We start from the raw sequence: 61,456 nt of genomic DNA on the forward strand, positions 1-61,456 counted from the left end.
TTTGAAACGTGTTAATAGTTCGGACACGACAATGGCAAAATGCGCACACACATTTAAACGGTCATATAAACTCGTACATTGAACGAGAGTCATATTGTCGTATTGTTTACGGGAAAAAAAGTACGTACGTGTATTTGACCAAGTTGTACTTTTTTTTTATATCAACTGTTGCGTGTCCGTTGTTGAGCTAGGAAAGCAAAGGTGTGGAGTTTAGAGTTGGTTCTTTATTGCCAAGATCTTGGGTTGTTTAATAGCGGCCAATACACACGGGACGGGAGCAGATGAAACAACAACTTCTGTGTCCAGGTCAGCTTGTTTTATACTGTCCGGAAAGGCGGGAACTTGTCACATGACCATTTCGTACCTGAGGCGGCAACTTGTCACGTGACCATTTCGTACCTGAGGCGGGAACTTGTCACGTGACCATTTTGTACCTGAGTGTGGGGGGGCGTCACCCCCCTGTGTGTGTTCATCCAGTTGTGTGTGTTGTATACGTGTCCTGATTGAGCAGTTATGTTTGCATAAAATATGAGCATCACATTGTACAGAGATTGTCTCCCCTAATAGAACATGTACACATTGCTGTTGCTCCCTCTTCAATCCCCCTTTTGGCTCGTCGCGGGAACGAGCGCTTCCGTGCAAGCGCAGGTGTTGTCCGGGGGTTTGGTGACACCGTGTGCCGATTCAAACAAATTACGCCATATCAGGGGGACATTGAGGAAGAGAGCAAGAGCACAAAAAACTAACACTAAAACAGAAAATGATAGGGGCCATGTAGCGGCTCGTGAAGGGTGATACATGATAAAAAACAGCAAACAATGACAGCAATGATTCTCAGTGAAGAGGAGGTTTTGCCTCAATATTCCCGTTCAATTTTAGTGTGTGAGTGAAAAGATGTTATAATGCAGGAAAAGTCTCACACGGTCCCTCTGCCTTAGGCGACCAGAACGTTATCAATACCATCAGTTTAAGACAAAAAAAATGCTCGTGATTGTTCAGCCGTTGGGGGGTTGCCACGCCTACTGGTGGAGGGTGAGCACAATTCTCACCCCCTTTGCAGCTCTGCTCCGTCCGGGGAGAACCTGGAAATGTCTGCTGCGCGGTCGTTGTCTTCAGTGGGACAGGGTCGACTACCTGGCCACCAAGGGGGAAGAGGATTATTCTGCCTCTGTTTGAACTGGGGACGCTGTCGATGGCGGCTCTGGTTCCTTGCAGGAACCCTTGACTGGGGCGCATTGGGACAGATTATACCACGTTTCTCCTTTGCCGGCCAGCCGGACAGCATGTTAGGTGCGCTCCACCACTTTGTAAGGACCCGTCCACCTCAGCTCCGTCCACGTCCGTCTCAGGACCTTCAGCCAGACCGATGGAGTTATTTGAATCTCGGCCGTCCCTTCCGGGTCCGCTGTCGTCTGCTCTGCAAACCTGGAACCAAAGAACTGGGCAATAGGTTGGAGATGTGTGTGAGAGCGCTTACCGCCCTCCGAATCTGCAACCGGAAGGGTCAACGCAGGTCCCGGAAAACAGCGTCTGTTCTTCAACTCAAAAGAGGTGTGCCCTGTTCGGGCGTTAACGGACATGCGCACACACATCAATGCCAGAGGGAGCTCCGGAACCCAATTCAGCTTTGATTCCGCCATCACCTTGTTCAGTTTATCTTTCAATGTGCGGTTCATTCTCTCCACCTGGGCCTGAGATTGGGGGTGATAAACTGAACCAAATTTGTCTCTTAGCCCCAACATGCTCTCTACACGCTGAAGGTCTTTGTTCTTAAAGTGGGTGCCATTGTCTGACTTGACAATGTGCGGAAACCCATGTGTCGGGATGTAGTGATTAACCAAACAGCGCGTGACATTCACTGCATTCTCCCGCCGGCCTGGATAAGCCTCTGGCCAACCTGAGTATGCATCAACAATCACCAACAGATATCGGTTACCACCCACCATCTTAACCATATCTGTAAAGTCCATTACCACTTCCTGGCCAGGTCGTGACACATTTGGGGCATTCTTACCTACCCGTGGCTTCCAGGTCGGTCTTGCATTGCACTCACAGCATATTGCACAATTCTCAACCCTCCCGCCCACTACTTCCTCCATGAAAGGGTGCCACCACCTTCCCACTCTCCGTTTTGTCTCTACCTTCCCCACGTCCCGGCCCATGTGCTTCATCTATCAGAGACTTCAACAGTTCCATAGGGGCCGCTGGGATTTCGTTCTTACGCCAAATCCAGTCTCCTGTCTTCTGGGCCCCTTTGGATATCCACATACTCACCTCTTCCAGGCCTGCTTGTTTTTGCTGCAACAGTAGTTCGGAAACCGACCATATAGCCTGTCCACCCGATTGGATGAGCAGCTGCACCATCATTCCGTCATCGGTTGACACATACCCTGCAGCCTCTTTAGCCGCCGAGTCCGCTTTGGTATTGCCGCGTGAAATCATGTCTCGTCCGACTGAATGTCCTTTGCATTTTATAATCGCCACTCTTTTCGGTTTCATTACCGCATCCCTTAGCCGCGTAACATCCGTCAGCTATCTTACCGCGGTACCTGACGCAGTGACGTACGCGGTTCTTTCCCATTCCGTCAGACCAAAATGTACCGCTGTGACCACGTATGCAGAATCCGTGTAAATATTCACACTTTTACCTTCCGCCATTTCCAATGCCTGAATCATGGCTATCAGCTCAGCTCTTTGTGCCGACTGTGGTCCCACAATCGGTTCGGCCTTAATCACTTCAAAGTCAAAGTCCGCGTTATTGACAATTTCTTCACTTTAAGGCACACAAAGAGATCGAAATTACGTTTCCCACCATCCCACGGTGACTAGACACAGTACACAACACTCACAATCAAATAGCACAAAGAGTAAAAACGAACAAACAAGAGCAACGAATAAGTAATAAGCAAATAACCCAAATAAATAAACAATAAATAAATAAATAAATAAATAAATAAATAAATAAATAAATAAATAAATAGACAAATAAGAGCAGCAAAATGGAGCAAGCGCGCTAATAGCAGACAGCCAGATCAAAGTGCAAAAGAACAGGACGTCATAAAGCAGAGGTTGGAGGGGGGAGAGAATTCAGGATCCGGACAGCTTGGAGTACGAAGCTGTTTCTGAGTCTGGTGGTGCGGGAGCGCAGGCATCTGTACCTCTTCCTAGAGGGCAGAAGTACAAACAAAGAGTGAGCGGGGTGACTCACATCACACACAATCGCGGCCGCTTTGCGGGTGAGACGCGAGGCGTAAACTTCCTTCAGGGAGGGGAGTGTCGCCCCGATGATTTTACTTGCAGAGTTCACTATGCGCTGCAGGGCCTTCATGTTGTACTCAGAGCAGCCACCACCCCACACAGCGATACAACTGGGGAGGACAATCTCATTGGTGCCACGGTAGAATGTGGTCATGACGGCGGGAGGAGCACTTGCTCGCCTGAGTTTCCGCAGAAAGTACAGGCGGCACTGAGCTTTCTTCGCCAGCGACGCAGCGTTGGTGGTCCAGGAGAGGTCCTCACTGATGTGCACCCCCAGGAATCTGGTGCTGCTCACTCTCTCCACCACAGCACCGTCGACGGTCAGCGGCAGGTGGTGGGTGTGACCCTTCCGGAAGTCAATGATAATCTCCTTGGTCTTGTTGACGTTCAGCAGAAGGTTGTTGTCCCTGCACCATGCGGCCAAAAGGTCGACCTCCAATCTGTAGTGAGTCTCGTCGCCACCGGTGATCAGACCCACCACAGTCGTGTCGTCGGCATATTTCAGCACGCGTTGCTGCTGTAGGTCGCAGTGCAGTCATGCGTCAGCAGGGTGAAAAGCAGCGGACTGAGCAAGCAGCCTTGAGGGGCCCCCGTGCTCAGCGTGATGCTGCCGGAGACATTGTCGCCCACACGCACTACTTGAGGGCTCTGACAGAGGAAGTCCAGTAGCCAGTTGCAAAGGGAGGTACTGAGGCCCAGCTTGTCGAGTTTGCAAATGAGACGCTGTGGAACAATGGTGTCGAATGCAGAACTGAAGTCCACAAACAGCAATCTCACATTCGAGTCCCTGTTCTCCAGGTGGGTGAGGGCAGAGTGGAGGGCAGAGCAGATGGCATCCTCAGAGGACCGATTGGGTCGGAAGGCAAACTGGAAGGGGTCCACGGTGGGGGGAAGAACAGATCTGACGTGCGCCAAGACAAGCCTCTCAAAGCACTTCATGACGATGGGGGTCAGTGCCACAGGGCGGTAGTCATTGAAGCAGGAAGGAGCAGGATTTTTCGGCATAGGTATGATGGTGGCAGCCTTGAAGCATGACGGGACGATGGCCTGCTGCAGGGAAATGTTAAAGATGTCCATGAAGACATCCATCAGCTCCACAGCGCAGTCCTTCAGCGCCCGTCCCGGGTTGTTGATAGCAGCAGGCGTCCTCCTCACGCTAACGGCAGAGAGGCACAGGGGCTGCTCGTCCGGATGGGGAGGGGTCTTCAGCGGGCAAGTGTCGTTCTGTGCGTTGAAGCGAGCAAAGATGCGGTTCAGTTCGTTGAGCGGAGGGACGTCGCCCTCACAGCTCTGCGGCGCGGGCTTGTAGTCCGTGATGGTCTGAATGCCTCGCCACAGGCCCCGAGCATCCCTGCTGTCCTTGAAGTGGGCAGCAATCTTGGAAGAGAACGCCTTTTTCGCATCTTTGATGCCCCGGGACAGTCTCGCCCTAGCCGATCTCACGGCCGCTTCATCCCCAGCCCTCTAGGCTTTGTCTCTGGCCCTTAGCAGCCCGAGGACAGCCCCTGTCAGCCATGGCTTCCAGTTAGCCCGAGTGACGACGTACTTCGTGAGGGTCACATAATCAATGCACTTTGCGATGTAAGAGGTCACAGAGTCAGCATACTCCTCAATGTCTGTCCAATTGTCGCAAGTGGCCGCAAACTCGTCGTTGTTCACATGTTTTACCACTGCGTAAGCTGATTTAAGTGACTCTTGGCCTCTGAAACAGCATCCGTCTGTGAATAGCACTTCGTCTGCATCTGTCATCGGTTGCATGTACAAATGCTCACGAAATTTCTGTGCCTGCCAGTCTCGTTCTTCACACACATGCGGCTGACCTTCCCCCAATCCATGTGCTGCATTCACCCCTTCATGTGTGTAACTCAAATTCGGTGCAGTAAGTATTTTCTCCAATTTGCACTGTCTGCCCGATGACATGATGAATAGTTGGCTGGTGACATACTGTACCACTCCATGTGTTGTCAAAATGTGTGTTTGATGCCCAAGTGTAATGTGTGCAGTCTTTTGCAAAGGTTTCGCCAATGCTGAGGCATAGCGCGCACAGGGAGGCTGTTTTTGTTCATATGGGTCTAGCAGAACAGAGCAAAACATGAGTATTCTCCTATCCCCCCTTTGTTTCTGGAAAAGAATAGCGGAAACCGATCGGTCCTTCACAGAAACATCCAAAGAAAAGGGCAAGTCGTACCAGGAAATGGCCATATCAATTGCGGACGACAGCAATGAGCAGTTGTTCCGCCTCGTCCAGGCCAGAGGGGCCGTGAGGTTGCGCATGCCAGCCTCCTTGACCAACTGTCGCAACGGGGAGGTAAATTCGGCAAAGTCAGGGATGAAATTACGGGAGTAATTGGCAACACCCAAGAAACAAAGCATCTCCCGTACTGTTTCCGGTCGGGGATGATGTAGGATAGTAGAGCGATGGGAAGCACTCAACTGCGTGCCCCCAGAAGACACCATCCGGCCAAGGAAAGAAACAAGCCGGCGGGCACACTGCAACTTAGATCAGGAAACTTTCAGACCTTGCGACCACAGGTGTAGCAGAACTGCCTGAGTCGCCTCCAAACAGACAGCCTCTGAGGGGGCAGCAAGAAGTATGTCATCCACATACTGGACGAGCATGACACCATCAGGAAGGGCCACTGAGGACAGAATGCGCAAGGCTGCGTTAAAAAGGCCAGGGGAGAGGACAAATCCCTGGGGTAAACGAGTGTGGGAGTAGGTCTGACCCTGAAAGGTAAAGGCAAAGATATGCTGGAGCGACCTTTCGAGCGGCAGGCAGAAGAAAGCATTCGCCAAATCAATACAGGAAAAGAATTTGTGGTCCGGAGAGAGCAGAGACAACGCCGCAAACGGGTTGGGCACCGGAAGAAGAGGAGTGAGAACTTTAGCATTTATGCCGCGTAGGTCATGAGCCATCCTGAACTTCCCACCTTCCTTTTTGGGCACCGGCAAAATCGGGGTGTTCCAGGCGGGGTCTGGCTCTACCTGAAGAACACCAGACTGGAGGAGGGAGCGGACATTTTTGGAGATCCTTACTGCCGCCTCAGGGGAAATATGGTACTGTCGCAAACAAACCGGTTCCGGTGTGATCTCAAATGTAATTGGGGAGACATTGCGACACAGGCCTAAGTCATTGGAGCCCTGTGACCAAAGATCGGCAGGGAGCTCATCCAACATCTCACCGGCACCCTCCGAATCTGTAGTCTCCCGGCCATGGTTGCGAGGCAGGAGAACATGTTGCAGAATGGAGGGGACCGGAGTCGCTGACAACTTTATTCGATAAGAATCGCAGGATGATGAATAGGACAGGTCAGGAGACACGTTAACCCAATCGGAAGCCCGCGAGGCCGCATATGTCATGGGGCCTAAATCCTTAGCAGTGTGGTCTGCTGCCACCATCACCGTAATATGGGGGGTGCATGCAGGAAGTGACGTGTCTGGGGGTTCACCCATCCTGTACCACGCACGTTGATCATCAGTCAGATCAGTCAGCAGAGCCACCCCAGCAGGCCCTGCAAGTAAATATGTGTTGTGCACCTGCCATTCCCTGCCCTCCACCTGTTGGAATCCCTCCGCATATACCAAATCACCCAACCTGTCATAGTACAAAGTGCAATGAAAGGGATCAGACAGGGGCAGGTAAGGGCGAAGTGTGCAGAACCAAGGCCGCCAACTGTCTACTTGGCGCATGACCCGATGCCATGAGTCCACCGCCGCCCAATAGATGTCTGCCATAGCCGCAGCAGGGTCGGGCAGGTCAGTGTCCAAGAACAGAGGAAGAACGCGCGAATCATAGGTCTGTTGCGCAGTACAAAGAAACCGTTCCCCATTCGGGAATACAATCCAGATCCCGTCCGGAGTGCAATACAGTGATGCGGCTAGCTTCATCAGCAGGTCCCTTCCCATCAGATTGATGGGACACTTGGGCGCCAAGATGAAGGAATGGTACAGATGTTGGTGAGCCACGGCCACCTTCACATCATGTGTCAGAGGCAGGGAATGTGCCCTACCCGAAAAAAACGGTAAGGGATACCGTTTGGCTAGAAAGGCCCACCTGAGAAGGAAGCTTCGTAACGGTGGAATACCTGGCACCGGTATCCACCACAAAGTCGGTGGCCTCGCCATTCAGCATCACTCTGAGGATGGGCTCCTGCAGACCCGTCTCTCCGATTATTGGGCACCGTCATAGGGGATACTGTCCCGCCCCCTGTCCAGGACCAGTGGGTTGCCGCATATGCGGCTGAACTTGGTAGCGCGGACCAGATCGTGACGGGGCATATGCCAATGGGTAGTTGATTTGGTACCTGCACCCCCGGTACAAATGTCCAGTTTTGCCACAGTTCCAACAGATCAAGGCCATAGACGACAATGTGCCGCGGGGTTCACCCATCAACCCACGACCTTGATTCGCAGCCCACCTACCTCCTGGCTGACTGTAACTCGGACCCCTCGATGGGACATTCATCTGCGGCGCCATGAGCGCCTGGGGAGCCCACTCCGGTGGTTCAAGATTAGACGGGGTCTGCGTCGCCGCTACCGGGGCCTGCAACTCTACCTGTTGAGGTCTGGGCTGGCACGCAGCAGCCTTAGCCTCCTGGACCTCTTATTGTGTCGCATCAGATAAAACCTCACCAATGAAACCCACGCACGATGATCTGTGGACAACGCCGTCGGATTTTCGCGTAGCTGTTCCTGCACCCTAGCCGGCAAATCACAACTTACGGCGGACCGAAACACAGAGGCGGACATTTCTCTCAATGCGGGGCTGGACGAGGTCTTCATGCTAAATTCCTCCACTGCCCTGTCCAAGAATTTAGTGGGAGACTCCCCAGGAAGTGGTGATAAGATCATTTCATCAAAGATAACTTGGGGAGTAGGAAAAAGTAGACGTATAATGGCGGACAGAGCATGCGTCATGTTCCCATCGAGTGCAGTATCCGCGGGACAACTAAGCCAGGCCAACTTCTGGCGAAGAACCAGCAGCTTCTCAGCAGAGCAGCAGGACGTGAGCAAGGACAGAACATCCCCCGTGGTCAACATCTGACCCGCGGTGGCAGCCGAAGGTCTTGCCACCCACGGCGCACCACCAGTGGACAATGGCGGTAATCTGGCTACAATCAAATCCAAATCCACAAGTGACCAGGGAGTATATGTAACTGCGGAATCCCTCCAGCGGAGGACATGGACACCAAAGGCATAGCCAATGAGGTAAGAGGTCCGGGCTCCTCCCGATCATCCACAGCCCCCCCCCCCCTGTACCTCTTCCCGAAATACAACCTGAAGGATGCCCAACAGAGGGAGGGCCATCCCATTATCAAACAACCTTCCGTCCAACAAATTCAGTCGAATAGCCTCGATTGTTCTGACACAGTCCCCAACCGGATCCGCGGAGGGAGACCGGGGGGTCACCGGAGAGAACCGGGGCATGTTCCCGCCGGGCTGCGAGAAACGGTCAAGCGTAATCGTTTGCCCGAGAGAGGTGGCCCCCCCAGATGTCGCCACGTGGCTAGGCCACCTGGGGGTGCTTGCGTAATTGTCCTGCATCGAGGGCCGGACCTGTGTCACCCCTAAACGGTGGTTATCGATAACCGAGCGGGTATGAGCCGGAAGGGAGTTAAGTTGTGCCCGCCAGTCACCATGCAGAGGAAAGTCGTATGTGCAGCCACTAATTCGATCAAGCGCCAAAAGCGTCTTCGCAGGGGACTCCCCACCCCGCAAACAGGAATTCTTTATGTCTACAACCGTTTCTGTAATGATGGACAAAAGTTGGTCAAAATGATTGCCTAGCATAGGGTCATCACCCCTTCGTGAAGGCACTGGAGCAGACGCAAGCGCGGGGACCCTGACATCGATGGGAGGGGTCCCAGACATGTCTCCGCCGAGAACGGAACAATCTACTTGGCCACCCGTAATTTGCACAATAGGTGCTTGCAATGCTGGGGCTACACCGGTAGACTGGGATGCCGCCTGGGAGAAAGGGTTGAATAATGTAGGGTAGGGTGGCAGTCTTGGGACAAACAAGTCATCATACTTATTATTAGTTTCGGGCAGCTGCGGGTAGCAGCCACTCGCCGGGGGTAGTTGAGGAGGGAGTGATCAGCCACCAGAGGGAGTAATCCCAGGAGGAGATGAGCAGCCACCAGGGGGAGCCAGCCGAGGAGAGGGAGCGGCGCCTTTCCCCCCCACCTCCGCAGGCTCACCCACCAGCGCTGACCCTCCCTCCTTCCCAGAGGCGTCCACGTCTTCCCCACTCATCCGATATTTGTTAGCGGCAGTAAATAAGTATAATAGTTTATGTTTTTAAGTTCTAAAGGAGGCCCCGTCAAACCTTGAGAAGTCCAGAGAGGGAAGCGAATCTTCTTGTCACGGGTGTCAAACTCAAGGCCCAGGGGCCAGATACGGCCCGTCACATCATTTTATGTGGCCTGCAAAGACAAATTGTGCATCACATTCCTGTCATTACTAAAATTATAAATTGTCTTCACGTTTCAGAATCATCTTTTAAAACTATTTGAACAATTTTTTTCTAGTCTGATTTGAAAACGAGTTATTTGTGACTTTGTATTGTAGCATATACTGGAAATAATATGAGGCATTCAAACATGCATTTGGGTTGACAGTCAGAATGGCCCTCCGAAGGAAACTATGACTACAATGCGGCCCTCCAAAAAAAAAAAAAAAAAAGAGTTTGACATGCCTGCTCTACACTGTTTAAAGCATTGTGGAGCTGCGGGAATGACTGAAAGGAAAGCCACGTCGTTCGTTACCAGTGATAAGAAGCTGATTCTGGACAAATGTTGAATATTCCAGGGGTGTCAAACTCATTTTTTTCACGGGCCGCATTGTAGTCATGGCTTCTTTCGGAGGGCCATTATGACTGTCAACCCAAATAAATGTATGAGCACCTCATATTATGCAGTACACAGTATAAGCTACAAAACAAACTGACAAATAACTCGTTGGCAAATCAGACGAGTAAAAACTGGTCAAATATATAAAAAAAAAGATATTATTAAAAGTGAAGACAATTTGCAATTCTAGTAATGACACGAATTTGATGCACAATTTGTTTTCGCGGGCCACATAAAATGATGTGACAGGCCGTATCTGGCCCCCGGGCCTTGAGTTTGACACTTTTGATTTAGTCAATGACACGTACACACAACACTATATTTTTAATCAATTATTTTTTACATTTTAGGGGAAGCTACTTCCCCTACAGTCTTAGAGCAATCACCTCTGGTCTCTAGTGGCCTTTTTAACTTTGTTAGTAGGAACTGAACCTGAAAGACTAGGTGTAGGGCTCTCAATTAATGAAAAGTGGCGAGTAGATAAACTGAACATTTCAACCTAATTTGAGCATTTTTCCACTGAAAATGGTCAAGGCCAACAATAAAAAATATTACACCTTCTCACCACCAAGTTCTGCCAAGCAACCAAGTGCATTATGGTGACATGAAACTGAACAATAGCCTATTAGGTTGCTCTAACCCCTTTTATCTATTATTACATAATACTGTAGTCTTTCATGCACCATGATGTTGCTCCCAGATCAGTCTTGGTGTATCAAATATCTACTCAAGTTTATTGAATTGTACCTTTGGCGATTTGGTTTGCCACAGGTCACACTTTCAAGCATACAACATAAAAGTCACATAAAACCCAAATCCTAGCAATTAACATGAGCAGTAAATTCTATCAAATGCGTCAAGTGCATAGACATAATACAAGACAGCTCATGGACAAGTCACTACAAGGCAAAATGTAGTGCATCCAGTTTGGGGACGATGAATCACCATTGTGAAGATATCGTTTTCCAGTCGGAACCAGTTTACTGTAGCAGACTTTTGGTGATAGGGGGGTTTACATACTAATACTATTCCTGTTCAGGAGGAAGCAAATAAATATAGAATCGGGCATTTATTTGGTGACTTGTCCAAATGCTAAAATTTGGCCCAAATGACGGAATATGTTAAAGTTGAATTTTGTATTAAATCAGAATTGCTCACTTGGACCTGCAGTGTTTATCTTGCCCAAATGTGAATATCACATTTGTTTGTTTGTTGGTTGTTTTTTTTGTCTTAAAATTTGTGCCACTTGGTATCAAACATTTGGAATGGAAATTATGTTATTTGAACATGTCGTGTCAATCCAACCTATAAGAATATGCGCTCAGTACAAGTCTGACGTTTTCCACAAGAGTATGACTTTTTGTACTTCAACTAATAAGCGTAGTGAACTCAGCCCTCCCCTCGTATCATGGCACAGTATCACTTTTTGCAACATGATATCTGGAGTTCCTCCTGCCTGACCAGGAGAATTATGGACTTCGACAACAGGATGACCATCAGGCCCTTTTACACTGCAGCTTGTGCTTGGACATGCGGCAGCTTGGCTACACATAATGAATTGCAAGGGAAAGAAATAGCAAAATTGTAAAAGGAAACCACTGTATTATTCATAGCCATTAGCATGTTTTATGAGCATGTATAAGCACTTTTGTGGCAACTAAGTGATTCTATTTATGTAATATATTTTTATTGGAAGATTTGCATAAAAATGATTGTTGTTTTTCTCTATGTGTGCCTTGCGATTGACTGGCAACCAGTCCACTATCTGTCAATACGTTTCCGTGTGCTAAGTAAAACATGTACTATATTTCAAGCTCGTATCCAATTTCTTTTGCTTTTACAGGTCTTGTTGCAGGGTCAGCATCTCAAGCAGGGAAACCTAAACTTCCATCTCCCTTGTCACTTCATCCAGCTCTTCTGAGGGAAATCCGAGGCGTTCCAACCCTCAGAAAAAAAGGAATTTACCTTGTCTTTGTATCATGATTCCATCTAAAACAATCGTACATTTTTTCATTATGTTATTATAAAAGTCTATTACTACAGTAGTATAGCATACTTTGATTGGTGGTACAAAATCCTGTCATTCTGATTTATTCTCTTGCATTCAATGAAATGTTTGCACTTATTTCAATAAGTCTAACCCTAACCCTAACCCTAATCTACTAACCATAAGCCTAACCTTTTATACTGGTGAAACACGTTAGTAAAACTAAATTCTGAATATAAAGTCCACGCAGGTAGGTCAGAGCTATGCTTCTAATCCACCACTTGAGTGTGAGGCTGTTGTGATCCCAGCGGCCTGAACTGCATATGTTTCTGTTGTACTTATTGCTTGTACGAAAGTTGACTCAACCTCTAACCTTTCAGAATTAAAAAAAATTCTCAATTATCACAATTTTTGATCACACAATAATCATCAACTATAGTTATAGTGACTCGATCTACTTAGAGTATAAATTGAGCCCCAGAAAACTCGTAGGAACAGTGGGATGTTCAAACCCCTCTTGCATGATGACAGCTCAGGAAGGAATAGATCACATTTATGATGGAAAATGTTTTGGAATTAATTTTATATAGTTCTACATTATAAAAACCTAGCACTTGAAAAAGGATATTTAGCCTTTTTTGTGTTTTAAAATGCATTCATCCTAATATTGTTGAAATAACAAATACCGTAATTTTTTAATTATAAGTCGCTCTGGAGGATGAGTCGCACCAGCCATAAAATGCACAATAAAGTGAAAAAAAAACATATATAAGTCGCACTTTTGAGGCAAATTTATTTGTCAAAATCTAACACCAAAAACAGACGTGAACCAGCAACAACAGGCTAAACAATACGGTATGCTATTGTGATATATACACAAACGAGGAGCTGAGAACAGGCCTGACGTAACATTCAGAGTTATTAAAGTAAGTATTACATAAATAACACGTTTATCAAACCATCTGTGTCACTCCAATTCATTAAATCCATCGATCGTGCTTTATGTAAACAATGCCGCGTATGCGCCGTATATGTTGTGTTGCGTATTGGTGCTGCTACACAGACTTGCATTACATGTTTTTCTTTTTCTTTTTTATACACGGCTGTTTCAGTTTAGCTTCTGATCAGTGGCTGGTATTATTTAGGTGGCTACAGGCAGTTTGAATTGTACTTTGACCCGGAAATGTTACGGATTTTCTAAAGTTAACATCTTTGTACTCGTAGTTCAGCGCTAGATGGTAATTTCAAATAATAAGCTCAGGAACCAGTTTATGGTTAATTTGATTTGTTGATTCAAATCAAAATGGAGGATGACGGCAAAGGGGGGCAGGGTTAGGGCTTTAGTCGTCGTCGGGTTGAGCTTTGACTGTTGACATCAGACCCGTTGTAAGTTGCATTTCTAATTATTCCACAGACCCATATGACGATATAGAAAGTATATTTCAAATAACTATCATATTACAACCATATTATCAAACCATCTGTGTCACTCAAAATCATTAAATCCATTGATCAAATTCCTCGTTCTTTATGTCAACAACGCCGCCCGTGCGCTGCAGAGATCTAGTATAAAACTATGTTGTAGCGTTAACAAAGTACCAGGAAAGACGTGGGTTTATATAACAACAATATTATCAAACCATCTGTGTCACTCCTAATCATTAAATCAATCGATCAAATTCCTCGTCCTTTATGTCAACAACGCCGCGCCGCACAGATCTGGTATATGACTGTATTGTAGTGTTTACAAAGTACCAGGAAATACGTGGGTATGGTAAACGGCTCTTTATTTAACAAAACAAGTGTTCAACGAGCCAACAACTACTGAACTGTAACGGTAAAAACATCTCCAAGTTGCTACACAAAATAAAATATATCCAATAACTATAACATAAATACGTTTTTCAAACCTTGTGTCACTCCAAATCATTAAATCCTTCAAACCTGGGGCCCTTCGTCATCTTCGTCATCCCGTGATTGAATCCTTTGTCCTTTATGTAAACAACCTCCGCGCGGCACCAGTGACGTCGCTTGCAGTTCAAATGACAGTAATCCCTTGCTACATCGCGCTTCATTTATCGCGGTTTCATTACATCGCAGATTTTGTAATTTTGAAAATTTGTGAAAAAAATTACATATAAGTCGCTCCTGAGTATGAGTCGCCCCCCCCCCCCCCCCCCACCCAAACTATGAAAAAAAAACGAGATTTATAGTCCGAAAATTACGGTACTGATCTATAAAATAAATAGGACAGTTTATTTGTGAGTTTGTGTTCTGTCTTTTTTATATTAAGCATTGACTATTTTTGTTGTTGTTTTATAATATTAAACTCTTTTGGGGTTTTGAACAGTCCTGTGGGAACTGTGTCTCATGATCTCCAATAGGTATAAAATAAATGGACCGCTTATAGTTGAAATCATCTCAAACTGCTTTCTTAGATAAATTATTTACCTGTCGAAGACACTCGTTCGAGAACAAGCAATTCCATATTACATTGATAAAATGATTCAGAATGTACATTAATTAACTGAAACTAGCTGCTTAGGATTCCAATGGGTTGCTGCAATAAAGACCATGTTGACTTCCGTCGATCAATGGGACATATCCTCATCCGGAGTGATCTCAGGAGTGATGATGATCATCATCATCAAGGTGCCATCTACACTGTCACGTCACAAGAGTGTTAGGACAAAGCAGGAAAGAACAGAGTTAAGACAAAAGGAACTTCCAGGACATACTTCTTTGGGATGGGCGTGGGGCCAACACATCTTTCCCATGAGTGGATCAGCTCCTCATGGACATTACCTGGCTTGTGTCAAGGTTCTGTACAAGATTCCGGAAGGCTGAAAATCCATGGGCACATACTAACCAGAACTCTTACCCACTGGAAATGATTGGCTGATATTCTTCAAATCGGTGTAAGCATGTTCTAGTTCCTCCAATTATCCAGCAACTTCATCATTATTCCATTTCACAGGCCACACTTGACCAATTCATCAATTGCATGCAATGGAAATGGGTTGTACTCAGTAAGAGAGACAGATGGTGATCCCACCAGATACACACGCACACACACACACACACACACACACACACACACACACACACACACACACACACACACACACACACACACACATGCACACACACACACACACATACACACACACAGGGAGAGAGACAGCGAGAGAGATATTAGGCATGAACCGCCCTATTGACATGCAGGTAAAAGAAACAAAAATGTGGCTACACTATGTGGGTGTTATTTTAACACATCTTATAGAAATGTCTATTCATCTTGTTTCTTTCCCACGCAAACCATTGTGTTTTATCTTATTTTACAATGGAGTAGTTGTAGGTGTAACCTGCATTCAACACAAAGTATGCCCTGACATTCTGACACACTTTGATGGGGTTTGTGTGTGTTTGCGTGCGTGTGTGTGTGCGCGCGTGTGTAGGTTTATGTGTGTGCGTCTATGTGTGTGAATGTGTGTGTGTCAGTTTGCAACAGAATGTGGGCTTGGCTGAACGCTGTTGAATTATAGACACAGTAACTTGATCTAAGTGAATCAATGGTTCTCTTAGCTAACATAGTGCACACGAGCACAGCTATTCCACTTCAACATGTCTCCCCTACAACTGTCACCATACAATTCCATTGTTCCCACACAATGTTCAAATAAACAACAGTAGAGTCCATCACAGCCAAATTTAAACGAACAAAAATTGCAGTGTTGCAAGGTCATGGATGGAAATATTTGTTTTGTCGCAGGATTACAGTGCACAAATACTGCTCAAGCCATTTCTGTAGCATTGAGATATGGGTTCTGGCAGAACCAATTACTTTGAAGCTACACAGCCAGTATTTTTACATTTTGAGAATTTTGACCTTGACAGAACAGATTGCACAATTACCCAGATTTATATTCGACTGTAAATTTCAATGTTCTTGTTATCATACCCCTCCAATGCTGAGATAGCACATTAAAGAAACCACTGATGTAAAAAATACTAAGCATTGTGAAATATAAAGTCTATGTATTTTGTAGTGAACGGTATGTGTAAACAATATAATAGTGGTAATAAATCCACGAGTGGTCATAATTGTTCATCAATCCTAATTTCAGGGATGCCTCCTTCATTTATAGTTACTACTTTGCTCCCCTCATAACTATTCGTTTTAAACTCCCCTTCCCCAATGATTTCTGGTTTTGATACATTAAAATGGTATGTTTTTGAATAAAGAATTACAGCCCACGTACAGGATCAATTCAGGGTGTGTCTCTGCGAAGCAGAATAGCATGTGTTTCCTCTCAAGTATTGATCTGACTGAGTGCTAATGCCGCAGTCTTCTGACAAATGCTGAGTCATAGGAAGTACCTCCAGTTAAACATGGCAGTGTAGAGACATCTTCTGTACTGAAAGGATACCCAGCAGATGATGAGCTTCATCGTGGTTTTGTTCATTCGTTAAGAATGTCTTCATTCTTTTGATTGACAATTGAACAGACATGCATTAAAGAGGAAGTAGACCAAAATGTTAGACTGGCAACAATTGATCAGTAATGGTTAAAATAAAATGCATAAAAGGTGCAGGCAAAAAATGGCATACACGCAAAGATTTGTGCTGGAGGCGCTGAGATCCAAGATCAGAACAGGAGGCTTGTTAGTGGGCATACTCCTCGGACTCATATTTTCAATTCACAGAAATTATTTTTCTTGTTGAGGCTAAGAGTTTGAATTTGAATATCAAATTAAAGTTGCTACAAACAGATGGGGTCAAACGTCAGATTAGTACATACACATTCTACAAGAAACTAAAAAATAAAACCCTCCATCACTGTTGTGAATGTTGTTTAGCACAGCGGTTTGTATTGAAAAATGTAAAACATTGATCAATGTTTACAATTTCAGTAGCTGGTGGAAGTTGTTCATGGAAAAAAAAAAGAATAACTTGTATCCAAAAGTATTTTAGTATTCAACACAGCAATCGTAATCATTGCCATGTTGAAAACTGAATCACGTTTGGTTTCAATGAAAGATATAAGAAAATTGTGGTTCTTGTGTTTCTCAAATTTTAAACTTGCACTCCCATAATCCAAAATATGCTTGTTTGAAAAGAGAAAACTATGTACTATATCAGAGCTAACTGCACCTGAGAGACATAGATATTACAGCCCATTCTCTCAATGACATTGTCATGGAGAAAGCAGGTCTTTGTGTCACATTAGACACAAAAGAAGCAAGAAACGTAACCTACATAACATGCGTGGTGTAAGTGTAAAGAAACACACTCAGACTGAAATATAGATCTTTAATATTCATACAGTCCGATATGTAGTGTACCAATCCAAGTTAATTTAAGTCAATACTTTGCAACACTTTAAGATGGAGTGATAATGTATGGCATGCATAAATACTGTCCTAAATGCTGCAATGTCTGTATGGAAAGCTCACACTGCTCGTTTTATGCATATAATTCTTCCAATCCAGTGTAGAAAAATCATCGTCATAGCGACAAGCCATCAACCTGAGAGAAATCTCCTCCCATCCCCCCTCGGTCCTTGGAAACTGACCATAGCAACATAAGTAGCATTAGTAAAAGCCACATGTTCTCGAATCTAAAACAAACTAAGCATTTAAAATGAAATTGGGTTATAGTGACATTGTTCGACGTAAATGTTAAATATTCTTTTCTTCGGCCATGTTGTATTTGGGTCAGCTGTTTGATTTTGTTTGTTCCATTAGTTATTTGAAATAGTTTCCATGTTAAATGATATCATTTAAATAGTATCTAATATTAAACAGACTGAGACAGCCCACAATTTAAAGACACATTTCATATGGCTTGATGGTTTTGTTCAATTTTGCCATCTCATCATGGTTGCAGTCGCCTGACTTCTCCACGCACGCAAGCCGGTGAAACTTGGAGAAGAATGATTGCGAGAAATCTGTCCAATGGAGTAAAGCCTAGATTAAATTCCATTGGTTGGGTTTAGTGACTGTCAAGTTTTTTTTTCTAATTTGGCCAATCAACCATTGACGACTGGATTTAAGGGCGGGTCTTAAGTATTATAAATAGGGATGTTCCGCCATTGTACGCGCACTTCCAACAAGCCAAAGAGCAGCTGAGTAGTGTACTTTCTAAATTTGACAAAATGAGGGAAATTGTGCATCTTCAGGCTGGCCAGTGTGGAAACCAGATTGGTGCTAAGGTGAGTGGTCATTTTCTGGGGCTGAAGTCTCGAATTTGTTTTTAAAATGCCGTTAAAACAGCTTTTATTCTCCTGTAATTGTTGCTTTGTGCCTGTTGGTGTCCTAGAAGCCACACCCTAGGATTATCAACGTGTCCTACTTATGAGTATTTCTGTATAACGGTAACTCTCGCTGTCTTCTGAAAATCGCAATGATTTTATTTTAATTAATAAAAACGTAGTCCGATTGTATTTAGACGGTATATATATTTTTTCAGTTTCCCCTTACCCCCCCCCCCCTTCTAGACACACACATACTCAATTTTGTAACGTGTTGGATGCTGAAATTTTAATCGGGAGAATTAAATATCAAATAAGATCACTTACGACTTAAACCTTTTCCTGAACAGTATATAACACTTTTACCACTACAACGGAGGAGCAAATAAAATTAAGATGCGCGTCACGCACACTGTGATTTCAGTCGATGAATGTGACTGAACGTTTTAAAAGTTCATAAATTTGCGTTTGCAACATGAATATTTTCTCGGATTTCTTCCCGAAGCTCGATGAGGCCTACACCGCATTGCGTCTTGAGCTGGGCCCGGCATTTGCTGGGAGTGGGCTGTACTGGCGGTTGATGACGTAATGCCATATTTCAAAATGGGATCTCAGCCAATAAGGATTCAGGGCGCGCGCGCGTTCAAGTCCATGGCGGGAAAACAATTTATAACTTATTTTCTTTTCTTTTGACGTGATCTATTTTAGTTAATTTCCCCTTTTAATGAATTATAGAAACTACATTTTTAGTTTTAGTGCAATTGTGTACATGGGTATTTTGGAACTCAAGGTTTATATTTATTGCCAAATATGTGCAATTAACTGTTAGTTAACCTTTCTCTCTTTTTAGTTCTGGGAGGTGATTAGTGATGAGCATGGCATTGACCCAACTGGTACTTACCACGGTGACAGTGACCTTCAACTGGACAGGATCAATGTCTACTACAATGAAGCTTCAGGTAAGATCTAATGTATATTCATCTTGTGGTAATAACTCTCAATACATTTATATACATCACTGCTTTCATAGGTGGAAAATATGTTCCCCGGGCTGTGCTTGTTGACCTGGAGCCAGGCACAATGGACTCTGTGAGGTCTGGACCTTTTGGTCAGGTCTTCAGACCAGACAATTTTGTCTTTGGTAAGATATTGGAATTGGTTCACGCTACTGTTTTTGTGTGTTCTGGCAGTCATAAGTGCCGTGCTGTTTTTTTTATTTTTCCATTTATTTTACAACTCCCCCACCCCTCTTACAGGTCAGAGTGGTGCTGGTAACAACTGGGCTAAGGGTCATTACACAGAAGGTGCAGAGCTGGTGGACTCTGTCTTGGATGTGGTGAGGAAGGAGGCTGAGAGCTGTGACTGCCTGCAGGGTTTCCAGCTCACACATTCATTGGGTGGTGGTACTGGCTCCGGAATGGGCACTCTGCTCATCAGCAAAATCCGTGAAGAGTACCCGGACCGCATCATGAACACCTTCAGCGTGGTGCCTTCTCCCAAAGTATCAGACACGGTGGTTGAGCCCTACAATGCAACGCTGTCGGTCCACCAGTTGGTAGAGAACACAGATGAGACCTACTGCATCGACAATGAGGCTCTGTACGATATCTGCTTCCGTACCCTCAAGCTCACCACTCCCTCCTACGGCGACCTTAACCATCTGGTCTCTGCCACCATGAGCGGCGTCACTACCTGCCTCAGGTTCCCTGGACAGCTCAATGCTGACCTGCGCAAACTGGCTGTCAACATGGTGCCCTTCCCCCGTCTGCACTTCTTCATGCCAGGCTTCGCACCCCTCACAAGCAGAGGCAGCCAGCAGTACAGGTCCCTCACTGTCCCTGAGCTCACCCAGCAGATGTTTGATGCGAAAAACATGATGGCCGCTTGTGACCCACGCCACGGGCGCTACCTGACCGTTGCTGCTATCTTCCGTGGCCGCATGTCCATGAAGGAGGTAGATGAGCAAATGCTCAATGTGCAGAACAAAAACAGCAGCTACTTTGTTGAATGGATCCCCAACAATGTCAAGACGGCAGTGTGTGACATTCCCCCTCGTGGCCTCAAGATGGCCGCCACCTTCATTGGCAACAGCACAGCCATCCAAGAGCTGTTCAAACGTATCTCTGAGCAATTTACAGCCATGTTCAGGCGCAAAGCTTTCCTCCACTGGTACACAGGTGAGGGCATGGATGAGATGGAGTTCACAGAAGCAGAGAGCAACATGAATGACCTGGTGTCAGAGTACCAGCAGTACCAGGATGCTACTGCTGAGGAGGAGGGAGAATTTGGTGAGGATGAGGAAGAAGAGATGCCCTAATTCCCTCTGCCCCCCTTTCTTGCATTTCTTTTGAAAGCTCAATTTCCAATTCCTACTGTTCAAAGTCTGTTCCAGTTTTCAGTGTTCTGTCTGCTGTCAATAAAGGTTCTTGTGCATACTCCCAAATGAATTTTGTTGTTGCTTTTGTTCAAATTAGGTCTTTGATGTGGTCTAATTTAAGTATATGAACAATTTCTATCAGTTAAGATATAATTATTTTAACTTTAAAACATGAACCTGGTTAAACAAAGGCATAATAAAACTTGATGAATACCAAGCAGATTCAATTCAAATTGTACTTTGTCCTAGTATTTTTTGTATTAATTGGCACTTCCATTTTCTACAAATTTCAGTGCAATTTCTATTCCCAATCAATTAGGGCTAAAATGTAAATTTATTAAAAAAAAAAACTAAAAACATTCTGAATATCAGACTATAAATTGCTCAAAGTTGGTCCTTGTAATTTTAGCACGTCTTGGCCATAGAGTGGTTTATTCTTAGGGTACAAGGAATGATATCAGTGTTTGCTTCCAGATATATTCCTGTCATTAAGTTTTATTTCAACTGATGTTCATCAGGTGCACGTAGGCAGTTTATATTGAATTATTTCCCAACTCAAGGGAGAAACTTGTGCTCTCCTGCTTGGTAGAATGCATTTGGGATGAAAATTAGGAGTAGCATGTATAGTGGCTGTCAGGTTTTGGTCACTAGGTGGCAGCGTAGGTCAAATTGTCGTAAAATAGTATGTCTGCCTACATACTGTATTGGCCCGAATATAAGACGACCCTAGCCATTGTATTCTTTTGTTCAGACAAAGTGTATAGGTCTTCCCTTAACAAACCTTTCTGACAGTTTTGGCAGCAACTTCCGCCTTCGGAGTTGCTGCCACGGACAATATGGTAATAGACACTTTAATTGGTAAATTAGAACTCAAGATTTGTAACCATCAATTTGTTCAAATGTGTACTGTACATTGCTGGCTCATTTCTGAATGGTTAATTTGCGGCTACGTATGCAAATGATATATTCTAGTGAAACAGTTTACCAGACCTGTACAAAAACTGTCTCTTAAGAGTGGTGTAAAACTGCACTGAATCATGACCAGGTTCGTGTTTCTTTAAATTGAGAGTAGTGAGATCGTGGCGCTTTTATATACAGGGTCCGGCAAAATGATCTGACAGATTTTTGGGTTTAAAAAAAAACCCCAAATAAAGTAACACAAGATATTTTTGAAACGTTTATATAATGCAATTTCTGACTTGATGATGAGTAGTAAGTAAGTGAGTAAGTAAGTAAGTAAGTAAGTAAGTAAGTAAGTAGAGTAGAGTGAGTGAGTGAGTGAGTGAGTGAGTGAGTGAGTGAGTGAGTGAGTGAGTGAGTGAGTATTTTGGATTCACTCTTTTCTTTTCACTCCGACGTTAGAAAATATTTTTGTGACAGAGGCTTCGTAGCAGACTTTCGTGACGCCCACATTGCTCCGCTCTCTACTACAGCAATGCATCTAACACTGCTTGGCTCGCCCAAGCGGTCTGAAACGAAGACGAAAAAGCTCTTATACGCATGTGTTCAGTGTTTCCGGTGGAGCGTTTGTATTGAAATTCCAGACACAAGTAGCGTGTCGTCATTAGATCAATTGGGGCGTTTTAGGGCAAGTTCAGATTGCTGCAGAACCACTAGTACAGCTCGCTACAAAACCACAAGGGTGGTGCTGCCCCAGAAACAGTCCAGCCCACCAGAGTTCATCTCCCCCTCGCAGACCTCCACATCCAGCCTGCCCCCAAGTGGAGGCAAGTGGTAATCGCTGGATTGAAAGTGAATGACTGATTTGATTGACAAGTGACGTGTACTGAGAGGTCGCTCGACTTCAACTTAATGGCTGTAAATAACAGCATAAACATAATTAACTGCTTAAAATGTGTTCCTACACATATGACATATAGAAAGTCCACTCGTTTTGCTTTTATATTCATTTTATTGTGCACTTGGAGAAAATTGTAGAAAAGTGTAATCTATCTCTCCAGGTGTTGCAGGGATACTTTTATGATCTGTTTGCGGGCTTTTTTTTGTACTTTGTTCAGTTTCCTTCATTTTCTATTATGTAATATTTTTATTAATTACATCACATCCTTGGGACTACCAAACAAGGTAATGGGTGCCAAACGGTTTCGCAATAAGTTTCTTAAAAAATGTATTATGCCTTTTTTTCTCATGTACAATTTAGAAACTTGGCCAGTTGTTAAAAAGAAAACAAAAATGTGATCTTGATGTGAAACATTAAATGATGTTTATAAGCACTCAGTTGTTTGGTATTTCCATTGTACAAAAGAAAACAAAAATGTGATCTTGATGTGAAACATTAAATGTTTATAAGCACTCAGTCGTTTGGTATTTCCATTGTACAAAACAAGGTTTTCAGATAAAAAAGAAAACAGTTAAGCAACTTAGCAACTGCTCTTGAAGGGGGTGATAGGCTTGTGTAGTCCATGTGGTGCGACAAGGCAACAGGTTGGATGTCAGTGTCAGAGACTCACACTGCTCGCCACAGAGATGTGCCATTCCATAATCTTGAGGAACACCTGAATTGCAATGAGAAACATGTATACATCCTTGACAACATTGTGATTTGTGATTCCCAGAAATAAACTGTGGAGCATCTCATTAGCTTGAACAAATTAAAAAAACAAAGAGGAAATACCCATCGTCAAATTGGAGGATTGAACACGGACGGCTACAGTGCACAGAGATGCTGTTGTTGCTGTGACAGAGGAGGCTAAAGAGACAACTAGAATATGTTGAACTTTACAACAGAAAACTGTTGTATAAATACCGTAATTTTCGGACAATAAGTCGCTCCGGAGTATAAGTCGCACCAGCAATAAAATGCACAATAAAGTGAAAAAAAAAACATATATAAGTCGCACCGGAGTATAAGTCGCACTTTTGGAGCAAATTTATTCATCAAAATCTAACACCAAGAACAGACATGAACCAGCAAAAACAGGCTAAACGATATGATATACTAACGTGACATATACACAAACGAGGAGCTGAGAACAGGCCTGGTGTATTATTCCGAGTTATTCAAATAAGTATGACATAAATAACACGTTTATCAAACCATCTGTGTCACTCCAATTCATTAAACCCATCGATTGTCCTTTATGTAAACAATGCCGCATATGCGCCGCGCCGCTGACATCGGACTCATTGTAAGGCATTTCTAATTATTCCACAGACCCAAATAACGATATATAAAGTATATTTAAAATAACTATCATATAACAACAATATTATCAAACCATCTGTGTCACTCCTAATCATTAAATCCATCGATCAAATTCCTCGTGCTTTATGTCAACAACACTGCGCGTGCGCCGCACAGATCTAGTATATAACTATATTGTAGCGTTAACAAAGTACCAGGAAAGACGTGGGTATGGTAAACGGCTCCTTATTTGACAAAACAAGAGTTCAACGAGCCAACAACTACTGAACTGTAACAATAAAATCATATACAAGTTGCTACACGAAATAAAATATATCAAATAACTATAACATAAATACGTTTTTCAAAGCTTGTGTCACTCCAAATCATTAAATCCTTCAAACGTGGGGCCCTTCGTCATCTTCATCATCCCGTGATCGAATCCTTTGTCCTTTATGTAAACAATCGCCGCGCGGTGCATGTGACGTCACTTGCAGTTTAAATGACAGTAATCCCTTGCTACGTACATCGCGGTTCGTTTCTTGCGGTTTCACTACATTGTGGATTTTTGAATTTTGAAAATTTGTGAAAAAAAAAATCACTGCACTGAAATTGTATAGGTCAACAAAAACTACTGAAAATAAAACAGCTCTCATACATCTTAGAAATAAATGCACCTTAGAGATAAGTAAGGCTAAAACCACCTACTTCCAGGAGCAAATCACTCAGGCCGCCACAAACCCCAAAATCCTCTGGGAGATACTAAAATCCATCACTGGGCAAACTCATGAAAATACAAACAACAACATACAAATATCTTTACAAAATACACTCACTACTGATGAGGAACAGATTGCAAATGCATTTAATAATTATTTCACCACGTCTATTAAAGAACTGGCAGAACACTTTGCTCCTCCATCACCACCCACACCTATAACTCCCTCATCAGACAAGCTTACCTTCTCTGAGATTACTCTCTCAGAGTTATCCAGTATTTTCAGTTCACTCAATAACTCAAAGGCCAAAGACATATATGGATTAAACAGATTTTTACAAGACCCACGCCAGTAGCTTCCTACCCTTAATCCTCCACTTAATCAATCTCTGCATAAGACATTCCATATTTCCGACCGCGTGGAAAAAAGCAAAAATAACCCCCATATTTAAATCAGACGACCGAACAACCCTATCCAACTACTGTCCCATATCAATCCTCCCACCTCTATCAAAATTCTCAGAAGAAATCCTGTCAAAACAACTTATCGTCTTGAAACATCTTGAACATCTTGAAACAAACAACCTTCTCAACAACTCACAATTCGGCTTCCGATCAGCTCATTCAACACTATCTGCACAGCTACTATTCACAGAATATATACGCACCTCTCTTAATCAAGACCACATCACAGGAGCAGTCTTTATAGATTTCCGTAAAGCCTTTGACACAGTTAATCACCAAATACTCCATAACAAACTAGCTTCCTTTCATCTCTCCCCCTCAGTTTTAACTATGCTCTCCTCATACCTCTCAGATAGAATCTAGGTTGTTAATATTGGTCAGGCAACATCTACTCCACTACCATCTCCCACTGGTGTCCCCCAGGCAGCATACTGGGCCCATTATTATTCATCATGTATATCAATGACATGCCCAACATATGCGAACAAACTCAAATCATATTATATGCTGACTTCACACAATTATATGCTGACGACACAGTTAATTTCACTTCAGATCCCAACACCAAAACCATAAACTCCAAACTTACTTCTGATCTCCAGCTCCTACATGACTGGCTAAAAGTAAACCAACTGACGATCAATACAAAATAATCTGAAATCATGTATTTCCACTCCCCTAGGAAAAACATCTCCATAACTGTCCCCAGTACTCTATCCGATCAAACTCTAATAGTCACAGACACATATAAATATCTTTGAGTGCACTTAGACTCCCACCTCACCTACAAAAAACATGTTAAGACTCTCACTCATAAGCTCAAACAGAAAATATATGTCTATAACAAGATCAGGCCCTATCTCACCCATAATGTCGCAAATATTTCAAGATTCAAGATTCAAGAAGAATTTATTCGCCATGTTTGAGCGTGCCAAACGAGGAATTTGACTTCGATACATCACAGTCTCTGTTCAACATTTAGGTGACTAACAACACTCAGAACATGTGAAAATGACAAATGACAATATTCTCAGCGATCCCCTGATCTTTAACTCCCATGAGGGCAAGGAATAACTCAAATCTCCGACTAGGGGAAGTGAGAAACCTTGAGAAGAGACCACAGATAGGAGGGTCCTACTTCCAGGATGACCAGGCTGCAATGGATGCAGAGAAGACACATAGTTCAAACAGTGTAGACAATCCAAAAAGGTGTGGAGAGCAGGATGTTATAGCACAGCAATGACTCTGAGACTCTAAGAGTGGTGTGAGTTCTCAGCACAGACTTTCAAGCAGGAGGGTGACACGCCGTCTGGGCCCGGTGCCTTCCTGATCTTTTGTCTCCGGAACACCAGGCGCACTTCCTCCTCACGGATCTGGAGTGCGGGCACGGCCTCTGCAAGAGAGAGATTAGGTGACAGCGGTGATGGTGTGGACAGAGCGGTTGTGAGGGGATGGGAGTATGTTGATTGTGCTGCAGGAGGTCCTGTTGTGTGGGAGGACCGATCAAACCTGCAGTAGAACCTGTTCAGCTGGTTAGCAAGCCTTGGGCTCTCCACAGGTTGGGGGGTTCGTTTCTTGAAGCCCGTGATGCTCTGCAGACCTTTCCACACTGTTGAGGGGTCAGGATTGGCAGAGAGGTGTCTCTCCAGGCTCTCCCCGTAACACCTCCTGGCTCTCCTGACCTGTCGGTTCAGTGTGTTTCTGGTCTGCTTGAACAGGTCCCGGTCGCCGCTCCTGTAGGCCTCCTCCTTGGCTTTGCGCAGCCTCCTGAGGTTCGGTGTAAACCAAGGTTTGTCGTTGTTGTACGTGCAGAAGGTCTTAGTCTGCACACACAGATTCTCACAAAAACAGATGTATGATGTAACAGTGTCAGTAAGTTCATGCAGGTCTGAAGTTGCAGCTTCGAAGACTCCCCAATCTGTGCAGTCAAAGCAGGCTTGGAGGTCCTGCCTTGACTCCACTGTCCACTTTCTCACAGTCCTCACTACAGGCTTAGAAGTTTTAAGTTTCTGCCTGTAGGCCGGGACCAGATGAACTCATCATCATCATCATCGGCGGTCACTCGAGACGAGTATGACAGTCTTCTTCTCAGCGTTGTCTACTTGTGGGTCCGCAGGTGGGCGTAGAGCCCGATCCGGGATCCACATATTTTTGTGCAGTATGGGCAGGAGAAAGTGGTGATGGGTTGTGGGTGTGCTGGAGCCAGTTTTTGTCTTTCCTTACGGAGTTGTCGTTTGGTTTCTGCGACACGGCGGAGTTCCTTTTCGTGATGTGCTGCACCTTCTTGCACCGCTGCCCTCCAGAGGTTCCTGTTCAAGGCGATGCGCTCCCAGTCCTGAGATGTTATTTGGAATTTCTTGAGATTGGTCTTGAGGTTGTCCTTGAAACGTTTCTTTTGCCCACCCGGGGCTCGCGGACCTCTCTCCAGCTGGGAGTATAACATCTGTTTGGGGAGGCGGGTGTCAGCCATGCGGATGAGATGTCCTGTCCATCGGAGTTGGTGCTGCATTATTAAGGTGGTGATGCTCGGTATCCTGGCTTCCTCCAGAATGCTGATGTTTGTGCGTCTGTCCTCCCATTTGATCTTGAGTATTTTCCTCAAGGTTCTCTGGTGGTGTTGCTCAAGAGCTCTTAGGTGCCTGCTGTAGGTTGTCCATGATTCTGCCCCATAAAGTAAGGTGGGGAGAACCACAGCTTTGTAAACCAGGAGCTTGGTGTCAACCCGGAGGTCTCTGTCTTCAAAGACTCTTTTCCGGAGTCTGCCATACGCTCCACTGGCATAGCTCAGGCGATGGTTGACCTCAGAGTCAATGTCCGCCTTGGAGGAGAGAAGGCTGCCGAGGTAGGGGAAGTGGTGGACATATTCAAGTGCAGTGTTGTCCACATTTATGATGGGCAAAGTAGATGGCTGGTTGGGTGGGGGTTGATGTAGCACCTGGGTCTTCTTGGTGTGCACGGTCAGACCCAGGGCTCTGTATGCCTTAGCAAAGGTGTTCAGGATGCCCTGGAGGTCTTCTGCAGAGTGTGCTACAATGGCATTATCATCTGCATACTGGAGCTCCATGACCGTGGTGGTTTTGATCTTGGTTTTGGCTTTGAACCTGTTAAGGTTGAAGAGCCTGCCATCAGTTCTGTACCAAATTGGGATTCCGTGTGGTAGTTCTTTGTCAATGAGATGGAGTATGGTGGTAATGAAGATAGAGAACAGGGTGGGTGCAATGATGCATCCCTGTTTGACCCCTGTCTCTACAGTGAAAGGCTCAGTCAAAGAGCTGTTGTTGAGCACTGTAGCTGTCATTCCGTCATGTAATAATCGCTAGATTATTACATGACGGAATGTATTACATTACATGTCTAGATGAACTAGACAGTTGTCCGAGAGTCCTAAAGCTGCATGAGCCCCAGAGTGGTATGCATCCTTAATTACGGTGTAGCAGTGGTCCAGTGTCTGTGCCCCTCTGGTGGGACACGTAATGTGCTGTCTGTATCTGGGGAGTTCGTGCGCGAGGTTCGCCCTGTTGAGATCACCCAAAACAATGATTAGTGAATTTGGTAGAAGTTTCTCCATGTCTGTCACCTGGTCGGCCAGCATCTGCGTGGCTTCACTCGCACGCGCGTGTGGTGGAATGTAAACAGCCGCCATGACGATCGAGGAGAACTCCCGCGGTGAATAGAACGGTCGGAAGTTTATGAAGAGTGTTTCTAGGAGAGGGCTGCAAGACTCTTTCAACACCGTGACGTCAGTACACCAACGTTCATTAATGTAGAAACAGAGTCCACCTCCCTTTGATTTTCCGGTGAGCTCTGCGCTGCGATCTGCCCGCATTAGCCGAAACCCAGCTAACTCCACGGCGTGGTGGGGGGTGCGTTCGGTAAGCCACATTTCAACAAAACACAGCGCGGCAGATCTGCTGAAATCAGTGTTCCTCGAAGTGAGGAGCAGCAGTTCGTCCATCTTGTTTGCCAGCGAGCGAACATTTGCCAGATGAATTGATGGTAGGGCAGAGCGGAGCCCTTTCTGCCTCAGCTTAACGAGGGCTCCGACTCGTTTTCTGCGCCGTTGTCGGCGTGCTAGCTTGTATAGCATCGCCGCTCCAGCTAAAATCTCCGGCAAACCGTTTGAATCTGAGAGGACAGGAGAGAAAATACCAGAAGAAGACTGTCCGATGTTTAACAGCGCTTCTCTGGTAAAAGTGATCCAGGATGGACAGCAGAGAACACAGAAAACACACAAAATAAGACAAAGAAGCAGAGACCGACCCACGGAGGCTGCCATACATCTTCATCTATCTACATTCTATCATTCTGTCTAACTTATCATACTGTCTTTCCATTTGGTCTCTCACCACAAAAGAAACTCTGGATACTTTAGCTAGACTATACAATAGAGCAGTGGTTCTCAAACTTATTTCAGTGATGTACCCCCTTTGAAATATTTTTTCAGCCAAGTACCCCCTGACCAGCGCAACACATTTCTGGTCGAAAAGAAAGAGGTACAGGATTGTGCCATCAGTGTTTTATTTATTAAAGTTGAACAACTTGTAGCAATGTACCTGACAGACACATTTATGTTTCCAACATTGCATCTTCGTGAATCGTCACCTTATCATGGTGGAGGGGTTTGCATGCCCCTATGATTCTAGGAGCCATGTTGTCTGGGGCTTCATGCCCCTGGTAGGGTCACCTATGGCAAAAGGGTCCTAGGTGAGGGGCCAGACAAAGCACGGCTCAGAAGACCCCTCATGACGAACCTTGGTGGTCCAATCCCAGGCTGCAGAGGCTGGCTCTAGGAACATGGAATGTCACCTCTCTGGCTGGAAAGGAGGCCGAGCTGGTGTGTGAGGCAGAAAAGTTCTGACTAGACATAGTCGGACTTGCCTCCACATATAGTTTGGGCTCTGGTACAAGCCCTCTCGAGAAGGGCTGCACTCTCTTCCACTCTGGAGTTGCCCACGGTAAGAGGCGTCGAGCAGGTGTGGGCATACTTATTGCCCCTCGGCTGGGCGCCTGCACATTGGGGTTCACCCCGGTGAATGAGAGGGTAGCCTCCCTCCGCCTTCGGGTGGTGGGACGGGTCCTGACTGTTGTTTGTGTCTATGCACCAAACAGCAGCTCAGAGTACCCACCCTTCTTGGAGTCCCTGGAGGAGGTGCTGGAGAGCGCTCCTTCTGGGGACTCCATCGTTCTACTGAGTGACTTCAATGCTCACGTGGGCAATGACAGTGAGACCTGGAAGGGCGTGATTGGGAGGTTCTATTGTTGGACTTCTGTGCTCTACATGGATTTTCTATAATGAACACCATGTTCAAGCATAAGGGTGTCCATGTGTGCACTTGGCACCAGGACACCCTAGGCCGCGGTTCGATGATCGACTTTATAGTCGTGTCATCGGATTTGCGGCCGCATGTTTTGGACACTCGAGTGAAGAGAGGGGCGGAGCTGTCAACTGATCACCACCTGGTGGTGGGTTGGCTCCGATGGTGGGGGAAGATGCCGGTCCGACCTGGCAGACCCAAACGCTCTGTGAGGGTCTGCTGGGAACGTCTGGCAGAATCGCCTGTCAGGAAGAGCTTCAACTCCCACCTCCGGCAGAGCTTTTCCCACGTCCCGGAGGAGACGGGGGACATTGAGTCCGAGTGGACCATGTTCCGCGCCTCCATTGTTGAGGCAGCCGACCGGAGCTGTGGCCGTAAGGTTGTTGGGGCCCGTTGTGGCGGCAATCCCCGAACCCGCTGGTGGACACCGGCGGTAAGGGATGCCGTCAAGCTGAAGAAGGAGTCCTATCGGGCCGTTTTGGCCTGCGGGACTCCGGAGGCAGTTGACGGGTACCGAATGGCCAAGCGGAACGCGGCTTCGGCGGTTGCTGAAGCAAAAACCCAGGCGTGGGAGGAGTTTGGCGAGGCCATGGAGAATAACTTTCGGACGGCGTCGAGGAAATTCTGGTCCACCATCCGGCATCTCAGGAGGGGGAAGCAGTGCACAGTCAATACTGTTTACAGTGGAGATGGTGTGCTGCTGACCTCGACTCGGGACGCCGTGAGTCGGTGGGGAGAATACTTCGAATACCTCCTCAATTCCACCGACACGCCTTCCATTGTGGAAGCAGGGCCTGGAGACTCTGAGGCGGACTCTCCAATCTCTGGGGTCGAAGTCACTGAGGTTGTTAAAAAACTCCTCGGTGGAAGGGTCCCGGGGGTGGATGAGATCCGCCCGGAGTTCTTAAAGGCTCTGGATGTTGTGGGGCTGTCATGGCTGACACGCCTCTACAACATTGCGTGGACATCAGGTCGGTGCCTCTGGATTGGCAGACTGGGGTGGTGGCTCCCATCTTTAAGAAGGGGGACTGGAGGGTGTGTTCCAATTACAGGAAAATCACACTCCTCAGCCTCCCTGGTAGGGTCTATTCAGGGGTGCTGGAGAGGAGGATCCGTCGGGAGGTCGAACCTCGGATTCAGGAGGAGCAGTGTGGCTTTCGTCCTGGCCGTGGAACAGTGGACCAGCTCTACACCCTCGGCAGGATCCTCGAGGGTGCACGGGAGTTCGCCCAACCAGTCCACATGTGTTTTGTGGACTTGGAGAAGGCGTTCGACCGTGTCCCTCGGGAGGTTTTGTGGAGGGTGCTTCAGGAGTACGGGGTGCCGAGCCAACTGATAAGGGCAGTTTGGTCCCTGTATCACCGATGCCAGAGTTTGGTCCGCATTTCCGGCAGTAAGTCGGATTCGTTCTCAGTGAGGGTTGGACTCCGCCAAGGCTGCCCTTTGTCACTGATTCTGTGCATAATTTTTATGGACAGAATTTCTAGGCGCAGCCGAGGCGTTGAGGGGGTCCGGTTTAGGGACCTCAGCATTGCGTCTCTGCTTTTTGCAGATGACGTGGTCCTGTTGGCTTCTTCAGGCCGTGATCTCCAGCTCTCACTGGAGCGGTTCGCAGCAGAGTGTGAAGCGGTCGATATGAGGGTCAGCACCTCCAAATCCGGGTCCATGGTCCTCGGTCGGAAAAGGGTGGAATGCCCTCTGCGGATCGGGGATGAGATCCTGCCCCAAGTGGAGGAGTTCAAGTATCTTGGGGTCTTGTTCACGAGTGAGGGCAGGATGGAGCGCGAGATCGAGAGGCGGATCGGAGCAGCGTCGGCAGTAATGCGGACTCTGTACCGGTCCGTCGTGGTGAAGAGAGAGCTGAGCCAATTGGCAAAGCTCTCGATTTACTGGTCGATCTACGCTCCTACCCTCACCTATGGTCATGAGCTATGGGTCGTGACCGAAAGAACGAGATCCAGGATACAAGCGGCCGAAATGAGTTTCCTCCGCAGGGTGTCCGGGCTCTCCCTTAGAGATAAGGTGAGAAGCTTGGTCATACAGGAGAGACTCGGAGTAGAGCCGCTGCTCCTCCACGTTGAGAAGAGCCAGATGAGGTGGCTCGGGCATCTTATCAGGATGCCTCCTGGACGCCTCCCTGGGGAGGCGTTCCAGGAATGTCCCACCGGTAGGAGACCCCGGGGATGACCCAGGACGCGCTGGAGAGACTATGTCTCTCGGCTAGCCTGGGAACGCCTTGGGATTCCCCGGGATGAGTTGGATGAAGTGGCTGGGGAGAGGGAGGTCTGGGAGTCCCTCCTAAAGCTGCTGCCCCCGCGACCCGACCCCGGATAAGCGGAAGATGGATGGATGGATGGATGGATGGATGGATGGACGGACGGACATTGCATATAGAAACAAAAAAGATAAACAGTAAACAGTGACCAACAAGAAGGCATAAACCCTTTCAAAACTGAAATACTGTATGCAGAACACTAATTTATACTTATCTTTTTTGTAATAATCTCTTGCAAGGAAATGAAAATATGCAGAACTAAAAATGTGTTCACAAAAATAAATTAACTTAATTACAAATAAATATCTTATATCTATGGTGAACGGTTTTTTGGCTTTAGCTACGAGCAAAGAAACCGCTTAAGAAGCCTCCAGGGCTTTGGCTCATGTAGTGGAGGCTTTTCGCATTGTGTCTTGGGATGACTTGAAGTCACAAAGTTTCCTCCTGAAGAACTCCGGTGGCTTACCAATATGGCATCCGTGTTTTGTGGTGAGATGCCGCTGGAGATGTGCACCGGCAGGATTCATGCTAGCGTTGGCTAATTTCCCCCAGCAAAAAAAAAAAAAAAAAGCACAGCGCTTTGGGTGGCTTACAACTTGTGGACGTAAATCCCATCAAACAATAGTCTTCCATGTACTGTTGGTACTTCGTCGGCTCTGGTTTTGCCTTCTTTCTTACTTGTTTCTCCGTGCTTTCAACAGCAGCATCGCTGCTACGCTTTAGCCACATCTCCATGTTACAGTGCGTCGTCAAGGCAACCGAAGGTGACTGCTATTGGTTTGTGGAGAGTCCGTTTTTAAAGGATTAAAATTGAATACTGAATATAAAACATACATTTGTATTCATCAAACTTTTTATAACTAATTCTCAAGACAATCAGGCCTACTGGGGTTTCATTCATTCATTCATTCATTCATTCATTCATTCATTCATTCATTCATTCATTCAATTCATTTATTCATTCATTCATTCAATTCATTTATTCATTCATTCATTTTCTGAACCGCTTAGTCCCCACGGAGGTCGCGGGCGTGCCGGAGCCCATCCCAGCCGTCATCGGACAGTAGGCGGGGGACACCCGGAACTGGTTGCCAACCAATCGCAGGGCACACAGAGACGAACAACCATTCGCACTCGCACTCACACCTAGGGACAATTTGGAGTGCTCAATCGGCCTATCAAGCATGTATTTTTTTTTAAATACCGGTATATATTTTTATAAAATCTCACGTACCCCCTGGAGTACCTCCACGTACCCCCAGGATACGCATACCCACCATTTGAGAACCACTGCACTAGACCTACAGATGACAATTTAATTTATTTCCAAGTACGCCTACAATTGCATACTGCATATACGTCTATAAGCTCAGTTATTTTTTGTGGCTCCCGACAATTTTGGGGGGGTAAAAAAGGGGGCAAATGACTCTTTTGATTAAAAAAAAAAAAAAAAAAAGGTTGCAGGAGTGACGACACCAACAGCGACCCCCGAGAACGTGCTTTGTCAGTCAGTCTCAACCATTAACGGCGTACTTTCAAAAGAAAGGGGCGGGGTTGCGTTTCAGAGACAAAACTCATTGCACTCTGGCTTCGCGAGATCAGTCAGCAGACTATCCTTGAACTTTTGACACACCGTCTATTTGGACACACCATCGAAATGAGGGAAATTGTGCATCTCCAGGCTGGTCAGTGCGGTAATCAGATTGGTGCCAAGGTTAGATGTTACCTGTTTTCATTTTTGTCGTTATCTATTCATGTTTGAGGCCTATCTTCATTTAAAACATGATAATTGTTCGTATTTTCCGTCATTGATTTTGGTTTATATTGACTCACTGTCAAGCCTGCCTTTCAATTCTAACAGCAGTCGAATAATAGTACGAGCCAGTGCACAATGTTGCCCGGAAATTGCCAACTTTGGGTATCAAGGGTACACTTTGGATTGAAGCTTTAGTCATCTCAAACGTTTTGCTCCAAGGCTACAATACATTTAATGTCGCCACTCTTGTAATGGGATCGCTTTGTAAGTTTGCAAGTTGGCTTTTGTTAAACGGTATGGCACATGTCATGAATCCTGGGGTTTGTTTGAACATTTTGGGGGGTATATTTCAAGGCCAGTTCACCTATTAGAATGTTCTCTCTTTAAATGTTACGTAAAGATGCTATTAGAATAATGCGCCCTTTTTTTATGTAATTGGAAACATGCTTTGAGGTACCAAGATCTCTGTGTCATAACTTTGAAGAAAATACAGCTGTGTTTATGATTTAGAAATCTCTTTGAACTTTATTTTCGATGTTTGGTAGCATTGTGTCCTACAACTAAGGCATGGTTTTTTTTTTTTTTTTTTTTTTAACCACATAGTAAGGGTAGGGAAATGGAGTTCAATTTTGTTTTAGTGTAGACAAATGCACACCACAAGAAATATAGTCAAAACACTTGTGCTGCAAAATGGGACAGTATCCTGGTTTTACAAGTGTTCACGTCTTATTTGTCTTTAGTTTTGGGAAGTGATCAGTGATGAGCATGGCATTGACCCAACTGGCACATACCAAGGTGACTGTGACCTGCAGTTGGATAGAGTCAATGTGTACTACAATGAAGCTACTGGTAAGATCTATATATCTTGTGGTAATGACAGCCAAAATATTTACACACTTCACTGCTTTCATAGGTGGAAAGTATGTTCCCCGGGCTGTACTGGTTGACCTGGAGCCAGGCACAATGGACTCTGTGAGGTCTGGACCCTTTGGTCAGGTTTTCAGACCAGACAATTTTGTCTTTGGTAAGATATTGGAATTGTTTTACGCCAATGCTATTTTTATGTATTCTGCTCAGGATGTATTTTCATGTTTTTTTAAATTTTATTTTACAACCTCTTACAGGTCAGAGTGGTGCTGGTAACAACTGGGCTAAGGGTCATTACACAGAAGGTGCAGAGCTGGTGGACTCTGTCTTGGATGTGGTGAGGAAGGAGGCTGAGAGCTGTGACTGCTTGCAGGGTTTCCAGCTCACACATTCATTGGGTGGTGGTACTGGGTCCGGAATGGGCACTCTGCTCATCAGCAAAATTCGTGAAGAGTATCCAGACCGCATCATGAACACCTTCAGCGTGGTACCTTCTCCCAAAGTGTCAGACACAGTGGTTGAGCCCTACAACGCAACGTTGTCTGTCCACCAGCTGGTAGAGAACACAGACGAAACCTTCTGCATCGACAATGAGGCTCTGTACGATATCTGCTTCCGTACACTAAAGCTCACCACACCCTCCTATGGCGACCTTAACCATCTGGTCTCTGCCACCATGAGTGGGGTCACCACCTGCCTCAGGTTCCCCGGACAGCTCAACGCTGACCTGCGCAAACTGGCTGTCAACATGGTGCCCTTCCCCCGTCTGCACTTTTTCATGCCTGGCTTCGCACCCCTCACTAGCAGAGGCAGCCAGCAGTACAGGGCCCTCACTGTCCCTGAGCTCACCCAGCAGATGTTTGATGCGAAAAACATGATGGCCGCCTGCGACCCACGCCAAGGGCGCTACTTGACTGTCGCTGCCATCTTCCGTGGCCGCATGTCCATGAAGGAGGTAGATGAGCAGATGCTCAACGTGCAGAACAAAAACAGCAGCTACTTTGTCGAATGGATCCCCAACAACGTCAAGACTGCAGTATGTGACATTCCCCCTCGTGGCCTCAAGATGGCCGCCACCTTCATTGGCAACAGCACAGCCATCCAAGAGCTGTTCAAGCGCATCTCTGAGCAATTTACAGCCATGTTCAGGCGCAAAGCTTTCCTCCACTGGTACACAGGCGAGGGCATGGATGAGATGGAGTTCACAGAGGCAGAGAGCAACATGAATGACCTGGTGTCAGAGTACCAGCAGTACCAGGATGCTACTGCTGAGGATGAGGGTGAATTTGGCGAGGATGATGAAGACATGGCTTAAAGTTTGTTTTGTTTTTTCCCCTCCAGCAATTTAATTCACACAACATTTGTTCCAAGTCTTCAGGTTTCATTGCTGACAAGTCATACATTGTGTATCACTGAAACAAAAGCTCACTTTACATAGTGTGGCAAGATTTTTGAAATGTCCAAGTTTTCCCTTCACACAAACGTGGTATATTTACTATCAATAAAACAGTGTAATGTGATTGTCTTTGGGTCAAGTAAATGTGCTTATACACAATTACCAAGATTAGTTAGCAGTGCATGCAACTCAATGGAACGTTCATTAAATACCGTGCGGCGATGCAGACGCTTTGAAGTTTCCCTTCACACAAACATATGTGGTATATTTACTATCAATAAAACCGTGTAATGTGATTGTCTTTGGGTCAAGTAAAGGTGCTTATACACAATCACAAAGATTAGTTGGCAGTGCATGCAACTCAATGCAACGTCCATTAAATACCGTGCGGCGATGCAGACGCTTTGTCAGAATTGTAACTTGGCAGTGGTCAGTAGGTGGCAATGTTGGCAAAACCTTTCCCACATGGTGCAAGTAAGGACCCTTGAGGCAAACGCGAGTATGTAGCGGCACGCTTTAAGCAGCTGACCCCAAGCTCCAAGCTTTCTTTTCCTCCAAGTCGTGATATACAACCAACTTTGTGAAAAAGAGGACCATTCAAGGCAAGTGGAATCGTTTAGCCAAAGTTTGACATTGTCTATTTGTGTATATGAACTGGCCTAATTGATCAACTATTTGATTAAGCGGTTCAGAAAATGGATGACTTTTTTAATTTAAAATTGTTCAAATCCTCAGACTTTGGTCTTATCAACAGTAAATACCCTGTTCTCTGTCATACTCCATGAAAGCAGACTGACTTGATTTACTTTGGAAAACAAAGACCAACATTTTTTGCCCGTTATCCATAATTTTACGGATCAAAGCTTTAACTGACTCATAATTAGTTTTCTGCAATATCAACTTGAAATGATTTTTTTTTTACCAAAGGAATGGACATTATCTTTTTCAAATTCATCGATAAACTAATTGACAGTTGACTAGTTATTTTATCACAGACAAATGATTTAGGTTGTTTTATCTACCTGACGTGTTGCGTGTTGTGCGGGATGTCCGTTATTGAGCCAGGAAAGCAAAGGTGTGGAGTTTAGAGTTGGTTCTTTTTTGGCAAGATCTTGGGTTGTTTAATGGAGGCCAATCCACATGGCACGGCAGCAGATGAAACAACAACTTCTGTCTCCAGGTCAGCTTGTCTTATACTGTCCGGAAAGGCGGGAACTTGTCACATGACCATTTCGTACCTGAGGCAGGAACTTGTCACATGACCATTTCGTACCTGAGTGTGGGTGGCGGCACTCCCCTGTGTGTGTCCATCCAGTTGTGTGTGTTGTATATGTGTTCTGATTGAGCAGTTATGTTTGCATAAAATAATAAAAGAATTGTACATATGAACATCACATTGTACAGAGATTGTCTCCCCTAATAGAACATGTCCACATTGCTGTTGCTCCCTCTTCACATGTTTCGGTGTGTAGGTGTGACGCGTCTTTATCAGACGCGTCACACCTACACCAGTGACACTCTGGTGAAGGCGGAAGTACACGCCGAAACAAAACAACCTAAATCACATGTCTGTGATAAGCGAACTAGTGAACTAATCTATAAGTGAAGACAAAATGAACTTAGTACAACTAATTGATGGATTATTTGAGTAATACAATCGGTAGGTGCAACCTGACTGATTTGAATTGCAAATGCAAAGGTCCCCTTTGGTATATAGAAGCACCTTTGAGTCAATGAAGTTCATTTATCCTAAGCCTGGCGCATTTAAAATTTGCCCAAATTCAATTTGACCAGCTTCTAGCAAGTTTCCGCACCGACAGATTCCCAGGCTTGACTTGGTCCAGTAGAGTCAGTGAGCTTTGTGTTGCAAAATCTCTGCTTGACAATGGCCCGAATGTTTTACATGACATTGTGGTCAGGGGAGTTGGCCGCCCGGACATGCCAAAATTTCAAGATGTTTTTTGGCGAACTACCGTAATTTTCGGACTATAAGTCGCTCCGGAGTATAGATCACACCAGCCATAAAATGCACAATAAAGTGAAAAAAAAACATATATAAGTCGCACCAGAGTATAAGTCACACTTTTGGGGCAAATTTATTTGTCAAAATCCAACACCAAAAACAGACATGAACCAGCAACAACAGGCTAAACGATATGGTATGCTAACGTGACATATACACAAACGATGAGCTGAGAACGGGCCTGACGTAACATTCAGAGTTATTCAAGTAAGTATTACATAAATAAACCGTTTATCAAGTCATCTGTGTCACCCCAATTCATTGAATTCATCGATCTTGCTTTATGTAAACAATGCCGCGTATGCGCCGCATATGCTGACGTCAGACCCGTTGTAAGCATTTCTAATTATTCCACAGACCTATATAAAGTATATTTCAAATAACTATCATATTACAACAATATTATCAAACCATCTGTGTCACTCCAAATCATTAAATCCATCGATCAAATTCCTCGTTCTTTATGTCAACAACGCTGCGCGTGCGCTGCAGAGATCTAGTATATAACTATATTGTAGTGTTGACAAAGTACCAGGAAAGACGTGGGTTTGGTAAACGGCTCTTTATTTAACAAAACAAGAGTTCAACGAGCCAACAACTACTGAACTTCCAGCCACGGAGGTGGAAGAGAGCTCCATAGAATAGGAGCGGGCGCGCGTAAAAGCCATGTCCGAGCCCCATCCACCATCCCCGGACAGCCACCCGGCCGAGCGCCGGCCCCCAACTTCCATCCACGGAGGTGGAAGAGAGCTCCATAAAATAGGAGCGTGCGTGCGTAAAAGCCATGTCCGAGCCCCATCCACCATCCCCGGACAGCCACCCGGCTGAGCGCCGACCCCCAACTTCCATCCACGGAGGTGAAAGATTGCTCCTGTCGAGAAGGATCGGGCGTGCGTAAAAGCCATAATAGTTTTTCAAACCTTCTGTGTCACTCCAAATCATTAAATCCTTCAAACTCTTCGTCCGCCGTGTCACTTACAAACAAAGCCGCAAATGATGCCGGTAGTACGTGGGGCCCTTCGTCATCTTCGTCATCCTGTGAACGAATCCTTTGCCCTTTATGTAAACAACCGCCACGCGGCACGGGTGACGTCACTTGCAGTTCAAATGACAGTAATCCCTTGCTACATCGCGGTTCGTTTATTGCGGTTTCACTACATCGCAGATTTTTGAATTTTGAAAATTTGTGAAAAAAAATCACATATACCGTAAATCGCGGTTTCACTACATCGCAGATTTTTGAATTTTGAAAATTTGTGAAAAAAAATCACATATAAGTCGCTCCTGAGTATAAATCGCCCCCTCCCACCCAAACTATGACAAAAACCGCGATTTATAGTCCGAAAATTACGGTAATCTTTGCCACCGCTGCAAAATAGAATTGTGGATGAAGATTGCTGAACAATAATGTGAGTACAGTATTTTACTTAGTAATAGAATAAAGTACAACCGAACTCACTGTCTTGCTCCTGTTACCATTTTTGTATGCTCTGTTTTATCATGCATGCACCCAATATGCTGAGCGCCATATGTGTGCCTATTTAAGTACAGAAATAGCCTCCATAATCGAGTCTGTGCCTTTTAACCAGAAGCATCTTGTGGGGTGGAAAATACAGTAGTCTGTTTACAATGGCGAAAATTTCAAAATATTAAATACCATTAGAAATTTGGAGCAAAGATTGAGGGCCCTGTTTTGATGACTGACGTAAATCCTGTACAAAGCATGTGGCATAAATCTTTGCGGAGTTGGGGGGAACCTGATGTTGGGAACATGGCAGACAAGGGCAGGCCGGCAGATGTGCGAGAGTGAGTTGTGCCGATGTGAGGATGGTCAAAGTGGCTCTTCTCAAGATGGCAGAATCACATCTATACCATAAAATGGGCACTTGTACACTGCCTCCACCTGATCATCCATTGCCATGACCCTCATCAGAATGATTTAAGAAAATAATACAATGATTCCAAGTGCTCACTCGCTCGCTCGCCCTTTCGATATTTACTGAGTCTTGCCCGCTGAAGACCCCTTCCCCTCCGGATGAGCAGCCCCTGTGCCTCTCTGCCGTTAGCGTGAGGAGGGCGCTTGCTGCTATCAACACCCGTAAGGCGGCGGGTCCGGACAACATCCCGGGACGGGCGCTGAAGGACTGCGCTGATGGATGTCTTCACGGACATCGTTAACATTTCCCTGCAGCGGGCCATCGTCCCGTCATGCTTCAAGGCTGCCACTATCTTACCTGTGCCGAAAAATCCCGCTCCTTCCTGCTTCAATGACTACTGCTCTGTGGCACTGACCCCTATCGTTATGAAGTGTTTTGAGCGGCTTGTCTTGGCGCACGTCAGATCTGTTCTTCCCCCCACCGTTGACCCCTTCCAGTTTGCCTTCCGACCCAATCGGTCCTCTGAGGATGCCGTCTGCTCTGCCCTCCACTCTGCCCTCACCCACCTGGAGAACAGGGACTCGTATGTGAGATTGCTGTTTGTGGACTTCAGTTCTGCATTCAACACCATTGTTCCGCAGCGTCTCATTTGCAAGCTCGACAAGCTGGGCCTCAGTACCTCCCTTTGCAACTGGCTTCTGGACTTCCTCTGTCAGAGGCCTCAAGTAGTCCGTGTGGCCGACAATGTCTCCGGCAGCATCACGCTGAGCACGGGGGCCCCTCAAGGCTGCGTGCTCAGTCCGCTGCTCTTCACCCTGCTGACACATGACTGCACTGCGACCTACAGCAGCAACCGCGTGCTGAAATATGCCGACGACACGACTGTGGTGGGTCTGATCACCGGTGGCGACGAGACTCACTACAGATCGGAGGTCGACCTTTTGGCCGCATGGTGCAGGGACAACAACCTTCTGCTGAACGCCATTATCATTGACTTCCGGAAGGGTCACACCCACCACCTGCCGCTGACCGTCAACGGTGCTGTAGTGGACAGAGTGAGCAGCACGATTCCTGGGGGTGCACATCAGTGAGCACCTCTCCTGGACCACCAACGCTGCGTCGCTGGCGAAGAAAGCTCAGCGCCGCCTGTACTTTCTGCGGAAACTCAGGCGAGCAAGTGCTCCTCCCGCCATCATGACCACATTCTACCGTGGCACCATTGAGAGCGTCCTCTCCAGTTGTATCGCTGTGTGGGGTGGTGGCTGCTCTGAGTACAACATGAAGGCCCTCCAGCGCATAGTGAACACTACAAGTAAAATCATTGGGGCTCCACTCCCCTCCCTGAAGAACGTTTACGCCTCCCGTCTCACCCGCAAGGCGGCCGCGATTGTGTGTGATGTGAGTCACCCCGCTCACTCTTTGTTTGTACTTCTGCCCTCTAGGAGGAGGTACAGATGCCTGCGCTCCCGCACCACCAGACTCAGAAACAGCTTCGTACTCCAAGCTGTCCGGATCCTGAATTCCCTCCCCCCTCCACCCTCTGCTGCATGACGTCCTGTTCTTTTGCGCTATGATCTGGCTGTCTGCTATTAGCACGCTTGCTCCATTTTGCTGCTCTTATTTGTCTATTTATTTATTTATTGTTTATTTATTTGGGTTATTTGCTTATTACTTATTCGTTGCTCTTATCTGTTCGTTTTTACTCTTTGTGCTATTTGATTGTGAGTGTTGTGTACTGTGTCTAGTCACCGTGGGATGGTGGGAAACGTAATTTCGATCTCTTTGTGTGCCTTAACGTGAAGAAATTGACAATAAAGCGGACTTTGACTTTGATAATGTGTCACCTTAGAGCAGCCGTGTCAGTTTTGGCTGTGGTCTAGGCAGGCATGAGGTTAGATTGACTTTCTGCCTCCGAATCATCGCATCTCATGGCACTCCTTCTGCTGCACTAGCCCGCCCAGCTTGGCAGACACCGGTCTGCCAAAATGGTCATTGCGCAGCGAGCCCTAAACCCTGCACCCCGCCTCTGATAAAAGCAAAAACTCCACTTCAAGCACATTGTAGTTGTTGGTACCAAATCTGTAGTAGGGGTTGTTGTTATTTTTATTCCAAGACAAAATTAATAAAACTCAATGTGCAAATACTGGACCTCAGCATTTGATTACATACTGCAAATGTGCTCTATGAGCAAGAATGTTCAGATTGTCAACACATACCCATTTTTCCCTTTCTCTGATATCAGGACAGATGACCCCCTTCACATAAGCACCCACACACTCAGCTGAGGCATAACCACAGCCATGCCATTCTCATGGCAATTCAAGACCATCTGGCCACATAGAATATCTGGCATCACCCCCTCGGGGTCAATGGGGAAAAAATGTTCATCTAGGATCCTCATGAGTGTAGGGCAGGCTGTTTTCTCCGTCACATCCTGAAAGACACATGGCCAGCGCCTAAAGAAGATGGGGAAGTGTATAAGGAGCATATCCCCAGCGTGGCGAAGGGATTTGGAGTAGGTTCCATGGATCGTCTAACTCGCCTGTGATAATATAGTCTGATGTTGACATGGGCTACCAAGAAGGCTTCACTCATCGGTGCTTAGGCCAGCCAGGTCTGGCCTCTGCTTCCTCTGACTGGCACATCGCGGCAGGACAAGCGGCAGCGGCAGCAACAGTGGCACCAGCAGCAGCGAGAGCAGCGGCAGCAGCAAGAGCGGCGGCAGCAGCAGATGAAAAAGTACAGGGTCCAGTCGAATGTATCTGGATGTTGTCATTACACCGTGTCACCTTGCCCCCCCGCTTGCTAAATATAGATCTTTTACTGACAGGCGTTTCAAATGTCATGTGCACAATAATACCCATGCTCCACATCTCCTTTCTAACACATGCAGAAACCGTGTCCCTCGGGAGGTTCTATGGGGGGTGCTTCGGGAGTACGGGGTGCCGAGCCAACTGATAAAGGCGTATCACCGATGCCAGAGTTTGGTCCACATTTCCGGCAGTAAGTCGGATTCGTTCCCAGTGAGGGTTGGACTCCTCCAAGGCTGCCCTTTGTCACCGGTTCTGTTCGTAATTTTTATGGACAGAATTTCTAGGCACAGCCGAGGCTTTGAGGGGGTCCGGTTTGGCAACCTCAGCATCGCGTCTCTGCTTTTTGCAGATGACGTGGTGGTGTTGGCTTCTTCAGGCCGTGATCTCCAGCTCTCACTGGAGCGGTTCGCAGCCGAGTGTGAAGCGGTTGGGATGAGGGTCAGAACCTCCAAATCCTAGTCCATGGTCCTCGGTCCGAAAAGGGTGGAATGCCATCTCCGGATTGGGGATGAGATCCTGCCCCAAGTGGAAGAGTTCAAGTATCTTGGGGTCTTGTTCACGAGTGAGGGCAGGAGGGAGCGCGAGATCGGTAGCAGTGTGCAGGGGGGTGGTTGTGATTGGTTGTTCGTTTCTATATGTGCTCTGCAACTGCTGCTGACCCGTTTAGGGTGTAGACGTCAGTGGGAATAGGCTCTAGCACCGCCCGCGACACTGCACACAAATGGATAAAGTTGAAATTAGTTTTAAAATATAATTTAATGGATAAAAAGGTTATCTCTAATTAGTAAGGCTTTATTAATAGCAAAACCACTGTTGTGCTATTTGAATATGAAATTATTGTGTCAGAATCACTTTTATCATATCAAATTGTATTTTTCCCAATTTGTGTCAAATTGTTTGGCCTTATATCACCATGTATTGTATCGGTCAAAAAACGTATTACTACACTCCCACTAGTACTCACCAGTTATGTATTATATTTATCATCTTACAGGAGGCTGACGTTTCGCCACCATCTTTTAGTTACAAATACCCAAAGGAGACAAATCACCAATTTACCACTCAATGGCATGACAAAAAGTCAAACATTTTTGTAAGAAATACAAATTTGAAAACTGTTGTGTCCAAAAGTATTCAGTACAAGACAATTTTTCAAGTCATAGAACTGACTTTTGGCTTGTGTCGCTACCACCACAGCTGTCACTGTGTTGTTCAGTATCTTTCGGGGATCAGAGTAAATGTTTTTTTTTTTTTTAATGCCAATTATTCTAGATTTATATTAATAAATTGAAACCGAACTGTTGTTTTCTCCCATATTCTTATGTATGTTTGTGTCAATCACAGGAAATCTCAATAAAATGCATTTTTCAAATTACCATAGTGGTTTTTATGTAACATAATTTGCAAGAGGTCAAGGAATATGAATACTTAGCAAGCCACTGTAAATAAAATGTTATTATCAAACACTTATTTTAATTGCAAGCCACATCACAGTTGGGGGCGTCCAATAATGATTAATATTTAATCGAACTTTAATAGTGTAGCAAAAGTCATGATTCTGTGCGTTCATTCAAAGTATGTTCAACATTCCTTTCACATTTGATACAGCAAGGGAGCAGAACTGCTTATGTGTCTTTCCAAATTGAAGAACTTTTCCTATGTATTCAGAAAATGTTGCCGCTTAAATTGTTCTTGGTTCTGCAATACGCCATAAACTGCATGAATGGGGGGGGGGGGGTTGATGATGTCTGTGAGCCAGTAGCAGAGCTGTTGTGTGTTTGTATTCTTACGGCAATCATTTGTCACCCACATAAAATATTAATAGGGGCCCTTGAGTTTAAGACCTGCCTAATTAGCTACTAAATTTGTGTGATGAATTCAGATGCTAAAAAGAAATTATAACATGTATTATTATCATTATTATTATTATTATTTTTATTATTATTATCCATCCATTTTCTGTACCGCTTGGCCCCACGGGGGTCGCGGGTGTGCTGCCCATCCCAAAAGTCATCGCGCAGTAGGCCAGGGACATCTGAAACAGTTGCCAGCCAATCGCAGGGCACACAGAGACGACCAACCATCCGCTCTTGCACTATGGGCAATTTGGAGTGCTTAATTGGCCTACCAAGCATGTTTTTGGAATGCGGGAGGAAACTGGAATGCCAGGAAAAAAAACACTCAGGAACATGCAAACTCCACATAGGGAGGGCCGAAGGTGGAATCGAACCCGCAGCCTCCTAACTGTGAGGCAGACGTGCTAACCAGTAACTCACCCGTGCCGCCTTTATTATAATTATTGATATTATTGTCATTTTTATTATTATGCTTTTTGTTTTTTTACATCGTGTTAAAGTTGGATTCTTTTAAGAAATTATCACAAACGGCTGCAATACAGAAGAGGAATGTAGTAGTGGTGTTTGTGCGTGTCATCTCTGTCAAATTGCTCATTTTCCTCAGAGTTCCGAACCACTTGTTTCTAGAAATGTTCAAAACAAAAGCAGCTTTACAGAGCAGACCAATTAAATCCCCACATGGACAGCAGCAGTGTAATGTCTTAATAAACAAACAAGATGTACACACAAACATGAGAGCTATCATAAATTGAGGATAATGTCTGGGAGATCTCTCCTGTCGACCATCAATCAGGCACGCACGGCTAAATCTACAAGGTCCTCTGAGTGTTTCCTCTCTTTTCATAAAATGGCTTTATGTGTCACATGGGGATCAATCAAACTGTATGTATGACATGTGTTCATTGTTAATATACTGATTTATAGCACAAGCCAGACATGATCAAGTGGTGCCATTAGTGACTATGTGTTGTGTGACCATCTGGTGCAGCATACATTGTGAGTGTGCATGAAGATAAGACTAACCATCCAGAAAGAAGCCCATCCCCACCCCCTGTGCTTGTACACACACAAAAGACACATGCACACACATTAACACGCGTTCAGACATAGTCTCGCATATGTGACTTCCTTTTAATTCTTAGAGCTTCATGTTCTGGCAGAGTCTCCACCTCAGATTTTGTCCTAATTATTTGCTTACAGACCTGCTTTGTCTTTCTAAAACAAGCCCCAAAAAAATATGATCCACACATATTGATGTACAGTTGCCCTTTTTTCGGACAAAAATGCAAGTGTACATGGGACTCTTGTTTACTTTGATGACCATGCTTCCAATTTGTTGGAAACGATATGAGGAAGATCTTTTCCAGTATAACTGCTATGTAAAGCAAGACCTGAAAAGGTATTGTTGGATAAATATGGGGTGGAAGAACCTGGTTGGCACATACAAAGGATTTCAGAGTGTAATTATTGATAATTGTGAAAACTATGCTGCACTAAACGCTTAAAAAAATGCACAGACAAACACCCATGATGGAGGAGAATGAGGGACTACACTTTTTACCTTCCAACAAATTGCTGTTTGGCATGGTTAGAGACACATTCTGTTCAAAACAAGAATGAAGGAAGCAAGAAAGAAATTGCTGCAGCATATTGGAAAAATTATAGAAAGGAAGGCACCTCATAGTTCCTGGTTTTGTATAGCCCTAAATCACAAGCAGTCTCAAATTGTGACTGAAAGCTACCATACTACTAAATTGTTCAAGTTTGTAGTTTGGGTTTCTGAATTGATAAAGTGTCCCAATATTCATGGCTTATGTATGTCCTTGGCCGGGGAGCAAGGGGAGTAACATGGTTGATATAGGTTCCTTTCAGTCCTTTCGTATGTTCATGTCGCAAACTGTGCAAGATCGGGGAGGACGAGACATCCGTAACTATCGTCGGGGGAGAGGTTTCTAATGTTTAGATAAATAGCTGCAAAGAAATAGAATGATTTCATTTTTTTAATTTTAAATGTGTTCGGTTCTGCACATTGGATACAGCCGTCAATCACCCACAAGCTGACGTGTGCTACTGGACCAAGATTGGGTGGCGGCTATCAAAGGGCTGGGCCAGGAAGCCACAGCAGTTGAGGCGACGGGACCGCAGGTCGTAGCGGCTGTTGAGGCGACGGGACCACTGGTAGCAGCGGCTGCTGAGGCGACGGGACCACAGGTTGCAGTGGATGTCGACGAGACCGGACTTGGGGCTGCAGCAGCCAAGGCGACAGACCAGAAACCTGCAACTGTCGAGGCAACGCGATTAGAAGCTGAAACTCTCAAAGTGACCAGACAGGGATCTTCAGCTGTTGAGGAGACGAGACTCGGAACTGCAGCTGGTGATGCAACTGGATTCAGGACTGTAGCTATCGAGGTGACTGGACTCAGGACTGCAGCTGTCATGTGGAATGAACTTGATGCTGAAGCTGCCGAAATGACAAAACAGGAATTTGCAGCTGTCCAAGTGACAAGACAGAGAGCTACAGCTGTTGAAGCAAAGAGACAGGGAACTGCAGCTGTCAAAATGACGAGATCAGAGACTGTAGCAATTGAGTGAACAAGACGATAGGCTGCAGTTGAGCGGTCGAGCGAACAAGACCAGAGGCTGCAGTTGAGGCAAAAAGGCAGGGAACACTCAGCTGGGAGGGCAGTGAGAGAGGCCCAGAGACTGCAGCTGTGAAGAAGACGGGTCCAGGAACTGCATACGAAGCTATCAAAGACAGCGTGTCGGGTCCAGGCAGGAGTTGTTCAGGTCAGAGGGAGGCAGAGGGGTGGCTGAAACACTTAAGCCTGGAGAACTCGGGCCAGCTCTTGGGACAGGACTGATGTTGCCGCTTCTGGAGCCGCTCCACTAGCTGGACCAATGAACCGAGTTACCCAGAAATCTGGCTGATGCCTCCTCTCAATACAGTCAAGGCGGTTCATGGCAGAAAGTCTGTGCGTTTTTTGCATCTTGTTCAGTTTGTTCTGTCAGCAACATGAGCAGGGAAACCAAGTGCAGCACTGTCCTTATTTGATAAGGGGAAAAGGGGACGAGCAACAGCTCAGGTCTGGCAGAGAACAAAGCAGAGCGAGCAAGTAGGCAGACAAGAACATAGAGCGGATCGTGGTCAAGGACAGGAGGAGAGTCACTGCCGGGCAGCGTTCAGGAATGGTTAGGCAAACAGGTAAGCAAGGTCGGCAATGGTAGTCAGAGCAGGTATAACAGGCAGATCGACGGTAACAGGTAACAAACCGACAGCAAGCCGGACAAACAGACCAGAAGTGACGGGAATGCAGGGCTTAAGTAGGAGAGTTAATGAGGCGGGAGCAGGTGTGATGATGAGTTGGCGTCAGGCAATGAGCACTGATTACTTTGTGGGTGTGGCTGTGAACAATGTAAGCAGGAGTGGGGTGCTGTCCAAGGCACTGGAGAGCAGACACGTGACATGTTCATGTTTGCAGTCAGTGACAAAGAAGGGGACTCCTAGCGGCAAGGTGACAGAAAAAAGCTGAGCAAGGCAGATGGACAAAAACCAACCCCCTCCTGCTCCTCCCCACCAACCCGCAGTCAAACAATTGCGATCTCCATGCCTCTTTGTTCAGCCCTCCCATCAGCCTCTCAGTTGGCGATGTGGGCAGAAAGAGGAGGAAATTGCTCTGAATTTGTGGGTAATTGAAAACACCTATACCCCCCATCTCGTCTTGCTTTAAAAACCTCCACTCCACATTCACCTCCCAAGCACCCACCTTCTATACCAATGCACTTCTAATGGCGCCCCTTCCCCATCGTGTCCTCCATCTCCCACAGGTTTCAATTGATGCAAACAATTGCGCACCCATTTATTGTCTAGAGGAAAGCTGACCCACTTGTGTGATTTTGGTTGATGTCTCTCCTGTTCTACCTTCTCCCAATTGTAGGTATTGATGCCCCACCATTGTTTCTCTCTACCTAGGGGGCTAGAGTGGTTTGTGGGAAAATTGAGGGGGACCCCCTGAGGTGTTTGACAGTGTTTATCGATTCACACCAGACTCTAATTTAGCCACTGCTTCAAGCTTTTGAGATAGACGCAATATCTCCAATATCTAGATGCTACTCGTGTTGAGTGCACTTGTCATTAATATATGCTGATATTCACGGCAAAGGGAAAGAAAGAAAACTTTTGTATTTCCTCCATCTTTCAAACATGCTGTTATCAAAGCAGTATGGTTTGTCTCCCAGAAACTTATGCTTTTCATTATCTGTGTTTCATTGTGTGATAATGCTGTATCGTCACTGCTTACTACTTGTCTGGTGAATGCATTTCTACATGTCATATGTTATAGTTGTTTTTTAAATTTGATTCACCAAGGAAATAAGGAGATTGTTTTCTGACAACTCCAGAAGAAGCCATACCATATTATTGTGGGCCCTGTTTTGATGTTCAGCACGTCTAGCACGTCTGCAGTCTAACCGTGTGCATAATAGTGATGTCACGATACCAGAATTTTAGTAGTCGGTCCCAATACCTGTGATTTACCACGATTCTCGATACTAATTCGGTACTACGGTAAAAAACAACATAACAACAAAATCCACTTTTAAAATAACAAATTTATTTAAAACAACTTAAACCAAATATAAACTTTATACATTAAAAAATAACAGCACTGACATGGCGCCTTCAAGTCACACATCTATGAAAACAAGCAAGACTGATAATAAATACCACTATTCAACTATATATATTGAAAAAGAGCAGCAGTGGCACAGAGCCTCTCAAGCCTCAAACCTCTCAAGCATTTTTTGCAGGTTGGCTTGTTTGAATCTGTTATTGCTCCGGTTTCGGGTGACCAGACGTCTTCTTTTTCCCGAACATGTCCTACATTTGAGATGCTACCTGCTGCTCGCATGCGAACACTGCTCCCTTCAGTTCCGGCAAGAATTGAATGAAAAGTTAAATATTCGGTAGTCAGTACCGCAAAAAGCGTATTTTTTTGTGTGTTGGTACCGATTTGGTGCAAAAAAATATCAGTTCTTTTGACAATACTAGCGCATGCCACTGCAAAGTGGGGACTTGAAACGCGAAAAGACTAATCATGCGTTTAATGAATTTGATTTTATTAATTAGCGGGGTCAGTGTACCCTGTTATCATATTTATAAATAAAATACAATGACATCCACCACAAACATCTGCTGACGTCCAAATCTGATTGCCTGCACCTCGATTGAATCTGCCAAAATTGCACTCGTATCTACATCTTCCTGATCAAAAATCTGGTCTACTTTCTGTCACCTAAATATCAAATGAGCCAGCAGCATGTAAAAGAAAATGCCCTCGGTCCACCAGAGCACCCTTGTACCATAGTGCTGTCCCCCAAATTTCCAAACACACTGTACGAGATTTCATTCCAGAATGAAAATAAGGATGTGACCGTGTTATGTCAAAGGTACCGTGCTGTCTACAAAAACAGGGACCTGAGTGATTAAATAATGATGTTCAATGTGCAGCTTCACACTCACAATTTTTTTTCGTCCTCTAAAATGACTCCATACCATTGCAGGCATCAAAGCATGTAGCAAGAAGACAACAAGGAAGAAAATTAAGTTTGTTCAATCGAAACATGTCCATTGAAAGACTTTGTGCTAACTAGAACTTTATTTACGTTCCATTAATACCAACATTAAACTGTGATACTATTGGCTTAACTTTTCAGCAGTATGACCACATCAAACACACTAATAAGGGCCAGAATGTTAGAGTAAAGTGCGTAAACCACCATCCCTGCAACTAAATGAATGAATGAACAAATGAACGGACGAACGAACAAATGAACAATCAAACAAACAAATGAACAAGCGAATAAATCAACAAGCAAACGAATGAATTAAATCATCCAGTTCAGGCCCATTTTAGGCCTCATTATTCATGATTACAGATCTGCTTTTAAGAAATAAGAAAACAAACCAGACATGGTTGTTATGTTTTCATGCTGTTCTTGCTGGTGATGTCACTAGCACTGACTGCTCCATATTTGCATTTCTCAATTCTACCTGTTGGAAAATCTTCCTTACTCCCTACAAATGGAAGGATGTTGTCACTTTGCGGTTACCGTAATTGCATGCATTGTGGGAAAAGTAGTTCCTGGTCAATGGATGCTTTAGAGTTATTTATTTTAAGTCAGTGAAGTCTTTTAAGCTTTCCCCTGACACATTAAATTACATGCCAGACCACATTCGCCCAACAGGCCTTTAAAGCTAGCACTTTTAATGAAGTATTTTCTTTTATGTCTCGAAATAACTCTTCACTGGACTTTTTGATTTTGCTCGGTGAATTTTGTGTGAAAAAAACAAATTGAGCAGCAATAGCCACGCAAGAAGAACTTAGAGAAATCCGACATTCACAAAAAAAAAAGTGGGTATTATCTCTGGGATGTGTAGAGCATAAATTTAGCAATGAGTGCCTACCACCAAACAAAGTGACAAAGGAGTAAAATATGGAGCTTGTAACTAACTTCAACAACATATAGAAATAGTTTGAGACTGTTGTTGTGAAGGAGAGGCAAGGTGTGAATTGACTCTCCAGTGCAAGGAGCAGGCTCTCAATGCTGATAACCACTTCTTCATTGGCACCCCTCTGACTGCAGCTTTCATCCACTACATATATATGATATTTTTAAAAGCATGCTGCCTGCTCTTTAACTATCTAATTTCCTATTTAAGTTTTACCTTAATTTAAATTTTCTGTTTATAACAAAAGCCTCTTTAACCCACCTACCAGTGGGAGAATGCAAGGATGCAAATGTATACCCCCCCAAACACACAGAGGTACAGGGGCCGGCGCTTGGCCGGGTGGCTGTCCGGGGACGGTGGATGGGGCTCGGACATGGCTTTTACGCACGCCCGCTCCTATTCTATGGAGCTCTCTTCCACCTCCGTGGCTGGAAGTTCAGTAGTTGTTGGCTCGTTGAAATCTTGTTTTGTTAAATAAAGAGCCGTTTACCAAACCCACGTCTTTCCTGGTACTTTGTTAACGCTCTGCAGCGCACGCGCGGCGTTGTTGACATAAAGAACGAGGAATTTGATTGATGGATTTAATGATTTGGAGTGACACAGATGGTTTGATAATATTGTTGTTATATAAACCCATGTATTTCCTGGTACTTTGTTAACGCTCCAATATAGTTATATACTAGATCTGTGCGGCGCGCGTGCACGATGTTGTTGACATGAAGGAGGAGGAATTTGATCGATGGATTTAATGATTTGGAGTGACACAGATGGTTTGATAATATTGTTGTTATATAAACCCACGTCTTTCCTGGTACTTTGTTAACGCTACAATATAGTTATATACGTACTAGATCTCTGCAGCGCACGCGCGGCGTTGTTGACATAAAGAACGAGGAATTTGATCGATGGATTTAATGATTTGGAGTGACACAGATGGTTTGATTGTTTTAATATGATAGTTATTTGAAATATACTTTATATATCGTTATATGGGTCTGTGGAATAATTAGAAATGCCTTACAACGAGTCCGATGTCAGCACATGCGGCGCATACGCGGCATTGTTTACATAAAGCAAGATCGATGGATTTAATGAATTGGAGTGACACAGATGGCTTGATAAACGTGTTATTTACGTAATACTTACTTGAATAACTCTGAATGTTATGTCAGGCCCGTTCTCAGCTCCTCGTTTGTGTATATCTCACGTTAGCATACTATATCGTTTAGCCTGTTGTTGCTCGTTCATGTCTGTTCTTGGTGTTGGTTTTTGACGAATAAATTTGCCCCAAAAGTGCGACTTATATATGTTTTTTTTCACTTTATTGTGCATTTTATGGCTGGTGCGACTTATACTCCGGAGCGACTTATAGTCAGAAAATTACGGTACTCTTTTTCTTACGCATAACTGATTTGGAGATAATGAGATTAAACATCTATTTTTATCTGGCAGTTACCAACAAGTGATGTGGTACCAAAACATGTTAATTACAAAACTGAATGAGTAAGGAATTACTTCATTTTATTGCATTGTCCCTTGTTGGGCGATTCATTTTGCAGCAGCTCAAGCACACAATGGAACAGTCACATGCACTCAAACCAACATCAACAGTGTGAGCAGCAAAATTGCACCAAATGCTTCAATTGCACAGAGACGATGCAAGGCAGCTCTCAAACAAATCATCGGTAGAAAATGCAATGCATGGTTTGAGATACAGATGAAATAACAATAGCAATGATAACATTATGACAGACTATCCATCAATTTGCTGAACCGCTCTATCCTCACAAGGGTTTGCAAGCGTGCCAGCTTTCTTAGGGCAGAAGGCGGAGTAAACCCTGAACTGGTTTCCAGCCAGTCGCAGGGCACTTATATACAAACAACCACTCACACTCACTAATTCCCAAACACGCCATACTAGACTGGAAATGAAAACGTGCCAGTGTTTATGTCAAACGTGCCATGCTGTCTAAAAAAATAGGAACCCGAGTGATTAAATAATGATGTTCAATGTGCACCTCAACAATCACATTTTTTTAACCATAAAATCCTCTAAAATTACTTCATCTGAATGCACACGTCAGAGCACGGAGCAAGAAGACAACATGGAAGAGTAAGGGTTAGTAATTGGCTCAGTCAAAACTTTTCCATTGAAAGACTGTGTGCTAACAAAGATTATTTACATTCCAATACCAGCACACCAAAACATAAAAGCAACCATACTTCGACTATTGGGGGCACATACAACATGTTATTGTAAAAAACATTTGGGGGTTAAATTTCACTGAACAACTAAACTACTGTATATGTAACATTTGGTATTTGTGTGATTAATTTATTATTGGTCAATTCTGTTTTGGCATTGGCTTGTATTGATATTTGAGGTGTTACTTATGCGTTTGATCAGTGAATGTAAAGAAAATCCCTACGGATATGCATCACTTGTACATTGTTCGTGTACGTAAATTGAAATTGTTTTTCTTTCTTGGTCCTCATTGCACATTTTGCACATTTATAATTCTAAAATTTGCTGTTTTGATTGTGTTCTTACGATTCTGGTTAATATTGGTTCCATTGCTGTGCATTTTCATTTTTGTGAACCAAAGTAGTCAGTTAAGTGAGATCCATCCAGAAGCACTACATTTTTATTTCACTTACAATAGACTCACAGACGCACCTACAAATTTTGATCAAAATCGACGCACAAAGGCCCCACAAAATGTGATAGAAATGGCGATACTTTTACAGTAGACTACAAGTTTCCATCAAGTTAGTGAAATGTTCTGAAAGCAACTTTGATGAACTTGCTGCTGCCAGTCCACAGAACATAGGTTGTGATAGTTTGTTCTGCACGATGATAAAGTATTGTATCGGGGTTGGAAAGCAAGCTGTGCAAACAGAATGTGCTGGGATTGATCTGATGCTAAAGGTGGGGATGTGGTGCCAACAGGTCTGGAGCCCACAGAGTGGAACAAGTCAAATTGACTATTTGAGTTTAAACTAAGCAAAGGTTAAAAGCATTTGTGACTTTGGGAATGTGTAACTGTAACCCTGTGACAAAGTTAGGGTTAAAGAAAAGATAAAAATAGGAAAAAATAATCAGTTAAAACGTCATCATACTCTCTTCAGTATTTAAACTATTTTCTCATTATTTATTATCCTGAGAAAATTCACTTTTTGAGATCGAAAGGAATTTGGGAGACCCTTCTCTACCAGAATTTGATTGGCAGGTGAAGACGAGAGCCAGACAGAGAATGATTAGAAACTAAGTAAGAAAAAGTCAATAAAAACTCATCCTATTTCAATATACAGTAGGACTAATGAGGTCAGCTAGTGAGGTCGTGAGAGGTGACCAAGAAACGGAGAGAACAGATTTTGACTCTTTATTGGGCTCGGTCAGGTCTTATGACTGGATTCCAGCTTTGTGAAAGATTCTGTACATTGATGGCGAGCCCCTCAGTGTGAAAAACAAAGAACCATTGTAAGTGAGATCCTCCTACAGTATGGTAGTACACTACCAACTCGCAGGATTGACACGAACCTTGGAAAAAATCAACACCTGTTCACAGACTAGCTATTTAAAACTTTTGACACTTTTGACTGAAAAATGGGCCCATTTTGTTTCTTTAACGGTCGATACGTACATATGTAGCTTTACATATTTTCGGTACACTCTAAACTTTATTAGTATGTAGGGTGTATGTAACGACGGGTATAAAAGGCCTTTCTTTTTAGTAAGCACTATAAGCAATTATCTCGTCAATGTGTCAACAACAGCCTCAGACCCCACAATTTATGACTGCAACCTAATTCAGTCAATTTGTAGTAATGTGTAAGAAAAGCCCAGTTTAGGAACATTTTATTGAAGAGGAGGTCCAAAGCCATTTTAAGACTGTATAGATAGCATGATGAATTCATCATTCTACAGTATGCCAACAATATTTATTTGTGATTTACACATTTACACAGTTAAAGCCAGGTTAGCACACGCTCGCACGCACACACACACACACGCACGCACGCACCCACCACACACACACACACACACACACACACACACACACACACACACACACACACACACACACACACACACACACACATACACACACATACACACACTATTCCAACAACCCTTTATTTTCTCAAGTGAGAAATTGGTGGATGACTCAATTCAGAGACACGTTTTTAAGAAGCTCAACACAACCTGTTGTTCTTCACGCCAGTTCCTAATTAACTAGGGTTCCAAAACTGCTGGGTTAAAAATCACCCATATTATGTTATTTTTATTATCTCAATGAAATATAATTGAAGAATATTTTAACTCAGTTATTATTATTATTTTTTTAAACATATTGTATTACTTTTGAGCCATGTCGGATTGTTTTTATCCCAGCCATTTTACGGGTGTGTCAGGGAAAAGTACAAGTTTCTTGTCATTTCCTATATGACAATGGGTCCATTTCATATCACAATATAAGAGCCTGTACCTCATCCAAACTTGATTTTGATCACACACATAATTATGTGCCAACTATAAAATGCTATACTTATTGATAAACTATATTTATTATTCATCCATTTCCTGTATCCCAGCGGTCATTGGGCAGTAAGCGGGGGATACCCCAAACTGGTTGCCAGACAATCGCAGGGCACGCAGAGACAATCAATCATCCGCACTCACGCCCGCACCTACGGGCAATTTGCAGTGCTCAATCAGCCTACCTAAAAAGCATGATTTGGGATTGTGGGAGGAAACTGGAGTTCCCGGAGAAAACTCATGCAGGCACAGGGAGAACATGCAAAGAGAGCCAGAGGTGGGGTCGAATCAACAACCTATGAACTGTGAGGGGGAGTTGCCAGCCCGTGGACACTGCACCACTGTGACACCCCCTATACTTACTAATACTGGTAAAATTCTAGCTAAATTGAAGAGCAACATGTTCCATTCTTTGAATGCTAAGCAAGTAGGTCTACATTAGGAAAATCTTTAATATTGTCACAACCACACCCAATCACATTTCTTCAGAAAAAATAAGTAGCTATCTTCAGTTGATCACAAATCCTGTTACTATTGGGGCTGTACAAAAAAGTATGATAAATGCACCTACCATCAAGCAGAAATATTACCAATTCACCATTGCTCATGAATATGTGTAGATGCCTGAGGTCCCTTTGCTCTTCCCCTTTTTGTCCTGTGCCCAGAGGTTGGCAAAAGAGGAAAGCTGACCAAAATCAGCGCAAGCTGCAGGTGTGTGTATGCGTGCGTGTGTGTGTTTGTATACTTCCTATGAATGATCCTGGGATCTGAGGAGTGTGTATATCCTCAAATTTCTACACTGCTAAGCCTGTTCAGGGACCTTTAGTTCGCTGATTTCAGTGGTACTGGTTAACAGGTCCAGAGTGCAACATTAAAGAATTCCATGTTGAGCGTGAATCAACCATTCATTTTCATGATTTTATTTATTTATTTATTCATCATAATTTTCAGACTATAAGTCGCTCCGGAGTATAAGTCGCACCAGCCATAAAATGCACAATAAAGTGAAAAAAACATATATAAGTCGCACCAGAGTATAAGTCGCACTTTTGGGGCAAATTTATTTGTCAAAATCCAGCACCAAAAACAGACATGAACCAGCAACAACACGCTAAACGATATGGTATGCTAACGTGACATATACACAAACGAGGAGCTGAGAACGGGCCTAACGTAACATTCAGAGTTATTCAAGTATTACATAAATAACACGTTTATCAAACCATCTGTGTCACTCCAATTCATTAAATCGATCGATCGTGCTTTATGTAAACAACAATGCCGCGTATGCGCCACATATGCTGACGTTGGACCCGTTGTAAGTTGCATTTCTAATTATTCCACAGACCCATATAACAATATATAAACTATATTTCAAATAACTATCATATTAAAACAATATTATCAAACCATCTGTGTCATTCCAAATCATTAAATCCATCGATCAAATCCAGAGATCTAGTATATAACTATATTGTAGCGTTAACAAAGTACCAGGAAAGACGTGGGTTTGGTAAACGGCTCTTTATTTAACAAAACAAGAGTTCAACGAGCCAACAACTACTGAACTTCCAGCCACGGAGGTGGAAGAGAGCTCCATAGAATAGGAGCGGGCGTGCGTAAAAGCCATGTTCGAGCCCCATCCACCGTCCCCGGACAGCCACCCGGCCGAGCGCCGGCCCCCGACTTCCATCCACAGAGGTGAAAGAGAGCTCCCGTCGAGAAGGACTGGGCGTGCGTAAAAGCCATAATAGTTTTTCAAACCTTCTGTGTCACTCCAAATCATTAAATCCTTCAAACTCTTCGTCCTCCATGTCACTTACAAACAAAGCCGCTAATGATGCCGGTAGTACGTGGGGCCCTTCGTCATCTTCGTCATCCCGTGATCGAATCCTTTGCCCTTTATGTAAACAACCGCCGCGCGGCACGGGTGACGTCACTTGCAGTTCAAATGACAGTAATCCCTTGCTACATCGCGGATTTTTGAATTTTGAAAATTTGTGAAAAAAATCACATATAAGTCGCTCCTGAGTATAAGTCGCCCCCCCAAACTATGACAAAAACCGAAAATTACGGTATTTATTCATTTATTCATTCATTAATTCATTCATTTATTTATGTATTTATTTATGTACCTTTTAACTTAAAAACTTCTAGAATTGATAAAAGATTACATTTTTGACATTATTTCTCTCCCTCCCTTCTTTCTTTCTTTCTTTCTTTCTTTCTTTCTTTCTTTCTTTCTTTCTTTCTTTCTTTCTTTCTTTCTTTCTTTCTTTCTTTCTCTCTCTCTCTCTCTCTCTTTCTCTCTCTCTCTCTCTCTCTCTCTGTCGCTCTCAGAATTCGCACCTCAGTGAGAGATACGAGCTATATTAATTAAACATGAATTCTCCTTTTTGTCTTTTTTTGTTTAAAGCAAGAGATCACCTCTTTAACCTGACCTTTCCTTTGTGCCACCTGCTTGCTTTGCTCAATCACTTGCTCCACTCATAAATAAGGCGGCAGTTAAAATGTGTATGAATTTCTGTATATACCTTTACTAATGCAAAGCTTGTTTCTGCAAAACTACGGAAAATCATATGAAATTTTTGAAGGATAATTGCACTCACATCAACTCCTTCAGGCTTCCATTTTAGAATGGGGCAAGTTTTTATTTTTTAATGAGCTACCCATTAAAGGAAGTGTAGGAGAAGTGTAGTTTAGGTTTCAAGCTCCTCTGGTGGTCCTTGTTTTTTGTGAAGTCTTTGGCTGGGAATTGCTAGCCCGCTACCTCCCTGAACAGCAAATGAACCACATGGGCTCATTTATAGCCTATTAGCACTGTGCTCGGAACAGAACGCTACTGATTCACCTGGCATTGGGCTTATTACAGCTTTTATGGGAGCTCAAGAGAAACCTCGTGATTGCTAAGTTGGGGCCACAGGGAGATTTGTGTTTGACCCCCAAATTGTCTGTATTTTATATTGAAACACAAGGGGATAAAGAATATTTGCTTTGATAATTTTTTACCCATGATGCACTGCACAGGGTCTCACATTTGCTTAAAAACATGACACTACTCTATAATATCCTCTAAGAAGAACAGAAAACTTCCAAAGACAATCTCCTTGTGGAAACATGAGTGTCCGGTTACTGAAAGTGAGACAGAGTCCTCCTCGGGAATGTTGCCTTTGCCTCCCCCTCCTCCATACCGCTTTTGCTCTCCTCTAATCGTTCCCTCCATCACTTCCTTGGCCTTTGCATGACTTCGTCTGTGATGGTCCACATCACTTAACCAATAAACAGTTCCCTCAGTCCCCTCCACACCTTCATATTTGTGTCTGTTTACAAGCTCAATGTGTGCCTACCTGTAAGTCATATTGGACCTTTCGACAGTAATTAGGTGAGGGACTGCAGCACAGCACGATATCTCCCTCATCCTTGTTCATCTCAGGTTAAACAATGATGATTGAACACTGCAGAGATAATGAAATGCTCATCCTACATCATGAACCATGTGTCGTTGGTGGGATTTAAAAGGACTTTTTTGTTGTCTTAACACAGACGGCAAAAAAGATTCACAGAGAACATGAAAGAGAAATAAAACAGCCACTGTAAAAACATTTTAAGTTTTTCATCATCTAATTATCTCAAAGAGCTTTGGAACTTCTGCCTGATAGGTGCAGCGTGAGTCAGGAGTTATGGGCAGTTTATATCCAGTCTTCTCATATTGCTTGCTCTGTTGCAACACACGAGTCATCATCATTGTGATGTGTTGTTACTCAAGTTAATTCAAGATTCAAATATGGTTTGATGCCATTCAGAAAGGGACAATAAAACAAACAGGGACTCGTAAATGAGTCAATGGGGTATCGATGACCATGTTACAAAGCAGAAATCACAGAAAATCTTCACTAGCAACGTGTCTTTTTCACTAGTGTTGTTTTGGACTTTTTTCTTTTGAGGAGGGGTGTACCAGGGAAAGTAGTTTGGCAGAATGACATGTCCCAATTACAGAATCGCCTCTCAAAGAAACTCTTCCGTATAATTGTGTCTACAATGTCTATCAACACCACCAATCCCAACTAGAGAGGAAACACGGAGCAATTTTCCCATTTCAGCAATAGCAGAAAATGAGGGAAGGACAGAGAGGAAAAGGAGCTCTGGTTCTCCAGAGAGAAGTACAGATGGCTTCATCCGCAAGTTCAAAAACACAGGTGGGAGGGATGGGTGAGGGGCACGACACACTCGCAAATACTGGCTGATGATGTCCTTGTGCAAAGATACACAGTTCACAATTTATGCACTGTGACAACATGCAATCAATTAGCGTTTAACCTCTTTTCTGATGGGTTTCAAGGCCGCGCTTATGCACAACAGTGCCATGCAGGATTTCAAGTGCTTGAGATCATAGCGCTTTCAAGCTACTGCCTGCCTAGATACGCCCACTTCAAAACCGTGTGTCCCATGTTAATATAGCGCAACACTCTGCAGACGTTCACATTTCCAAATTTCCCATATTAGCACCGTGATTTACATTCACCTTAATGATGAGTGCAGGCTTGTGAGAATGCTGCCTCTATGTGCTTCAGTACTTCATAAACAGGGTCCTGATAAAATCTCAGAGATCAGAATCCAACTTGAGCTTTACTGGCATCCCTGCACCTACAAGATCAATTCATGTACTGGCTTTCTTCTTTTTTTTTTTTTTGAAGATTCGTAGCTCCCAAGATACTCAGGCTCCAGATACAGTAAGTGTTTCATTGTGTGTATGTAAGTGAGGTTGGTCATACAAAACTCTCCCTTTATTATCAATGTAGACATCTTCTAAGTGTCTGCTGTCTGGCTCCACTCGGCTTATCAGTCCTCATTGGTTTACGCAATTACAGAAAACACACACGTGCTTAAATACATGCTGGTGCGCGCACACACAGACACACACACATTCATACACACACGCACACAAGCAATCGGGCTTTATTTAGCAGCCCATATCCTGAAACTTCTATGTAGATCAACTTAACCTCTGAAAGCTGACCAGTTGTTTGTCCTCAGCGTTTCATGAAACGCTCAAATAGACAATAACAACTGTTTGCTTTTTACTAAAAAAAAATCTATTCACCTCTCAGCACACACCTGGTGCTCTGTTTCAGTGCAAAAGATAGGGCCATAGATTAGAGGTGGCAGTTGCGTGGCT

General features: G+C 44.6%; 2 protein-coding genes across 2 annotated transcripts; both read left to right on the forward strand.

Moving 5' to 3' along the window:
• Window positions 1-18,171: 18,171 nt before the first annotated feature.
• On the forward strand, window positions 18,172-20,792 carry LOC147057669 (tubulin beta-1 chain). Its single transcript, XM_085909911.1, has 4 exons — window positions 18,172-18,310; window positions 19,200-19,308; window positions 19,380-19,490; window positions 19,606-20,792. Exons 1-4 carry the CDS (start codon window positions 18,254-18,256, stop codon window positions 20,664-20,666), a joined length of 1,338 nt encoding a protein of 445 aa, XP_085766037.1. The 5' UTR covers window positions 18,172-18,253; the 3' UTR covers window positions 20,667-20,792.
• Window positions 20,793-34,142: 13,350 nt separating this feature from the next.
• Window positions 34,143-36,787, forward strand: LOC147057670 (tubulin beta chain-like). Its single transcript, XM_085909581.1, has 4 exons — window positions 34,143-34,358; window positions 35,141-35,249; window positions 35,314-35,424; window positions 35,525-36,787. The coding sequence occupies exons 1-4, from the start codon at window positions 34,302-34,304 to the stop codon at window positions 36,580-36,582; spliced, it is 1,335 nt and encodes a 444-aa protein (XP_085765707.1). The 5' UTR covers window positions 34,143-34,301; the 3' UTR covers window positions 36,583-36,787.
• Window positions 36,788-61,456: the final 24,669 nt, after the last annotated feature.

The sequence above is a fragment of the Syngnathus leptorhynchus genome, chromosome 4, assembly GCF_054491065.1.
Source record: "Syngnathus leptorhynchus isolate UIUO chromosome 4, UIUO_Slep, whole genome shotgun sequence".
Classification (NCBI taxonomy): Eukaryota; Metazoa; Chordata; class Actinopteri; order Syngnathiformes; family Syngnathidae; genus Syngnathus; species Syngnathus leptorhynchus.

What these genes read in the sequence shown, in the direction of transcription:
- LOC147057670 (XM_085909581.1), top strand. Translation starts at nt 34,302, where the DNA reads ATGAGGGAAATTGTGCATCTCCAGGCTGGTCAGTGCGGTAATCAGATT. An exon ending in GTAATCAGATTGGTGCCAAG is followed by an intron (nt 34,359 to 35,140) that starts GTTAGATGTTAC and finishes ATTTGTCTTTAG; the next exon opens with TTTTGGGAAGTGATCAGTGA. An exon ending in GTACTACAATGAAGCTACTG is followed by an intron (nt 35,250 to 35,313) that starts GTAAGATCTATA and finishes CTGCTTTCATAG; the next exon opens with GTGGAAAGTATGTTCCCCGG.
- LOC147057669 (XM_085909911.1), top strand. Translation starts at nt 18,254, where the DNA reads ATGAGGGAAATTGTGCATCTTCAGGCTGGCCAGTGTGGAAACCAGATT. An exon ending in GAAACCAGATTGGTGCTAAG is followed by an intron (nt 18,311 to 19,199) that starts GTGAGTGGTCAT and finishes CTCTCTTTTTAG; the next exon opens with TTCTGGGAGGTGATTAGTGA. An exon ending in ACCAGACAATTTTGTCTTTG is followed by an intron (nt 19,491 to 19,605) that starts GTAAGATATTGG and finishes CCCCTCTTACAG; the next exon opens with GTCAGAGTGGTGCTGGTAAC.